Source organism: Macaca fascicularis, chromosome 17, assembly GCF_037993035.2.
Source record: "Macaca fascicularis isolate 582-1 chromosome 17, T2T-MFA8v1.1".
NCBI lineage: Eukaryota > Metazoa > Chordata > Mammalia > Primates > Cercopithecidae > Macaca > Macaca fascicularis.
In genome coordinates, this window is record NC_088391.1 from 72,352,360 (window position 1) to 72,424,448 (window position 72,089).

General features: G+C 35.5%; 1 long non-coding RNA gene across 1 annotated transcript; it reads right to left on the bottom strand.

Moving 5' to 3' along the window:
- Positions 1–14,688: 14,688 nt before the first annotated feature.
- LOC123569840 (uncharacterized) lies at positions 14,689–59,435 on the bottom strand. Its single transcript, XR_006693660.2, has 4 exons — positions 58,757–59,435; positions 32,888–33,095; positions 31,988–32,036; positions 14,689–14,758 (listed from the first exon to the last, which is right to left on the bottom strand). It is a non-coding gene; the product is annotated as an uncharacterized lncRNA (long non-coding RNA).
- Between the last annotated feature and the right edge of the window lie 12,654 nt (positions 59,436–72,089).

Genomic DNA, 72,089 nt, shown 5'->3' on the forward strand with positions numbered 1-72,089 from the left:
CACTAGGTGCACTGGAGGTAATATGTCACAGATACAAAGCTTGCTTGTGGGGATTGGCCAATCAAACCAAAATTTCAGGTCTTGTCCATTCCAGATGACTGCCAAGTACAACTGAGATGCTGAGTGTTTACAGGCATCACAGGCCATGGAAACGATGGGGTAGGTGGTCCAAGAAAATATTGGGCAAATACACCAGTAAAAGTCTTCCTGGGCAGTGATGTAGTTGGGGTTGGTAGGACAAGTGGTGCAACCATCCTGGACACAGCACAGATATTAGCAGTAAAGGTATCTTCCAACAGGTAGAAAGTCCATGCTCAATATTCATCATGCACATGACAAAGCAAGGGACTTGGCAATGCTGGATATGTGTGGAGATGCACTGGCAGTGACCTACCTGAAATGAATTTGTGAGGACAAGGCATAAGAAGTGATTGTGCATGAAGCAGCTCCTTGCAGATGGGAAACACCTGAGCTGAGGTTATGAGCTGGGTGAATGTAGAAAAAACTCTTTGCCTGTAAAGTTGCCACAGCATTAGAAGAGTCTGAAGAAAAGCTAAGAAGAAAGATGAGGAACTGCTTGTGGAAGCTGATCAGAAGGGAACCTTTGCTATGTGCTGGTGAGTTGGAAGAAAGTGGACTTTTTGTAAGCAGAGATGAAAGCACATGACACAGGGAGGCCAAATATAGTTAAGCAACCAGTGATACTAGCCCACAGCATCATTCACATGGCAGAGTCTGAGGAGAGTGAAAGAAGTAATCATGTCCCAGTTTCCACATACCACAGAATGACACAGGCATCAGCAATATGGTGCTGTGAGGTCCATATTGCAGCAGGTGCCTTCCTCCACTAGAAATTGTTAGAATTTTGCCAATCCAGTGATGGCGGCCCCATAGGGTAAACAATCAAAGTGAAAAGATCAGTTCAATCTGGGCATAACTCTCCTGAGTAACACAGTAGAATTCTATCAGTGCAGGGCCGAGAAGGGGACACTGCCAAGTCAGACCACTCCAGAAGGGGCTTAGGGAGATGAATGTACAGGAGGTCTGATTGGTCCCAGTGGAGGAGCGTGGCAATGGTGTTTGAAAATTGGTAATTGAGACAGTATACAGGAATACAACTCATGAGCTTTCTGATAGTAGGAGTGGGAGCACAGGGCAGGGTACGACTTTCAAGAGTGGAGATGTAATCATGCTGATATTTTAGTGAGATGAGTGAAACCTTGTCTTCACTGGTCAGTTTTTGAATTTTCAGTGGTAATGACCCAAAGGGTACTCACTGGCACTGGAGAGGCAGTTGCTGGTCTGGGGTTTGTGGCAGATAAGGTGAAATTAGTAGTAACCAGACCACACAGTGGAAGGTCCCTACAGAAAGGTTCCTAACGTTGAGCATTGTATGGAGTGTTATCATCACAATTGTTCCACAACACACAGAAGAGGAGGCTCAGAAGGATAAATGCTAATAAGCAAAAGCAGTGGTGTCAATAACAAGAGCAACGATATGTCTATCTATAGGTCCAAATATTATTTGCCCATGTTAACTTACTGTGATAAACAAAGGTCAGGCAATGAGCTTCCAAGAATTTTAGGCTCAATGGGTTCCCGTGGCTGCCAGTAATTGACTTGTTGTTAATAAGAGTTGATTCCAGAGTTGGTTTTCAGAGGATTTTGCAGGGCAGCCACGTGGTGGGCACCGTATCTGGAGGTAGAAACGTGTAGGGTGGCTGGTAGCACGTTCATCCTTGTAAGTAACATTAACTGGAGGAAAAGAGTTAAGGATCCTTTGAAGGGATGCCGTGTTCATGGGAGGGTGGCCCAAAGTTGTGAGGAGCACCCGCAAGGGGACAGGCAAGGGGAAACATTAGTTGAGGGCCCCGGTCATAGGGCCAGCAAAAACAACTGTGACAACATCAAAATCCAGTTGTTCCATATTGGGATAGGCTGGGCAGAGTAAAGGACAAGGCAGAAAGGTTGAAAATATAACAGGTCCCTGGAGATGAGGAGTAGCAGGTCTCAATGTGAGGCTGTTAATACGGGCCAGCACCAGGATCAGATGTTGGTCAAGAATGAATCCAGCGGTCAGCTTATTCTCGAAGAAGGACCTTCTTCACTAGCCCATTTATGCTCTCAATTAGTCCAGCTGTCTGTTGTCTTCTGGTATGGGAGTGAGAGGTCCAGGTGATGCTACTCCAAGTTGATAGTTGAGCTTGTCTGAGATGCCCCAAAATCAGGTGTGTACAGGGTAAGACAGCTGGTTCAGTTACCTTATTCTCCACCGTAAGGACAGAAATGTGGGTAAGCTCATCTACCTTTTTCATATATTTAGAGACAAGATCTTGGCAATTAGTATGAGCCTAGACATAGCACATGAAGATAGGCCACATGGTGCAGATACCAGCAATGTATCACCAAAGGGAAGCACCCCACAATGCCTGTCATGGATTGTCTACTCTGAGGCCACCCAGATACTAGACCATACAGCTATGCTATTGGCCACAGTTCGATCATTGGTAAAGATGTGAATTTCAGGATGGCCTCGGATGGTAGACTGTTCATGAGCCAGAGCATTTCAATCTGTTCATTTTTTTATAACTTGATTTTTTTTTACTTTTGTATCAATGTTTCATTTTGAGGAGTACTGTAAAATCTGGCACATCAAACTCATGATCTCATGACTATTATAGTTTAACATAATGCTGAATTAAACATAAGCTGATTAAATAATACTTAAGAAATATTTTATAGATGGTAGCCTATAAATGTAGGTTGTGTATAAGGATGACTGAAGATAAGGAAATACCTAATATATTAGAATAATTTTTACTATTATACCTGGCATGCAAGAAAAGCTCACCAGTATGTCAAGGAAACTAATAAAGAGTGACAGAACACTTTATTATAGATTATTTTATTAACTTCTGAAGAAAACACACATTTTTATGTATTCTTAAGCCCAATTTTCTGAATTCATCTTCTGTAAAGACACAAGTTTAATATATTGTATCTTTGTTTACTGGTTAAATGCCTAGATATCCACGAAACTAATAATTCAGCCACGTTACCCTGACATCAAGTTTGATGCTCATTCTATTGAACTAAATACACAAGATTTTGAGACAACAGTTTTGAAAGCAGAAGGAAACAGAAATGTTTCTACTACAAATTATTTACATAAACTTACATCTGAAAAGGGGATGTTCAAAGCCTCATGACCAGCGATGGTAGGCACCGTTACATCAACAAGCAAAGAATCCTGATTGCACTAGATGCTTTTTAAAATATTTATTACTCCCATTTCCGCATTTAAATTTTTACTGAACATTTTATGAGTAAATGTCAGCGTCTACATGTAAGTGACTAGTTGTGATTAAACTCTCAAAGATTAAGTACCTATTTCCTTATACGTACTTCTACGAAAAAATAAAGATACACTGCCTCGAATGTAAGTTAAAGGCACCCCTGCTGGGAGGAAAGGACAGGAGAACATTAGTATCCCACAGTTTGAAATGACAGAATATGTCTGTAAATTTTTACTATAATTCAATGTATGGGGCCACATATTAACTTTTATAACCACGCTACCACCAGAAAGGCATGTTCCGTATAGTATAAAATATGCTTCCTCCTTGCTCCCAAAATAGTATGAAAAGGAAGATTTTCCACAGAGGCACGTGTGCTATACCAGGAGTGGAGATTCTGCAGCATGTCATTTTAGGCAGCTACAATAGTCTCTCTGCCTGGATTGCCCTTAGCTATGCCTCTCATTTTACTTCTCATAGACTATAAAATGTCTAATCTAATAGCTCAGAATTAAAATAACCAGCCATTTAACCCTTCTTTCTTTATATAGGCCTAAAAGCGTGAAAAGAGTCCCACACAATCTACGTCAGAGTTCATTTCATCTCCTTAATTTGGGAGACTCATGTGTCACACAACTTTTGTTTAAAAGAAGGGGTTGAAACTCAGTCATTTAGTTACTGAGCAATAAAGGTATAAAGAGAGGAATCTTATATAATCACCAATTCAATATTCTCAAAGATAGACATAAGAAAACTGTATTTATAAAATAAATTCAGAAATCAGTACTAAGATAAAGTATGAGATCAGAATTGTTTGAGTTTTAAACATAATCATGAAATTCGGAAATACCATCAAATCATAGAACAAATAATTTAAATACCAAAAATCTAAAACAGTCAATTAGGGAAAACAAAGATCAAAAATACCACAGAATTCAGAAAAAACATCCAATACTCTCTAACCTCTGATACAAAGACTAAAGATATGGAAGATAATCTAGGATGCAAATAATATTTATTGTAGCAATTAGAGAAGTAGTGAAGTAAAATTATCTATGAAAGATATGACAGTTCCTGAAAAGAAGTACCAAAACAAACACTATGTAGAGAATAATAAAACTAAATTAAGGGAAAAGAAGTAGGTATAATGGATGTTAAGAATTATTAATGTGTCCGGGCATGGTGGCTCATGCCTGTAATCTCAGCACTTTGAGAGACTGAGGTGAGTGGATCACTTGAGCCCAAGAGTTCAAGATCAGCCTGGGAAGCATGGCGAAACTCCATCTCTGTAAAAAAGAAAAAAACAAAATGATTAGAAATGTATCAGATAATTAAGGAAAACAATAAAAAATGAGAAGTAGGCATCATTCTCTATGTAAGGAATATCTGAATGATGATGAGCATAGTGGCTAGAGACTATTCCAGTTTTACCATGTGCCAGGAGCTATATTCTAAGCAAAGTTTGTAGGTGTATTATTTAATACTGACAAAAATTCAGTGAGGTAGGTGATGTTTTGTTTGAGATCAAGGAAGGAGTCTGAGTCAGATTATTTCGACTTGAATTCCAACTGTGCCACTTACTGGTTGTGCAACCTGTTTAAGGTACCAAAACTTTCCATTTCTCAGTTTCTTCCTCTTCATCTCTCATAAGGTTGTTATGAAGAATAAATAAGTTATCAGGTGGAAATTGCCTTGAATGAGAAGCAACATATAGTAAGCAATGTCAAAATATCAACTTGTCATTATAATCACTATTATTATCTCATGCATATGAGGAGGTTAAATCACCAACCACAGAGAAGTAAAATAGCTTGTCTAGCTTTACAAAACTAGCAAATAATGAATACAATAAATTTACATCTTTAAATTTTAGAGGAAAAAATGCAGATAAGAACAAGTCATATACCTTTTCTAAAAATAAATATGAAGGTGGAGTTACAGTGGTTCAGTCTGTAATCTCAGCACTTTGGAAGGCCAAGGCAGGAGGATTGCTTGAGGCCAGGAGTTCAAGCCCAGCCTGGGCAACATAGTGAAATTCTCATCTCTACAATGTTTTTTAATTAGCCATGTGTAGTAGCATGTGCCTATAGACCTAGCTAGTGGGGAGGCCAAGGCAGCAGCCCAGGAATTCAAGCCTGCAGTGAACCATGATCACGTCACTGCACTCCAGCCTGAATGACAGAGCAAGACACCATTCTAAAAATAAAAAATAAAAAATAAAAATAAGTATGTATAACAGAGAAGGGCAGAAGATGGAGATGGGTATATGACAGAAAAATACAAAGCAAACATAAAGGAATAGCATCTTTCCTTACATAATAGCAACAACATTTTGAGGTTCCAGCAGACAAGCAGGAGAAATGATTGGAATGATTTTAAACAGTAACTCCCAGGCAGTGTTTGGTTTGTTTTTCCTCTAATCTATGTTCATCATATAGTTATTTGACCCTGCATCATACTTGCACAGGAGACAGCACAATATTCCTTCCACATGACTTTTACAAATTTCTGTAGCTTGAGCAACCTTCAGTTGTGCCACGTTATACAGGTTATATCAATTGGTGACATTGCCCAAGTGTTTTAACTAAACCAATACAATGATTACCCAAATGAAGTTTAACAATGAAACCTGACTGAATGACAATTGTCCCTTCAGCTTACATATGTTTGGGGATGAGGGTTAAGTTTGGTTCACACATTGGCCTCTTAATTAAAGGCAATAATATCTTGAATGCCTTTGCCAGAAGATAATTAGTAATCATGAAAACTTTGTCTTTGTCTTAGGATATTAGGATAAACATTTATATTATACACTTTTAAATATTAAAATATGATTGTTCTTGATTGAGTCATAAGTCATTTTAAACTGTTTTATAAAGGAAGCAAAATTATTTGCAATATTGTTATAATATCACTCAAAACAGTAGAATTAGATACTTTTTAAAAATGTCTTTATGCCAATTTTTGATAATCAAATGAACAATGGCCATCCTTCACATTTACTGACATTTACTCTCATTTACCGAAACATAAACAAATAGTGTTCTCATCCATATTTCTGTTAATTACTATTTGATTATTGCGCAAAATTTAAAAATTAGTCTAATTTAGACTTTTTGTTACTCTATGCTGTACTTTTTTTTGTTTACATATCAAAGTAGATTTGGAAAAAGATAAAAGGAAGCAAGAGTAAGTGGTAGTTATCCTTGATGACAGTTATTTCTTTACTAAACTGTAGGACTACCTAAATTAAGGAAGCTTTTTATCCATTTTCTTAAGACAAATCACATTTATTACAAATTTATATGGTACTGCCATTTCTTTAGCTATATTGTGTTTACGATACTAGGACTGTACTTTACATGCAGAGCAGCCTATACCCCACCTTCTGCGTAGAATCAATGAGGCAGAATCAATGAATGTGATTCTTCCCTGAATCAGTTCTGGCCACATCACTGTTCTAAATAAAATTGTCCACTGAGCCAATAGATGGTTAAAAAAAAAAAAAAAAATCAGAAAACATGAAAAATAACAGGCCCACAGTCCCACAATTTTCTGTTGTGCTGGGTCATTATGATGTTGAGGGTCTCTGTCCCTTGCAGGGGAGTCAATATTTTGTTAAGTCTTCAGGGTTGCATGCAGAGAGAAAGTATAAGGATAATTTGATCAATTGGTAACCTCCAAAGTCTCTACAAGGTCAGTGTCCTTTGTATTTGTTTAACAGGTGTTTATCTTATACTCATTTATCTTAAAACTTAGCTCCTTATTCATTATCATGTTTTTTTTTCTAGCCAAAATAATTGGGGCCCTTTCTCCTGCTTTAGTTATTCTAGCTTTTGAATATGTGATGTTTGCTTTATGCCTTGCTTATTCCTACATTTTTCTAAAATTCTAGTTAAGAGTAGACAATGGAGCACACAGAAATGATGTAAATCATTTTTGTGGTGAGGGACAGTTGGATGATAAATGCTTCAAAGATCACTTTTATACTCTTATAGTGAATCTGAATGTGGAAGAGTCAGTGCATTCCTGGTAGAGGGAACAACATTTGTAGACATATTTATTTCAGAAAAAACATTATCTGAGTCTGAATATGTGTTTGTGGAAATAGTAAATACATTTGTATAATTTAAGTCAGTATGAGAGACAATAAGAGGTAATCCAGGTCAGGTAGACAGAGGCCACATTAGACTAAAAAGAAACAAAAACAGAAAACCAAAAACTTGTTTCTTAGCATATGAGAATGTGGATTTCATCCTGTATGAGAGATTCTAAATATGGATCACCATAGCAAAATTGCTCTGAAAACAGGGCTGAAGGTAAATTAAAAACATTAATGTAATGATTTATTTTAAAGTACAGTTTACGCAGGGTATTCAAACATATATTAACAACCTTTTGATATAGAAAGAGAATCCACAAATCTTCATTTGGTGGCATCAGCAACACTAGTACTTATCTACTGTTGTGAATGTACACACTTCAAACTTACATCTTTTGACCCATGTATTAGAATTAATTTCATGCCCAATCCTGCCTTTTTAATAACACTAATAGCTAATACCTGCAAATATTCAAGATGTAGTAAACACTGTCTCAAGTAGTTGACATTTATTTAAAAATTTAATTTTGCTTCTAAGACTATATAACAAGTAATACTATTATTTCCAATTTACAGATGAGGAAATATGATACAGAAACATTAAGTTAAGCTGTCTTCGGTGTTAAAACAAACTAAATATGGACTCCATACTTCTATATTTGAGTTCTTGTGGATGAACTGTAACCTAGCTTAATAGTCAGACAAAATTGAAAACCTAACTTAATAGTATGCACCCATAACAATAGCTGAGTGTTGGCCAATCCCAGTGGCCATACCTCAACCACTCACAGACTACTGTGTTCAAATTTTATTGAACTGAGTTCAAATAAGGCAGACACCAAGCTGTAACCAATCTCATAGTTTCTGTACCTCATGTCTGATTCTTGTACATCACTTCACCTTTTTTTGTGTATAAATTTGTTCTGACTACTAGGTACCCCTGGAGTCTCTGTAGATCTTCTCTGATTCTGGGGGCTGCTCAATTTGCAAATCGTTCATTGTTCAATTAAACTCCTTTAAATTCAATTGAAGTTTTTCTTTTATCAAAGGTCATCCTTCTAATAAATGGTGGAGCTAAGACACTAACCGAAAAATTATGCCTCAATAGTCCAAACTTTTAAGGGAAATTTCAAATCACCTCCCCCTTGATCATAGTAACATTCTCTCTTCTGTATGTATTACTGATAGAAAATTACTTAAACTTAAGAAAAAAATCTTGTTGCATCTCTGTATATAGTAGTATTTTTGCAAATATACAGTGCAGTTAAATTTAGTATGAGAGTTTTTCTTCACTAGACTTACAGAACCCAGACTATCCAAAAGATATTGAGACATACTGTATTATGTCCTGCTATGGTTTGGATATGGTTTTTCTCTGCTAAAACTCAAGTTGAGATTTGATGCCCCTTGTAGTGGTGTTGGGAGGTGGGGCCTGGTGGGAAGTGTTTGGATCATGGGGTAGATCCCTCATGAATAGATTAATGTCCTCTCAGAGGGGTGAGTGAGTTCTCACTCTTGTAGGAATGCATTAGTTAAAAACAGTCTAGCTTCTTTGGTTTCTTTCACTTGTTTTCTTGCTAGCCATGTGATCTCTTTGCACACTGCCACTCCCCTTCCACTTTCTGTTACGAGTGGAAGCAGCATGAGACCCTCACCAGATGCAGCTGCCCAATCTTGGACTTTTCAGCCATCAGAATTGTGAGCCAAATAAACGTCTTTTCTTTATAATACTTAGACTCAAATATTCTGTTACAGCAACATAAAATGAACAATTATATTTCCATAATTATAAAGAACAACAACTGAGCTCCTAAGGAAGAAATACACTGGGGGTTAAGTATTTTTGCTAGCCTCAACTCATTGTTAGCTTATACGTAAACTTACAGGAATGTGCCCCTGGATTTTCTCTATTGGCTACTTCATTACCAATACAAAATCTTAAGAGTTACAGTCCTTCATGAACGACATTTCCATAAAATGTAACACACAACTTACTCTTCATCAATTCACTATGTAAGCTTTATGTTTCATTATAAATAGTATATCTATCTATATAAAATATTGTGTCCATATTATTCTAAGGTCATATAACTGCCTGGTAGCCTGGTAAGTCATCCCAACACTTGGAGACATTTTTAAATGATATAGTAATTTATCCTTAATACAAATATTAACATAAATAGTAACTCCTATAAATCTCAGAATTTTTATTGATCATAAAGTAAATTCCATGTCTTTATTTACTTGGTGAATTTAACCATTCCTAATGATTTATCCTGTGGGAACATTGTTCTTTTTTTTTTTTTTTTTTTTTTTTTTTTTTTTTTTTTTTTTTTTGAGGCGGAGTCTCTCACTGACACCGGGACTGGAGTACAGTGGCATGATCTCAGCTCACTGCAACCTCCACCTCCTGGGTTCAAGAGATTCTCCTGCCCCAGCCTCTCAAGTATTTGGGAGTACAGGCGCCTGCCACCATGCTCAGCTAATTTTTTGTATTTTTAGTAGAGATGGGATTTCACTATATTGGGCAGACTGGTCTCAAACTCCCGACCTTGTGATCTGCCCACTTTGGCCTCCCTAAGTGCTGGGATTACAGGCGTGAGCCACCACACCCTGCCGGGAACACCATTCTTTAAAGATTTAATGAAGAAGATTGAGGAGTAGCAAGGAAGTCGAAAACTTCACTGCACACTTCACTGAAAGTAGAAAAGCAGGGCATTTCTAGGGGAAGGTTGACCTACAGCATCTGCCACTGATAAGTCTATTAGGGCAATAAACCACAAGTTACTAAAACATTTTGAGAACCATTCAACCTCTAACACTTCAGTATGCTTATCTCTAAAAGTGTTACATTCTAACCATGCAGAATTGAGTTAAAGTATCCACTGCTGAACAAGACCTAAACAGCCACAACTCATTCTTTCTTTGCTCATTGAAAGCAAAATACCTAAAGACAAAACAAAAACAAAAACAAAAAACAGTGCTTTTTGTTTCCCATTTAGTGTTCTTCTCACAACATAGCTCACTAGCTTTGTGAAAATATTAATTGGTACCTTAATCTAAGTCTTACTTACTTTACCAACAGATGTGGAAAATAATATTTAAAATTATTTTTGAAGTCTTAAAATGTTATTGTAAGGATTAAATCAGTGCAGTTTGACTGCTTAAGAGACTTTGAAACAGTGAGTACCATCGAATTGGATGTTGCTGCTGCTATTGATGATAATGATGATGATAAAATAATAATAATTATAATAATGTTATTTCAATGTAGTTATGAGGATGCAGTATATGTGTTGCTTAAGATTATTTTATTTTTCTTTTCTGTATCCAACAAGCCTCCTCATCAATTTAATAGATCATTTTAAGTAAATGCTGAAAAATGGAATAAGAAATCCTGAGAATATCACAGTTCTTTAAACAATGAAATATTAATATTTACATTGCCGAAAAGCCTTGCTTTAATTTTTCCATTGACCTTTTGTTGGAGCTTTCAGTAAACATATATAATTTTGTACTCTAAATTTAATCAATTGTGACCTTAAGAGCTCACTAGAAAAAGAAATTAAACTATTTTGGAAATTGGATTTACAATACTTTTAGAGCATGTCATCATTGGAAAGGAGGGAGGTAAGAAAATGGAGAGGGATTCTATTTTCATATGAGTAAAGAACAATAATTTATATTTGACCTATTATTCTGTGATTGGCAATATATTGAATGACTGTTAATTATGTATAATGTAACACATAAGCAGCAGTTTGGATTTAGAATTTTGAAAATCTAATTTTAGTAATGTAGACTAACAAGAAGAAATACTTTAATGAAATTTGAAACTCAACATTTTAATGTTTTTATTTGAAATTAATGTTTGGACTATTTTAATCCATACGTCTATTTGTAATTAACTATTTTCATCTCATTTTTTCCCTTACTAATATCCATTTCTTAAATAATGTCACACTCTGTCTATTCCACAGTACCAACATTTTCATAAACTGGATGTAAATGATTTCCCTTCAGTGATATAAAATAAATAGGCTTCTGTTTCCAGTAGAGGAATTCACTGCCCCTGAAGTGTTACTTTCCCTCCTTAAATTTTTCACTTCTACAGCTTTAGCAATCTAAGTGACTAAAAGGACAATATTTTAGATCATTACACCTTCCTTTCAAATTGAAATGCCACTCTACCTTCCTTCTGATCGAATCACTAGTAGTTTGTGTGTCCAATTAAAAGCCGAACACCAGGTGCAGAAAATATACTGTATACTCCTCTGTCTTCACCCTTACAAGAAAGCTATAACTTGCACAACAAGTTACACTATAAATCCTAACATCTAATCCCATTGAATAGCTCAATGTATCAAATGAAAATTGATTGCAACTATTTTCCAAGGGAATTCAATCTCAATATAGAGGAGCATTTCTGGTAAGCCAGACAATTGCAATATATTTAGTCTCTCAAGTTCATGCAACATAAAAAAGTTGTTGATGTAAGGCTTTTATCTTTTAAATTTTTTTCCTACCAATTTATCATGCATTAGCTTATAAAACATATACCAATTATCACAAATGCAAAGCACTGGATTTAAAGTATCAGCACTCATTGAAATTCACTAAGATATTTGATATTTAACGTTGGTATACTTTTTCCTCAGTGTTCTTAAGAAACCAAGTGATTCCTTTTGAAACCTAATATCAAGATTTCTCACTTGCTAAATGAAATGGTTGCAGTTTATTTTCAGCTTTCTAATGTTAGAAATATGACATTTTAAAAAGTAAATATGACTTTACACAATAAATATGAAATGAAGAATATCATCATGATAAGATAATACATAATAAATCAAAAGATTTGAAAATATTCCAAATTTATCTGAAACAAACATTAAAAACTTCAAAGTCTTAATGTCAGAAAAAGGTCAGAACACTATAAAACACATGCCTTGACAATGTTCTCAAATAGAGATCAGGGACATTTTTTAAAGTAGACTTTCTGCATTTCTTAAGAGGGCTTCTTTCTTTTATTTTGTTCTTTTCTTCTTCCCTCCTTCTCCCACTCCCTCCTTCCCTCCCTCCCTCCCTCCCTCCCTCCCTCCCTCCCTACCTTCCTTCCTTCCTTCCTTCCTTCCTTCCTTCCTTCCTTCCTTCCTTCTTTCCTTCCTTTCTGTCTTCCTTTTTTTTTTCTTTCCTGAGAGCCATGAATTCTATCTTGTCAGGACAAATTTTATCTAATTTTTACTAAGACCCTGTTCACAAAAAATTAAACTAACATTTATAAAGTGCTTAAGATGTGACATCATTGTTTCAAGAATGTCAAACAGTAAATTTTTAAAACGTAAACATAGAAGATTATCTCCACAACATAAAATTTAAAGCTAAAAGACAGATATTACAAGTGCTAATGAGAATATGCTGCAAATAGAATGCTCATTTACTGCTGGTGAGAGTTAAAATTGGAGAAAACAATTGTGAACACCTTTATACTGTATCTAATAGAGATAAATGCTAGTTGTTAGCCTAGAAATTTCACTGCTAAGTACATTCCATCAGGAATGTAAACATATGTTCCCTAAAAGAAATGCACAACTGTATGTATACAAATATTTCTTATAATTGCCCAAGAACACTAGGAAAAGTAAGTAAATTATCATATATTAACACAGTGGAATATTTGTCAGCAATGAGAAAGAACAAATTACCACTTTGCAGGGATAATATTTTGCTTGTGTAAAAATATGATAGACTCTCACAAATATAATGTTAAGCAAAAGAAACCAGGTATTAAAAACTGCATACTGTATGATAGTGATTTTTACAAAGTTTAAATATAGGCAAACAAATACATGATATTAGAAGTCAGTTGGGGCCGGGCATGGTGACTCATGCCTGTACTCCTAGGACTTTGGAAGCCGAGGTGGGCGGATCACTTGAGGTCAGGAGTTCCAGGCCAGCTGGGCCAACATGGTGAAACCCCATCTCTCCTAAAAATACAAAAATTAGCGGGGTGTGGTGGTGGTGCCTGTAATACCAGTTACTCAGGAGGCTGAGGCAGAAGAATCACTTGAACCCAGGAGGTGGAGATTGTAGTGAGCCAAGATCATGCCATGGCATTCCTTCTAGTAACAGAGTGAAACTCCATCTCAAAAAATAAAAATTTAAAAAAAAAAATTAAATTGGCAGAAGTGGTAACTGGAAATTGACATGGGCATATAGGAAAATTCTGGGATTCTGGGGTTCCAAAATAATATTTGAGAGCATTTTATGTATTGGTTTATTTTTTATTATTAATAGTTGTACATATTTTGGGGGTAAATAGAGTATTTTGATACATTCATACAATGTATAATGATCAAACCAAGGGAACTGAAACATCCATCACCCCAAACATTCACCCTTTCTTTGTGTTGGGAACATTCCAAATCTTCTTATCCAGCAATTTTGCACCATACAATGAATTATTGTTAACTACAGTCATCTTTACTATGCTCTTGAGTGCTAGGTCTTATTCCTTCTATATAATTTTATGTTTCTATTTATTCATCAACCTCTCCTCATTTCCCCCTCTTCCCTACCCTTGCCAGCTTCTAGTAAGCATCAATCAACTCTTTATCTTTATAAGATCCACTTTATTCGGTTCCCAGATATAAGTGAGAATATGTGGTACATGCATTTTCCCGGCAGGCTTATTTCACTTAACATAATGACTTCCAGTTCAATCCATGTTGTTGTAAATGTCAGATTTTTTCTTTTTCATGGCTGAATGATATTCTGTTGTGCATATGTACTGTATTTTCTTTATTCATCCAACCATTGAAGGACTCAGGTTGATTTCATATCTTGGCTATTGTGAGTAATGTTGCGATAAACAGGGGAGTTCAGATATTTCTTCAATACTAGGATTTTCTTTCTTTCAGATGTGTACCCAGGAGTGGGATTGCTGGATAGTAGGGTAGTTCTACTTTCAGTTTTTGAGAAACCTCCTTTCAGTTTGAGAAAGTTTAGGGTTGTAAATAGCAGAGATTACAAGGTCCAAGGATACATTGGGAGCTGTTACTGTACCATAGGGTGACGTGAACATAGTCTATAGGAGCCAATTTGACATTTGCATGTCCAGATTGTCACACTTAGTCCATCTGCTGGATTTCAATCGATGGAAGGGGACTCTAGTCCTGGGATGTCATTAAAGTTCCTCTTCCACTCTGCTGGCATGGATTATTTGCGTTGAATATCAGCCATTGTGTGTGCCTGCTGCTTTGTTATTGGGCCTTTGACTTTAAGGGTACAGAGCCTACTCATAGTGTTAGGGAATTCATGAAGAAACTTGATTTCCTAAAATTTTAATTGAGTCATCTTCTGCCTGTAGAGAAGCAAAATGCCAGACACTGCTTTAATCTTAGTGTCACTTTACTACATGCCTTATGCTATTCTCTGTGGCACTTAGACCGAGCCCAGTTGTTCTTTGGAAACTTGTCAAAGAAAATGACTTTTTAAGAATGAGTTCAAGAATCTCATCATAAAATGAGATTTTAAAAGTAATCCTATTAGATTATACTTAGGTATATTTTACTATCAATAATTAATTTACCTATTGATATTTTAAAATTGTGTTATAAATTTATGTTTTTAAACACCACTTTTCTACTTATTCTGTTTGATAACAAAAATGTCAGGTGTTTATAATAAGATTTCCTAAAGTTTTCAAGGCATGATTTTAGTTAAGAAATATAAAGCAAATTGGAATAATATATGTAAGCTATTTTGAAAGAGTCTTTACATTTTCTGTTATGTTTAATCTGACAGTAAACGTCAGCTGAGTTTCTGATGTTTCAAAATATTAATTGCAAATTTATTTCAAACTTTTGCTATAAAAGTTTGACTATGGCATTATTTTTAATCTTCAGATTTTATTATCATTGAGGAAGTTATGAATATGACCTATAACATTGAATAAAGGTATCCTAGCACACATGAAACATTCCATAATTTCAAAACAACATGAAATGTATACAAAATGAAATAGTAAGCAAACAAGGTGATTAAAAATGCATCAATACAAAATTTAAAGCCTGCGTATTATTTTTGTTACTTGGAAGGTACAAATTGACTTTTTATTCTTGGAAAATAAGTATTCTCTAATATATTTGTTGAATAATAATCAATATTAAATTCCTAAGTGGACTTTAGTCTCGTATGGTTGGATTTAGTATATATGAAATAGAACTTGGAGAGGCATTTAGTTGACAAGAAGATGCTTAACAACACAGACTCTGGAGTTAAAATGTCAAAGATGAATCCTAGTTCCAGAATCACATTGGGTGCCTGAGTCTACAGATGAACAATTATTTCATAAAGCTTTTTTGAGGATTAAATAAATTAAAATACAGAGTGATAACAGTGTGTCTAGGGTGTAAGAAGTGGTTATTGGCAGAACTGTTTTAAGAAACACTCTCCTACCCTTCTTAAACACTCTCCCCTATTATGACCCTTGGAAGATAATGGCTTAGTTCAAATTGATATTATACGTAAACAACTAATGAGTCTCCTGAAGCAAATTAAATGCGAAGTCAATATTCCATTTAAATAAATCTTAATGATGTATTTCAGAGAAGAAAAGATTCTACTCTCATATCTCTAAGAAATCTGACCATTGACTCAATAGCTATTTTGTAATTTAGGCTATGCAGCAATGTTAATTTTAATTTTTATAACTCTAGAAATGTATGAGACCATTAAAGCTTAATAAATTCTTCATTATAAGACTTCCATTTTAGCTGTTTAAGATTTCCTAAGTTTTTATAGGAGTATTTTCTATTAAACTATAGAAATGCCTGTGTAAGTCTTCAACACATATGAGTGTGAAGGATGGAAACATATCATGAATGTCAAATATTAACATATTATGATAATTTTAACCTTTTTAAAGGATTTTAAATTTATTCTCCATTTACTAAACATGTTTAATCATGTTTTGCTTTTTTGTTATGGTCATTGTCACTATTGTCCATATTAATCTTCTTATAAATGTTCCCAGCAGCAGTATTCAAACATGGTTTGCCACTCACTCACAGAACCTGATATTCATTAGGAATAATCAGTACTCATCCTGCATCTAACCCAGAGAGTCTCTATTTATGAACATACATTAAATTCAAGTACCATTTAATAAAGAAAATTGTCTCAATCCTGATCAAGATGGCCGAATAGGAGACGCTCTGGCCTGCAGCTCCTAGTGAGATCCATGCAGAAGGTGGGTGATTTCTGCATTTCCAACTGAGGTACCTGGTTCATTTCTTTGGGACTGGTTGGACAGTGGGTACAGCCCACGGAGGGTGAGCCGAAGCAGGGTCGGGAGTTGCCTCACCCAGGAAGTGTAAAAGGTCAGGGAATTTTCTCCCCTAACCAAGGGAAGCCGTGAGGACTGAGCCTGAGGAACTGGGGACTCTGGCTCAGATAATGAGTTTGTCCCACAGTCTTCGCAACCCACAGACCAGGAGATTCCCTGTGGTGCCTACCCAACCAGGGCTCTGGGTTGCAAGCACAAAACTGCCCTTTGGGCGGACACCCAACTAGCTGCAGGAGTTTCCCGTGCCCCCCCCATCCCCCAGTGGCGCCTGGAATGCCAGTGTGACAGGACCTGGAATGCCAGTATGACAGGACCTGGAATGCCAGTGAGACAGAACCCTTTACTCCCCTGGAAAGGGGTACTGAACCCAGGGAGCCAAGTGGTCTGGCTCCACCGGTACCACCCCCACAGAGCCCAGCAAACTAAGATTCACTGGCTTGAAATTCTTGCTGACGGCACAGCAGCAGTCTGAGATCGACCTGGGGAGGTCGAGCTTGGTGGGGGGAGGGGTGTCCACCATTGCTGAGGCTTGAGTAGGTGGTTTTATGCTTACAGTGTAAACAAAGCCACCAGGAGTTTGAACTGGGCGGAGCCCACTGCAGCTCAGCAAGGCTGCTGTGGCCAGACTGCCAGATTTCTCCTCTCTGCATAGGGCATCTCGGAAAAAAAGTCAGCAGCCCCAGTTAGGGACTTATAGATAAAATCCCCATCTACCTGGGACAGAGCACCTGGGGGTAGGGGCAGCTGTGGGTGCAGCTTCAGCAGACTTAAAGGTCCCTGCCTGATGGCTCTGAAGAGAGCAGTGGACCTCCCAGCACAGTGTTCAAGCTCTGCTAAGGGTCAGACTGCCTCTTCAAGTGGGTCCTTGACCCCTGTGTATCCTGACTGGGTGACACTTGCCAGTAGGGGCTGTCAGACACATCGTGCAGGAGAGCTCTGGCTGGCATCTGGCAGGTGCTCCTCTGGGACAAAGCTTCCAGAGGAAAGAACAGGCAGCAATCTTTGCTGTTTTGCAGCTTCCACTGGTGATACCCAGGCAAACAGGGTTGGGAGTGGACCTCCAGCAAACTCCAGCAGATCTGCAGCAGAGGGGCCTGACTGTCAGAAGGAAAACCAACAAACAGAAAGAAATAGCACATCCACTCAAAGACCCCATCCGAAGGTCACCAACATCAAAGTCCAAAGGTAGATAAATCCACAAAGAAACCAGCACAAACAAGATGAAAATCGCTTCTCCTCCAAAGGATCACAAGTCCCTGCCAGCAAGAGAACAAAACTGAACAGAGAATGAGTTTGATGAATTGACAGAAGTAGGCTTCAGAAGGTGGGTAATAACGAACTCCTCCTAGCTAAAAGAGCATGTTCTAACCCAATACAAAGAAGCTAAGAACCTTGAAAAAAGGTTGGACAAATTGCTAACTAGAATAAACAGTTTAGAGAAGAACATAAATGACCTGATGGAACTGAAAAACACAGCACGAGAACTTTGCAAAGCATACACGATTATCAATAGCCAAATCGATCAAGTGGAAGAAAGTACATCAGTGATTGAAGATCAACTTAATGAAATAAAGTGAAAACACAAGATTAAGGAGAAAAAGAGTACAAAGGAACAAACAAAGCCTCCAAGTAATATGGGACTATGTGAAAAGAGCAAATCTACGTTTGATTGGTGTACCTGAAAATGACAGGGAGAATGGAACCAAGTAGGAAAACACTCTTCAGGACATTATCCAGGAGAACTTCCCCAACCTAGCAAGGCAGGCCAACATTCAAATTCAGGAAATACAGACACCACCACAAAGATACTCCTCGAGAAGAGCAACCCCAAGACACATAATCATCAGATTCAGCAAAGTTGAACTGAAGGATCAAATTCAGACATAACAATATTAATCTTAAATGTAAATGGGCTAAATGCCCCAGTTAAAAGATACAGACTGGCAAACTGGATAAAGAGTCAAGACCCATCTGTGTGCTGTATTGAGGAGACCCATCTAACATGCAAAGACACACATAAGCTCAAAATAAATGGGTGGAGGAATATTTATCAAGCAAATGGAAAGCAAAACAAAGCAGGGCTTGCAATCCCAGTCTCTGATAAAACAGACTTTAAACCAACAAAGACCAAAAAAGACAAAGAAGGGAATTACATAATGGTAAAGGGATCAATGCAACAAAAAGAGCTAATTATCCGAAATACATATGTACCCAATGCAGGAGCACCCAGATTCATAAAGCAAGTTCTTAGAGACCTAAAAAGAGAATTATACTCCCACACAATGATAGTGGGAGACTTTAACACCTTAGTGTCAATATTAGACAGATCAAAAAGACAGAAAATTAACAAGCATATTCAGGACTTGAAGTCAGCTCTGGACCAAGTGGAGCTAATAGACATCTACAGAACTCTCCACCACAAATCAACAGAACATACCTTCTTCTCAGCACCACATCGCACTTATTCTAAAATTGACCTCATAATTGGAAGTAAAATGCTCCTCACCAAATGCAAAAGAATAGAAATCATTACAAACAGTCTCTCAGACCACAGTGCAAAAAAATTAGAACTTAGGATTAAGAAACTCACCCAAAACCACACAACTATATGGAAACTGAACAACCTGCTCCTGAATCACTACTGGGTAAATAATGAAATTAAGGCAGAAATAAAGAAGTTTTTTGAAACCATGAGAACAAAGACACAATGTGCCAGAATATCTGGGACACAGCTAAAGCAGTGTTTAGAGGGAAATTTATAGCACTAGATGCCCACAAGAGAAAGCAGGAAAGATCTAAAACCAACATCCTAAAATCAAAATTAAAAGAACTAGAGGGCCGGGCGCGGTGGCTCACGCCTGTAATCCCAGCGCTTTGGGAGGCCGAGGTGGGCGGATCACAAGGTCAGGAGATCGAGACCACGGTGAAACCCCGTCTCTACTAAAAATACAAAAAATTAGCCGGGTGCGGTTGTGGGCGCTTGTAGTCCCAGCTACTCGGGAGGCTGAGGCAGGAGAATGGCGTGAACCCGGGAGGCGGAGCTTGCAGTGAGCCGAGATCGCGCCACTGCACTCCAGCCTGGGCGACAGAGCGAGACTCCGTCTCAAAAAAAAAAAAAAAAAAAAAAAAAAAAGAACTAGAGAAGCAACAGCAAGCAAATTCAAAAGCTAACAAGAGAGAAGAAATAACTAAGATCAGAGAAGAACTGAAGGAGATAGAGACATGAAAAACCCTTCAAAAACAGCATTGAATCTAGGAGCTGTTTTTTTTTCAAAAGATCAACAAAATGGATACATCACTAGTCAGACCAATAAAGAAGAAAAGAGCAAAGAATCAGATAGATGCAATAAAAAATTATATAAGGATATCACCACTGATCCCACAGTAATACAAACTACCATCAGAGAACACTATAAACACCTCTATGCAAATAAACTAGAAAATCTAGAAGAAATGGATAAATTCCTGGACACATACACACTCCTAAGACTAAACCAGGAAGAAATCAAATCCCTAAATAGATCGATAACAAGTTCTGAAATTGAGGCAGTATTTAATAGCCTACCAACCAAAAAAAGTCCAGGACCAGACAGATTCACAGCTGAATTCTACCAGAGGTACCAAGAGAAGCTGGTACCATTCCTTCTGAAACCATTCCAAACAATAGAAAAAGAGGGAATCCTCCCTAACTCATTTTATGAGGCCAGCATCATCCTGATAACAAAGCTTGGCAGAGACACACACAAAAAAGAAAATTTCAGATAAATATCCCCAGCGAACATCGATGCAAAAATCCTCAATAAAATACTGGTAAACTGAATCCAGCAGCACATCAAAAAGTGTATCCACCATAATCAAGTCAGCTTCATCCCTGGGATGCAAGGCTGGTTCAACATATGCAAATCAATAAACGTAATCCATCACATAAACAGAACCAACAACATAAACCACACGATTATGTCAATAGATGCAGAAAAGGCCTTTGACAAAATGCAACACCCCTTCATGCTAAAAACTCTCAATAAACTCAGTATCGATGGAATGTATCTCAAAATAACAAGAGCTATTTATGACAAACCCACAACCAATATCATACTGAATGGGTAAAAACTGGAAGCATTCCCTTTGAAAACTGGCACAAGACAGGGATGCCCTCTCTCACCACTCCTATTCAACATAGTGCTGGAAGTTCTGGCCAGGGCAATCAGGCAAGAGAAAGAAGTAAAGGGTATTCAAATAGGAAGAGAGGAAGTCAAGTTGTCTCTGTTTGCAGATGACATGATTGTATATTTAGAAAATCCAGTCATCTCAGCCCAAATCTCCTTAAGCTGATAAGCAACTTCAGCAAAGTCTCAGGATACAAAATCAATATGCACAAATCACAAGCATTCCTCTATTCCAGGAACAGACATAAAGCCAAATCATGAATGAATTCACACCCACAATTGCTACTAAAACAATAAAATACCTAGGAATCCAATTTACAAGGGATGTGAAGGACCTCTTCAAGGAGAACTACAAACCACTGCTCAAGGAAATAAGAGAGGACACAAACAAATGGAAAAACATTCCATGCTCATGGCTAGAAAGAATCAATATTGTGAATATGCCCATACTGCCCAAAGTAATTTATAGATTTAATGCTATTCCCATAAAGCTACCACTGACTTTCTTCACAGAATTGGAAAAAACTACTTTTAAACTTCATATGGAGCCTTAAAAGAGCCCACACAGCCAAGACAATCTTAAGCAAAAAGAAAAAAGCTGGAGGCATCATGCTACCTGACTTCAAACTATACCACAAGGCTACAGTAATCAAAACAACATGGTACTGGAACCAAAACAGATATATAAACCGATGAAATAAAACAGAGGTCTCAGGAATAACACCACACATCTACAACCATCTGATCTTTGACAAACCTGACAAAAACAAGCAAAGGGAACAAGATTCACTACTTAATAAATGGTGTTGGGAAAACTGGCTAGCCATGTGCAGAAAACTGAAACTGGAACCCATCCTTACACCTTATACAAAAATAAACTCAACATGGATTACAGACTTAAACATAAGACCTAAAACCATAAAAATCCTAGAAGAAAACCTGGTCAATACCATTCAGGACATAAGCATGGGCAAAGACTTCATGTCTAAAACACAAACAGCAAAGGCAACAAAAGCCAAAATAGACAAATGGGATCTAATTAAACTAAATAACTTCTGCACAGCAAAAGAAACTATCATCAGGGTGAAATTTCCTCCCTACAGAATGGGAGGAAATTTTTGCAATCTATCCATCTGACAAAGGGCTAATACCCAGAATCTACAAAGAAGTTAAACAAATTTTCAAGAAAAACACAACCCCATCAAAAAGTGGATGAAGGATATGAACAGCCACTTCTCAAAAGAAGACATTTATGCAGCCAACAAACATATAAAAAATGCTCATTATCATTGGTCATTAGAGAAATGCAAATCAAAACCACAATGAGATAACATCTCCTGCCAGTTAGAATGCCAATCATTAAAAAGTCAGGAAACAACAGATGCTGGAGAGGATATGGAGAAATAGAAATGCTTTTACATTGTTGGTGGGAGTGTAAATTAGTTCAACCATTGTGGAAGACAGTATGGTGATTCTTCAAGGATTGGACGTAGAAATACCATTTGACCTAGGAATCCCATTACTAGGTATAAGGATTATAAATCATTCTACTATAAAGACACATTCACATATATGTTTATTGAGGCACTATTCCCAATAGCAAAGACTTGGAACCAACCCAAATGTCCATCAATGATAGACTGGATAAAGAAAATGTGGCAGATATACACCATGGAATACTATGCAGCCATAAAAAAGGATGAGTTCATGTCCTTTCAGGGACATGGATGAAGCTGGAAACTATCATTCTCAGCAAACTCACAAGAACAGAAAACCAAACACCACATGTTCTCACTTATAAGTGGGAGTTGAACAATGAGAACACATGGACACAGGGAGGGGAACATCACACTTGAGGGCTTGTCAGGGGTGGGGGCTAGGGAAGGGATAGCATTAGGAGAAGTACCTAATGTAGGTAATGGGTTGATGGGTGCAGCAAACGACCATGGCACATGTATGCCTGTGTAACAAAACTGCACTTTCCACACATGTACCCCAGAACTTAAAGTTAAATAAATAAATAAGATTGTAGATCCTTGAGGAATCGCCATACTGTTTTCCATAATGGTTGAACTAGTTTACAATCCCACCAACAGTGTAAAAGTGTTCCTATTTCTCCACATCCTCTCCAGCACTTGTTGCTTCCTGACTTTTTAACGATTGGCGATTCCTCAAGGATCTAGAACTAGATGTACCATATGACCCAGCCATCCCATTACTGGGTATATACCCAAAGGATTATAAATCATGCTGCTATAAAGACACATGCACACGTATGTTTACTGCGGCACTATTCACAATAGCAAAGACTTGGAATCAACCCAAATGTCCATCAGTCACAGACTGGATTAAGAAAATGTGGCACATATACACCATGGAATACTATGCAGCCATAAAAAAGGATGCGTTTGTGTCCTTTGTAGGGACATGGATGCAGCTGGAAACCATCATTCTCATAAACTATCACAAGAACAGAAAACCAAACACCACATGTTCTCACTCATAGGTGGGAACTGAACAATGAGATCACTTGGACTCGGGAAGGGGAACATCACACACCGGGGCCTATCATGGGGAAGGGGGAGGGGGGAGGGATTGCATTGGGAGTTATACCTGATGTAAATGACGAGTTGATGGGTGCTGACGAGTTGATGGGTGCAGCACACCAACATGGCACAAGTATACATATGTAACAAACCTGCACGTTATGCACATGTACCCTAGAACTTAAAGTATAATAAAAATAAATAAATAAATAAATAAATAAATAAATAAATAAATAAGATTGTAAAGGGACCCAGATTAAAATATCATTAGTGCATATCCTTTTACCAAGAAGCACACCATCAAAAATGAAAGAAGAAAGAGATTTTCCCTCTGTTTAAGCCGACAGCATTGGCAGTTAGGAAGCTTTGGTTTAGACTTTGACATTTTAGCAAATGTTCATCTTTAGTAAAACTAGGCTCTGCCAAGTAGTCTAGCTTGAGATATAATCTCTAGTTTAGTGGTTGAGGATTCATTTCTTGGCTGTGGGCAGTATTTTTGAATTTGTTATTCCTTTGTGATTTAGGAAATACTCTTAGATTCCATGGCCTGGAATTTATTATAAGTTATTCTCATATATTTCCATACCAGAACTAGAGAAATAACCACAAGATAAGTTGGGGAATCTATTGTACCCCCTGTGAGAAGAACTTGAGCTAAAATTCCATTGAGCACCAGACCTTCTTAAGCCCCTATTCTCACTGATGGACCACATTAGTGTGTTGGGCCTCCTGGAATTAGTCTTATGTCAGATCCTATATATAACAATTCTCAAAAGTCTGATTATTTTTCTTTTCTCTATGCAGAGTCACCCTGGCAAATGCCCACGGCTGTCTTCAGGGAAGGCTAGGAAAAGACTAACGGTGAAAAGTTTGGCAATATACTTCCTCAAGGAGTTCTAGCTTGCCTTTCATTCAAAAGGTTCTGGGTCTCCAAAGTGGCTTAAGTCTGAAAATTAATTGAAGCACGGTGTGATACTCAGTTTTTAAGCTACACTTTTGTTCACTTGACCTGGAACTCTTTTTCTCATATGCAGATCAAGTAAGGATTTAGGAGACCGTCCATCTGTTTTAATTCTAATTACACCGTGATTAAGTAGAAAATTCCATAGGCCTTTATCTATTTGTCTATTAGAGTATTTTGGTTAATGTTTTGACTCCTCTGTCCATTATAGTAAACTTCTTCTTGTCTTTGGTGATTAATTGCCATTATTTGACACCTGCTACCTCAGTATCCAATATCCATATTGCCTTTAGAAATCTCAGCTTGGTGGCAGTCCTCCCCACTGTAATTTCTGACCTACAGAGAAGAATGACCACAAGGCTCTTGAAGAAAGCCAGGGTTCCCTTCACAAATGTATTTCCCACAGGTATGGTAAAAGGTATATCCTCTGAACTGTCCCAGGGTGGGTGAGCAAGTGTTACATGATAAATCCACTCTAACATTTTAATATCCCTAAACCTTTAAATAACTTCCTCTACAGTATACAAAGGCAGTTCTGATATTCCAACTGTATTTACTGTACACCATCTTTGGTCCATATTTTAGCTAACCAACCAAACTATTAGGACTCATTCTAACTCCTCAGGCTAAAATATTGAATCCAGAATCTTACCTTAGTTGGTCTATATCCATATATCAAGTTTGATACAACTTTATGTTTCTTCTCTCATTGTCTCACATATTTACTACCAACTGTTACACATATTCCTACTGGAATAGACAGAAAAATCATGCATTTCTTTGGTGTATAGGGATTTGCTTTTCTTGCGAGCCATACTTGTACTCCACCTTCTGAGGCATACTGGGACTTGAGTCTAGTTATAGATCCAGAAGCAAAGAAGGGTGGTAAAGGTATGTCCTGAGAATAATCAGCAGTGACTTTCAAGAAAACTCCATAATGGAGGCCATTACAGTTTCTGCAGGAAATGGCAGGGTAACCTCTTCAAACAGGAGGGGAGATGCTGCTTACACTAGCAAAGACTCAGCACAATTTTGGGTTTTCCATGTTCCCAGCTTCCTAAACATCTTCCCCCATGTCCTCATTCTAATTTCCAGGATTATATTTCTTTCTAGTCAATGCCCTCATTTAAACAGTAGTCAACTCATAGGTTGGGAAGTCAATTTGTATTCTAATCCTGCCTCTTGCAAGATGAGACTCTAGGTATGGTGTTCAAAGATTTCAATCCTGTGGCTATAGGAAAGAAGGGTTTCTTTCAGTGCAGACATAGAAACTCTTAGGTAATATATGTGGAGCTAGACACTGAGCTCATCCAATTATTCCTCTACTTTCTCCAGTGCAGTTATGAGCACCCAATCTATCTTATTATATAACTTAGTTTGACTAAAATGTTCTAAGGTACAAATATATGCCACTCATTTTTTATGAACTACAAATACGTGTCATTCAAAACTTTTCCTTTTATGGATATTTGGTTGGGAATATCCAATGATGGTGAAATTTTGCATATATCTATTGCCACATTATGCCATGCACTGTCACTGGAAATGAAGTCATTAGTGCTTTAAGTCTAGTCACACTAGAGAACAAATCCAGAAAACACAGAATCAATTCAGAAAAATCATGGTAAGATTCTATTCCTCAGGAACAATTCTTGGTATCAAAGTCTATATCAGGCAAGGTTCCAATGGGGAAATAAAAACAGTAGGATATATATGCACGTGTGTGTGGAGAGAGAGAAAGAGAGAGAGAGAAGGATTTATAGCAAGGAATTGTTTTATGGGATTTTCATCAAGGCTGGCTAGAAATCTGCAGGTCAGGCCCTCAGGATGGGCCAGCTGAAGCCTATAGGGTGAGGAGATAAACTGCAATCCACAAGCACAGACAGTGACAATCTACCATTTTTGCCTCAAGGAAACTTTATTTCTGTATTAAGTCTTTTTAACTGATCGAATAGAGTCTACCCAAATAATGTTATATAATCTATTTTACTTAAACTCAACTGATTGTAGATGTTAATGACATACACAAAATACTCTAAAGCAGTATCTAGATTAGTCTTTTTTAAATTTTTATAGGTAACATGGCAGGTGTATATATTCACAGGATAAATGAGATATTTTGACACAGGCATTCACAATGAAGTAGGATTGAGCCATGAAAGAATGGGATCTTGTTATTTGCAACAACATGGTTTGAACAAGAGCATTTGATTGCATAATACAGACTGCAGCATAGTCAAGCTGGCACATAAAAGTATCACATCCACCTTGTTACTTGCAACTTTTTTACTCTCTTCACTGGAAGACATTACAATCGGCAAGAAAAAAACATAGTCTGAAGAGACTAAGCGATCATCTAAGGCTCAGGCACGATATGGATGTTGGAATTATTCATCAGAGAACTTAAAATTACTGTGATTAACATGTTATTGGCTGTAACGGAAAAAAGTAGACAACGTACAATCAATGATGAATAATGTAAATTAGAAACTATAAAAAAAGAAAAGGTTAGAAATGTTTTAAACTAACAGAAATGAAGAATGCCTTCAACAGATGAAGTAGTGGAGCCGTGACAATCAAGGAAAGTTTCACAGAACTCTAATACATGCCAATAGAGACTGACAAAGTAGAATGTAAAAAGAATACAGAATGAGAAAAAAGATCCATGGGCTGTGAGGCAATATCACAGGGTGTAATACACATAATTGAAGTAATGCAAAGACTATTTTGAGATCAGAATGAAATTAAATTAGAAATCAATACTGGAAAGATAGTTGGAAAATATCTAAACATTTAAGTATTAGACAATGTATTTGTAAATGACCCTTGGGTCACTGAAGACAAAAAAATTTTTTAAAAAAGATTTTGGTCACTCATGTGCAAAACAGAGTGTTTGAGTTGTTACCTACCACCAAATCTATTTTCCCACACCTTCTCTATCTCAATAAATAGCAAAACCACTCACAAATTAGGGTAAAAACATCTATAAAAAATCCTCCGTTTTGATCGAGACCATCCTGGCTAACATGGTGAAACTCCATGTCTACTAAAAATACAAAAAAAAAAAAAAAAAGTAGCTGGGTGTGGTGGTGGGTGCCTATAGCCCCAGCTACTTGGGAGGTTGAGATAAGAGAATGGCATGAACCCGGGAGGCAGAGCTTGCAGTGAGCAGAAGTCATGCCACTGCACTCCAGCCTGGGTGACAGAGTGAGACTCCATCTCAAAAAAAAAAAAAAAGAAAAGAAAAAAATAAAAAAAATCCTCCATTTCTTCTTCTTCTTCTTCTTTTTAAATTATATCTGAATCCGTACTATTCGTCACAGTTTGAGTATTCAGGAACAGACCATGAGACAGGATTTAGTATCCAGGATGCTGGTTAGGAAATGCCATTGGAATCAATATCTGTAGAGGTGTGGCAATAGTAGAAATAAACAAAGACAGGAGTTGAGCTCAATAATGCAGGCCTGGCAGTCTCAGCCAAACCCATGGAGAGTTTTGCAGCTGAAATGGCACATCCCTGTTTTCAAGTGCTGGGGTGAAATGGTCAAGCTTTTATACCTCTGAGTCAATCAGTTATCAAATGTAGGCCATCCCTGGAAGAGTGTAGCCTTGCAGGAGGTAGTTCTTTGCAGCTGCAATAACCTATAAAGGATAAAGCTGAGGGCTAACTTTGACCATCAATTGCCTTAAAGTCAGGCCCACAGTGCAGGCCCACAGCAGTAGCAATAACCTGTAAAGCAGATAAAACTGAGGGCTAACTTTGCAGTGGGCATGGCTTGAAGGAAATTGCTGGTCAAAGTATTTTTTACAGTACTCTTAGTAGCTGGTACAAAGAGTTTTCCTTTAAGGTGAACAAGAGAATCTGTGTGGCACATCTCTATGTTCAAAAGCACGCATTGTTTTATTCACTAGGCCTTTGAAAGGGTCTGGTATAGTACAGATGTCAATTAAACTATTGTTAAGACTTAAAAAAAAAAAACTGATTTGTCTCGAATCCATCCACAGTTTTGCTACTATCCTCGTCCAGACCACCATCATTGTTCACGTAACAGTGCTTTTCTGACCTGTCTCCATTCATTTTCACCTAGCTTATAATCCATTTCGCACTGCAGCCAGAGAATGATTTTAAAATATAAATCCAGTCGTGTCACACCTGTATGTTAATCCCCCAGCAATTTCGCTTTGCACCTGGATAAAATAAAAAATGTAAACCACAAAGTCTATTTACTTTAAAAAATTTCTTCTTTCTGCTTAATCAGTATACCTTTGCCATCCTTTTCATGCTGTTCAAACAGGGTGGATTCTTTCCAGCCTCAACACATTTGCCATTAAGCTTTTGGCTTCTTAAAATAGTCCTTCTTTTGAGTTTACATTGCTGCCTACATCCTATCCATCAATTATCACCTAAAATATTGTTTTCTCTAGAAGCCATCTCTAACCATCATAGATAATACAATTCAATCTCTCCAGCCCCTCATAACTAGTAAATGTCATATCACCCCCATTCATTCTCTTTATAAAGTTTACCGCAATTTACATTTATGTTGTTCCTGTATTTGTTTACCTGTTTATTGCTCTGCTTTGCTGTTAGAATTTAAGATCCTAGAATGAATTACTGAGTTAATAAATATTTGAAAGAATATATTAATTTAAGGTTAGGATAAGAAATAAATACTTGAACCTTTGACATCATAGGTAAAGAAATGAGACTTCAAGTGGCTAACTGATTTTTTCAAGGTCAAATACATTTGTTGCAGGGACAAAACTGCAAAGAAAATCTCCTGGTGCTGAATTCTTCTACCTCTGCGTTCCTTTAATACCCTTTTACCTTCACATCATTGTAGCTCCGACAAATTGTACTCAAGGCCCACTCTTTAATAGAATAGCCTTAGACTAACTACCCTTTCTCAACATCATATGTCATCCTTACATTTTCTATAATTTTAGTCTTTGGACATACACTTCAGCAATATTGTAGATTCTCCTGTATGACTACATAATACCTTCATGAACTCTTTTAAAAGCATTTTTTTCTGTATTATCTTTTTTATTAAATTAAACTCTCATAGAACTTTTACATAGGTGTTGTTGTCTGCCTTATACTTTTGACACAAAGCTTGATTTTATGTTTTCGTTGTACTTTGTTTTCTTAGAAATTGTCATTAATTTGTCTCTATGTCACATAACAATTTGTATGGGAGATGCTTATCTAATATCCAAGGTAAGATGCAGCTAACTTTATGCACTATGGAAACTAAAAATATTTGTGCACACAATTCAGGAGGTGATTTCAATACACAGCCATTAGGTTATTTTACACTCCTTACAAAAGGAAATGATGACTGTGAAGCACACTGCATCAACTGAAAGAACCATGTTATTATTCCACTGAAGTTCTTTGCAGTTTCTAAAGGAAATTTTTTTAGCTGAGGAAAGAGTGAAGCTCTTACTGCTCGTTGACATCTTGCAGAAACATCAGTCAAGCATACTTTGAACTTGCTGATTACTTTCGCTGTCCTCTTAATATCACTGGCTCACCATGTTTGCACTTTCAGTTTCCTGGCTTCTCCACTGGTCTTAGTTTACTAGATTCTTAATAACCAAGGCACTATGGTCATATTTCTGCAGCAGTATGTCTTTAATTAGAACTAACAGTACAGTCAGCATTATTAATAAAACCTATAAATAACAAAACTGAATTTCAGATTAGTGGAGTAACCTGCCCAAAGTCACAGAGCCAGCAAAGAGGCTAATCAGGTTTAGAACACAGGCCAATTTCATCCAGCTTTCATTTCCATAAATATTATGCTAAACTGCAATTAGGGCAAAGAAAGAATAAAATATTTTAGTGTTCTATTGCACCAATATTGTTATGTCAAATAATACGTATAGTGGAAAGGTATTGAATATATTTTTACCATGTTTTGAATAGCTGCATTAGCCCTGAGGTATTCTCTTTTCATGTACTCTATAAGCTCAAGTATCTTGGGTAATTACCTAGTTTGCAACTTCATATATATTACCTAGAATTTAAAAACAACAACAACAACAACAAAACTATAGGTTATTTGCTTACATGTATGCTTTTTTATTTTAAGTGGATATTTTTAATTCTTTTGCCATTTGAATATTCTTTATACATTTGGAATAGTTTCCACCTGTGTCCCACACCGAAAGACAAGCTGTGTGCTTGCTTTCACAGACTGTTACAGACACAAGGCACAGGCACATGACCTGCACTATATCCATCAGATGAGAACCCCACATTGGAGATTTCAGTTTGAAAAAGATTTCAGTTTGAAAAAGAAGAAGGGGATGTCAGAAAGGCCTCAACTTGCAGAGGCAGAGGAGTCACAGATATCCCTCCCATATGGCATTATTTGCACATAGTTCTTTGTTATGCATTCAACAAACATGATCCCCTGGATTTCCAGCGATACCCCACTTTACCCAATATTCTTTTTTTTTAATTATTATTATACTTTAAGTTCTAGGGTACATGTGCATAATGTGCAGGTTTGTTACATATGTATACTTGTGCCATGTTGGTGTGCTGCACCCATCAACTCGTCAGCACCCATCAACTCGTCATTTACATCAGGTATAACTCCCAGTGCAATCCCTCCCCCCTTCCCCCTCCCCATGATAGGCCCCGGTGTGTGATGTTCCCCTTCCCAAGTCCAAGTGATCTCATTGTTCAGCTCCCACCTATGAGTGAGAACATGCGGTGTTTGGTTTTCTGTTCTTGGGGTAGTTTGCTGAGAATGATGGTTTCCAGCTGCATCCATGTCCCTACAAAGGACACAAACTCATCCTTTTTTGGCTGCATAGTATTCCATGGTGTATATGTGCCACATTTTCTTAATCCAGTCTGTGACTGATGGACATTTGGGTTGATTCCAAGTCTTTGCTATTGTGAATAGTGCCACAATAAACATACGTGTGCATGTGTCTTTATAGCAGCATGATTTATAATCCTTTGTTACCCAATATTCTTAATACATTTCTTGTCTGCTTAAGTAGGCTAGAATAGTTTCTGAGGCTTTTAAAAATGAGCTCTGACTGTTACGCTTGGGAAAAGGTTTATACAGCCATATATATCCATAAGGAATACGGCTATAAATGATAAGTTATTATTAGAAGGGAAAATAGCATTTTCTTCAATAGATCTTCACTATTATCTAAATTGTTCATATTGTTATTCTGTTACTAAAATATCTTCAAACTTACATCAATTTAACTTGTCAAATGTTAATTCTGATAGTAATTTAATTATAGTACTAATTATTAATTCCTGCATCGTAAATTCAGGAATCATATATACATGTGAAAAGTGAGCACCGATAATTTTCTGAATTTTAAAGTGGAAAAAGCCTCAAACCCATGAGACATAGTCAGTAAAGTGTTTTATTATGTAAATGTGAAATAGATATCTTAGAAAATTGAAAAACAAATTTCATAAAAGTCCTCAACTTTTCGTAATCAACAGAAAAGACACTGGCCTTGGTTTTGTGTTTAGAATATCTGTTCTCACTTTGCATTCTAATAATTGAGAATGAATTAAATTTACCTAATTAACTTCTCCAGCTGCCATGCACATTTCATTCTTCTGTTTTTCTCTATAAAAATAAGTGGTAATATTTTAATTATTCTGTGAACATTTTCAGTGTACATGAACTTAATGAAATTACTAGAATCTGAGCTCTGATTTGAACTCTTTGGAATCATTTAATACAGTTCTTCAGATTTCATTATATTAGAACTAATTTGCAGAACTTTTCCATTTTTGATTTCAGTGGCAGGTCATCAAAATACTTTGTTGCTTCTTTCATGGTAACAGATATGGAACTAACATAGTAAATTAAAGCATTATTTTCATCAGTAACTTTTCCTATGTTAGCCTAAATTCTAAGTTAATGTTACATCTTACTAGCGAACAGGTTAACTACTGTTGGAGAAAGTAACAGTATAAACTTAATTTCTTAATATAAATATTTTATTGGTATGTGTATATATCTGTGTGACAGTGCATGCATGTGTGGATAGATAGATGTCTCTAAAATTAATAAAACTAAGTCACATCTAGAAAGAATAGGTTTTGGTGTTCTATTACACTTTATGGTGACTAGAGCAAATAATATATTTCAAGATATTAAAAGAGAAAATTTTTAATGTTGTCACCACATGGACAAATAATAGATGTTTAAAGTGATAGATATGGTAATTACCTCAATTTGATCATTATGTTACATGTATATACATTGAAACATCACATTGTACTCAATAAATGTGTAAAATAATCTGTCAATAAAAATTAAATAAAAATAAAAAAACATATCTGTGATGGTTAATACTGAATGTCAACTTGACTGGATGGAAGGATACAAAGTATTGATCCTGGGTGTGTCTGTGAGGGCATTGCCAAAGGAGATTAACATTTGAGTCAGTGGGCTGGGAAGGATAGACTCACCTTAATCTGGGTGGGCAAAATCGAATCAGTCGCAAGTGTGGCTAGAATATAAGCAGGCAGAAACGTGAAAAAAGAGACTGGCCTAGCCTCCCAGCCTGCATCTTTCTCCCGTTCTGGATGCTTCTTGTCCTTCAACATCAGGCTCCAAATTCTTCAGTTTTGGGACTTGGACTGGCTCTCCTTGCTCTGTCCCTCTAGAGAACCCCGGCTAATACAATATGTATTTGAAATAATGATTAAATAAGTATGTCTTGCAAAATATATGTAAAATTACATCCTTAAATGCCAGTACAATTCAGTATCATTTACCCAGTCAAATTTACAATAATATGTATTAGTAGCAAACATTAAGATGATGAGAAGATAGCATATTTGTGAACAAATATAGCGCTATCCAGTTTGATTATATATGTGTAATACACTTTGAAATGTAATTATTTGTCTAAGTAATATATTAGTCGATTTATATACAGAAGTGTGTGTAAAAGCAAGTATTTTCCAAAGCATCTGAAATTAAGATTATTAGTGATTATCAATTGTATAACCGGAAAACCTTACAGTTTTAGCATGAAATACTATTTTCAGGGAGAAGAAGAAAGTAAGAGAAATTTTTTTTTAACATAGCTATGTAATAGATATTCTTTTAGGAAATCTTAAAAGTTGAGTTTTTTGTTTAGTTTTTGGAAATCCCCATTTACAGTTTTCTGTCTTCTAAATCCACACTATACTCTTCTTATTCCTCTGGCATCTTTTGTATGTATAATTTACTTCCATTTTTATGTAAAATATCAGACATAAATCTTTCCCTAATCTGCCCAGTCAAAAAATGAATACATTCCTCTTCTCTACACTGCTTTAATCCATGAAATTTGCCATAATCTCACCTGACTAGCATATTTTCAGGTATTTTTATTCAAAATAACTGCATGTTCTTCTGTAGATTAGCAATGCTTACATTCTGTAATAAGAACAGTAGCATACCATCTAATTCAGCATCTAATTCAGCTGAGACCTGTGGAGGTCTATGAAATCACTCCAGGAGGAGTATTTAACACATCTAACCTTTAGACCATGTATTATTTCAATATTATTACAGTGTTAATTTCATATTTACACTTTTCAAAAGACATATTTAGCAGGCACAAACAGTAATAAAATTAAACTCCAGGAAACTTAAATGGTATCTAACCCTAAGATGATTAATATCTTCTTAACCATGACAATCGGAAGTAAAGAGGAAAAAATTTTTTAACATAAATATGTGTTTGCATACATATATATTATGCATATGTACATATATAGTATGTGATATATACAATTTTATTTACATATATATAGTTCTCTAAAGAAGCAGCTAATATAAAAATCAATAGCCAAATCTTTTAGTTAAAATATAATGTGACAGATATATGACTAATATCTAAATTATATGAAACATTTTTAAAATACTGACTAAAAAGAAAAACTCCAAAAGAAAACTATATAGAAAATTCATTGAAGATCAAATTCAAATTTCTAATGTAAAAGGTATTCAAGGTCACAAAAGATATTCAAGGTCACAAAATAGTCATAGAAATAAAATAAGAATGAGGCATCGGTCACATCCAAAAGGGTAGGAAAAGTTAAGATAGAAAAATATGGCTATTAGTGAATTTGGGAATGCAGGATCATGGACTCTCTTACTATTGATGGAGGACTCTTAAACTGTTATACTTTTGCAAAAGTAATTTGGCAACATCTCTTAAAACGAATTTTAAAAGTACACATATATTTATATAGCACAAATCCATTAATAGTCATATATTTATACAAACCCAAAGACTAGGATGTAAGTATATATGTTCAATGATATTTCATATGCATTTTTGATAACGGTAAAAAATAAGTCAATGGAAAAAAATGAATGAGTGACTCTACAGAGGTACAACCACTTTCTGAACTGTAGCTCTTACATTAAAGGTCTAATTTGATTCTTTGGGGTTTCATAAGGTAGGGATGAGTGAGAAAAACAAGATGAGAAGTATCTAACCCCATATTGATAATACTGCTATAAAGCTAACACTGATGAAATCTGTGTGTGTGTGTGTGTTGTATGTGTGATGAAAACATGAGACCATCTATGAATTATATGTATAAAGTGTTTATGATATAGGTAGTAAGGGGCTTCACAATCAGAGAAGCTGCCACCTGATGACTTTTTGAGCCTGAATCATGAAGGTAGTGGTCCACAAAAGCTCAGGAAAAAGCAGCTGTGCAGTTTATGTCTTTCCACAGTCCCTTCTATACCTGCAGCAAAATAATAAATGGCCCCGAAGAGCTTTGCTTCAATCTTTCAAATATCATGCCAGGGCCTCGCATTGGCAGTTTCTCATCTAGAAATTATATGATAAATGTAGATCTCAGCTTCTCATCTGGAATCAGCTGTAATGTGTACAGAGCATGGGAGGATAAACATCATACCTATAGGGGATGGAGTTGGTGGCAATGGTGAATAAATGGTGAGTCAAAAAAGAGGAAAAGGAGACAGATTAATATAAGCAGAGAAATGTTTGCTTTAAAATATACAGTGCATAGTTTCATAGTATAATCCCATTTACCTAAACTTTTATGTATGTGTGTATGTATACAAACACAAGCACATATACAGACTATATGGGTGCTTAGGCATGCATGTTGTTATCTAGTGTATTTCTAGTGTATTTTTTTATTAATAAAGAGGCATTCAAGTATTAATATGTAGTGTATATTGTCCTGTGAAGCAAATGAATTTCAGACGACTGTCTAGATTAATTCTATTTTGCAAAAACAAAGATGTGTATGCTGTATAAACACATATATGTAACAGAAGAGAGAAATGGACATGTACTAAGGTATAAATCTTGTAAGAATACCTGCAATACAAATTATTATTTTAGGGTACTATTTTAATGTCAATACTTCTCATCCCCAATAAAAGAGAATATTATACATCTACCTTTAGACTGTTAGATATGTGTTCTAATCATCTGAAATATAATAAGCATTATTATCAAATATCAAAAGAAACTATAAATCTTATAATTTATAAACACAAATATCATAATACGAAGGTTCTGGCCATATCAATTGCTTTCCTTAATTAAGTTCCTATTAAGTGCTAGGCACCATGGCTTTGAGAATATAAACTCATTTGTACTGAGAAGTATTCTGTTATAGATCAATCTAAAATTTTATCCAAGATGACTATCTGATACCAGAGAAAGAAAAGAAAGATGAATTTCATAAACAGCTATGGCTGGTTTATTTTGATTTGATAATTGATGATGGAATATCCAGTTAAAATATCTAGTTAAACAGATGGAGACTAAGCAGCTAAGCCAAATTTCTTTAAGTGCTATTACTACATCCGTAAAAGAAACATGAAAGAGCCCACCTATGGTAGTCATTACTGTTCACTCCAGTTTCAGAGACACAGTGATTTAACAGATGCTTCCTCAACTAAGCCAGTTCTGGTATCATATTCATGAAGATGTTTTATTCATCTGAGAGTATTATAAATAAAATAATCTCAAGTGAACAAAATAAAGTAATATTGATATTGCATTGAATACTGCTGTGGTTCTGTAATGATAACCTAGTTTTATCTATTATATGCATGTTTTGATACATATTCATGTGCATTATTTAAAATTCATGCTTACAAATAGGTTATAAATAAGTTTTCTTTATTGTCATAACAATAATCAATGTCACTTTAGGTCAGACATTCATATATTGGGGGTAGGTATGTATGTCTGTGTGCACACCTCTGTGCATGTGTGGTATAAATACATTTATTTTTATGTATTATACATTAATTTCTACAATAACAAAGAAATAAAAGTTTTACATTATTGACATTTTATGAAAATTTGTGCTGTATAAAGTTGGAATACAGTCCCTAAGTTGTCTGTATCTTAATTATAATGTATCAGAAATTGAACTATGTTATTTTTATTATTTTTTATGTACACGTTGAAATCTGTAGCAAAGTTTGCCTAAAATAAAAAAGTAATAATTAGTTATTTTATCTAAAATGAATAAAATTGATAAATTTAAGGAATATAATACGGAGAACAAAATTTGAAAACATGTAAAAGAAAATTCGAGCTGTTTACAAGTGTATGGGGGAAAAAAAGAAAGGAAATCAACAGACAAACTGTGACCACAACCCTAAAACCAGGTGAAAGAACTCTGGCATTTTGGTTGTTGATTAAAATTACTATAAATGTTTTTAAGGTGCAAATATTTTATGTATTAAATGAAGGTTCAGTTAAGATAAGGTGCTTCATGCATGGCAGTTAGAATAGTACTTATCTCAATATTTTTATGGTAATCTGAGTTCAGATAGAGTTCAAAAGAAAATGATTTATGCTTATGAAAGGATATTTGCCTTGGAAAGATTTTGAATAAGTTTTCTAGCTCGGGGAAATGCTGTTTATTAGATTAATGGTGAGTTTTCTGACACTGAATAAGCAAGCAAGGTGGACGTTTACTTTTCTGGTTGACATTTTAAAAAATGATAGTCCCTTGTGAAAATACTGAAACCAAGATAGAAACTATTCATATTCTTTTGTGTAGTTTTAAAATTACTATCACCTGCTCTCCCTCCTTTTATCTGTTTCCCTAGATCTCAAAATACTACCAGTGTGCATGGTTTATTAATAATTCTTACGTTATTGTAAAAGTTTTTAAACGAATTCAGTCATTCATGTGCACATTCCTTTATTGTACATTGATTAACATTTCAAAGTTGGCTTGATTTTCTGACATGACCTGAGAGCTGGAGTATAGATACTGAATACAGCGACAAAGAAAACTTTCTTAGAAATAGAAGCCTCATGCTGGCATTGTTGATCTACTTCAAAATAAAAAGGTGGATTTTTTTTAAAAGTCAAGAAAAGTACTTCTCTTTTCATATTAACACTGTGGGAGAAATCAAGACATCAGTCCAGGAAATAGACTTAGAAAACTGGCTACTCATGAACAATTGACTATTATTATTATTTTCAGTGAAACTAAATTAGAATATTTTCTAGGGAGCATCTCTAACACACATAAAGTCATTGCTCCACACTGGAATAATGTCTGAGTAAATACATCTTCATAAAAAACAACTATACACTGATTTTGGTAAAATGCACACATAAATATACACATACACACACAAAAACACACACACACACACATATATATATATACATATACACACACACATACGCACACAATTGATCATTGAACAGCTTAGGAGTAAGGGAAGCCAACGCTCTGTGTATTTGAAAATTTACACATAATTTTCAACTTCCTTAAAACTTAACTACTAATGGCTTACTGTTGACTTGAAGCCTTATGGATAACATAAAGGGTCAACACATATTTTTATGTTACATGTATTATATATTGTATCTTACAATTAAGTAAGCTACAGAAAAGAAAATGTTATTAAGAAAAACTGAGAAAGAGATAATACATTTACAGTACTGTACTGTATTTGTTGATAACATAAGTTTACACTGTCTCTTTATGAGACTGTTTGAAATGGCAGGCAACCACAGCTGCAAACATCAATCTATGGTACAAATCAAGCAATTCAACTTTTCTTGTAATGTCACGACTTTTCTCTGCTTTTTGGGAGCATGTTCAGCATCACTAATAGCACTTTGTATGGGTTTCATGGTGTTATTCAAGGTACATGGTATCGTAACGAACAGGATGAAAAATATACCAGAAATAGGAGAGACCGTTTTTTATTACTACAATACACAATTTACTGAAGAGACGAGCTGCTCACATGAAGAAGATTAGTGGCATAAGGCGTTTTAAGTGAATAGTCAAAAAACGAACTCACTACAATAGCAATGGGAGGTAGCTTTAAAATTATTACAGAAGAGTGTTTACTCAGTTAATTTTATGCAGTTATGTTCTGATAATGCATCTTTATATTCATTTACATTTCTCTGGACTGTGAATGACACCATGTAGGATCTATAAGTGCTTAGTAAGTTTTAATTAATATTTTTAGTGTTAACTAAGTATAAGTTTTAATTAACTTTAATGTTTTATAATAGATTTGTGATATTTTATGTTAGTAAATGATGAAATAGACTAGTATCTGCATATGTTTTATAAATTCATGATATATCTAACTTTTTCTTAATTTTTCATTAATTCTTGACTACATGGCTCATCTGTGAGTTTTTTCAAATTGTCACAGATCTCTAAAAATGTTTCCAATATATTTATTTTTTAAAATTGACATATTAGTAGACTCACGCAGTTCCAACCTGTGTTGTTAAAGGGTAAACTATATGTGTGTGTATATATATATATTTACATTTGCATAATTATATTTTATGAAGAAGAGGTGACAAAATCTGTATCCCTATGAAAAAGAGATGGAGACATTTCAGCATGAAATTTATAAAACTATAAATATTTTCAGATACACATTCCAGCATCTTCTTCTGTATTGCTGTCAGAACACCACAGTCTTTTTTGATAAAAAGTAACTTCTTTCACTAGACATTTAATCTCTTGGTTCTATCCCAATATCTCCTTTGCTTCTGGCTTCCCTTTCTCTCTAATACATTCTAAGATAAAACAAGGCAAATCAAGTGGAATAAGGTCAATGGGGTATGCAATTTCAGTGACTGTATTTGCAATCCAAGCTGCAGAGTTGGATGATTCTCTCACATCTTCCAGTAGCATGGGTCACACTTTTATAACTGACATGAAATTTGAATCTACTAAACAGGCCACAGTGAATGCTTATGGAGGGAAAAGACAAATGGAGAAATTTGAGAAATAAGGGAGTCAATTACTTGATATTTTGGTCAAAGATTTGGAATCCATACACCCAATAGAGAGTCAAAAGTAATTTTTATAGTAATATTAAATATTCTCACTCTATATTTGGACAGTTCCAAAATAGTAGACAACACAATGCAATAAATTCTGCTCATAAAGGTATAACAATATGTCTTTGCCTGATTTTAGCTATAAATACTAAATGCTTGGCTAATTTTATAAGATTAAAGCATGTTAGTATAATATTTTATAATTGTTTCCTTTTTTGCATTCCAAATGCAACAAAATACTGCAACACATCTCAAATGCTATCCTTTCTTACCTCAATTTGATTTAATGTTACCATTCTCATTTCTAGTACAATAGAGAAGTATTAATGAAAGTGGCTTCAAGGTTCAAAATTCAAACACAAAATATAAAGGTAAAAATAAAGAATTACTAGAAAACTGTATGGGGGAAAGTATATTGATAACTGGAAAAATGTAGATCCCCACTTTACTACTTACATTTAGAATAGACCCATGTCCCCATAAATATATACACCTCCTATGTACACATAAAAATTAAAAAGTAAAATGTAAAATAAAATAAAATAGATCCAAATGGGCATAAACTTTAACATAACTAATCAAAGACTTTCTGGAAGAAAAATTATGAATATTAAACAATAATAATTTTGAGGAGGGGAAAGCCTTTCCAAATGAGTCATAAAACCCATAAGCCATTAAAGAAAAAAAGTGATACATTCAACTCAATTATATTTTTACAAATAGAAAAAAATAAACAAATATATAAAAAAGTAAAAGACTAAAAATACATTAACAATACATGTGACTAATGAAAACCTATTTCCTTCATATATTAAGAAGTTTTGCAAAACAGCAAGCAAAATAGATATGCAAGAAAACAATCAATAATTGGCTATATAACTCAATAAATGCAAACTACAGAAGTTTCTGTTTATTCATACAGAATGCATAAAAATTTCTTCTTTATTATGATACATGTTTATCTATATCCAATTACATTAGATACTATTCACTTTTATACATTTGTAAGTTAATTTTTTTTTCATATTATGCCAATGTCTCTCTACTATTCATTCATTCCTTCATTCAGTACACATTTATGGAGCATCCAAGTGCATAAGACACTCTACTGGCTATTGAGTATATTGCAGTAAATACAACACAATTTCTTTCTTGAAAGTTGACATTTTAAATAGGAGAGAGAGAAGCAAAACTAACAAACAAATGCACAATAAAACACCAGAGAGAGATAAGTGCTTCAGAATATTGTAGCACTAGTAACATTAATAGTAATACTTAGTGGTAAATGAATTAAATATAGTGAAAATCATGACGGGAAGGTTATCTTGTGTAGGATAGGCAGAGAAGACATCTCTGAGGAGTTGACTTGAATCAGAGATATGGAAATAATGTGAAAAGTTTTATTATAAAATATCTGAGAAAACTACTTTCCAGATATTTCCAACTACTTGCTTGGAAAAGAGCAAGCAGAAAGTCTCTAAACTGATTGTTCATTTGGTAAATTGTAAGAACAATAAAGATGTAGGCTACGCTGAAAGAGAATAAGTGAAGAAAATAGGATAGAAAATGACAATAGATAGGGCCCTAGAGGCAAATCCTCTAGGAACACGAGGGATTATTTTTTAGTTTGTCAATATATGATGAAATACACTGGCCATCAGAGAAATGCAAATCAAAACCACAATGAGATACCATCTCACACCAGTTAGAATGGCAATCATTAAAAAGTCAGGAAACAACAGGTGCTGGAGAGGATGTGGAGAAGTAGGAACACTTTTACACTGTTGGTGGGACTGTAAACTAGTTCAACCATTGTGGAAGACAGTATGGTGATTCCTCAAGGATCTAGAACTAGAAATACCATTTGACCCAGCCACCCCATTACTGGGTATATACCCAAAGGATTATAGATCATGCTGCTATAAACACACATGCACACATATGTTTACTGCAGTACTATTCACAATAGCAAAGACTTGGAACCAACCTAAATGTCCCTCAATGATAGACTGGATTAAGAAAACGTGGCACATATACACCATGGGATACTATGCAGCCATAAAAATGGATGAGTTCATGTCCTTTGTAGGGACATGGATGAAGCTGTAAACCATCATTCTGAGCAAACTATCACAAGAACAGAAAACCAAACGCCACATGTTCTCACTTGTAGATGGGAATTGAACAATGAGAACACTTGGACACAGGATGGGGAACATCACACACCAGGGCCTGTCGTGGGGTGGGGGGAGGCGGGAGGGATAGCATTAGGAGATACATCTAATGCAAACAATGAGTTAATGGGTGCAGCATACCAACATGGCACATGTATACATATGTAACAAATCTGCACATTGCGCACATGTACCCTAGAACTTAAAGTATAATAAAATTAATTAAAATAAATAAATAAATAAATAAATGAAATATATGTATATGTGTTTGTGTGTGTGTGTGACAGCGTAGGGTTTGGGGGGAAAGAGACAGAGACAGACAGAGAGAGAGAGAGAGAGAGAGAGAGAGAGAGAGAGAGAAAGAGAGAATTAGTTAAGGATTACTCCAAGCACCTTGGAACAATGATGTGAATTGCAGGTTAAAGTTCTTAGTAAGACACACAATGAAAGGGATGGAAAGGGCTTATGAAGAATAATCAAAAGTTTGACTGTAAACTAATTGATGTTTAATTGTTGGCGTGTGAGCAGTGAATAAATACAAGATTTGGTGAGAACGAGTGTAATTGTGGTAGTCATTAGCACATTAAGAGTGCTTAGAGCGTGGAACAGCAAGAGATCATATAGAGAGTAGTGAAGTCCTAAAAATGCAGTCCTGAGTCTCAAATATTCAAACGCAGTGAATTTTTAAAAAATAAAATTAACTGAGGAGTGCCTAGTGAGGGGGCAGGTGAACCCACAGTGAAGAGTGTCACAGCAGCCATGCAGAAAGGGGTAATCACCTCTCTCAATACTGCTGTGTTTTAGTCCATAATATTTACAATTAATACTGATCAAAGTAATTACAACAGAAAGTTTACTATGGTTTTTTTTCCTAACATCCTTCAGATAACTATGTATATATTTTAATTTAGTCTTCAGAGAAAACATGATTTTTCTAGAGTATACAGCAACTAGTAAAGTTGGAAATGTTTCTGTCAGTTGGGTTTATAATTCTTATTTAACTGAATGGATGTTTAAAATATGTTACCTAGTTTAAAAAACTCTTTTGATAATAATTCAAAACATAATATATTTAATTAATATTGCTGGTTATCTTCAGGTCTGATTCATGTACAACCAAGAAAACTTTTGCATACTTAGTAAATTTTATATTTCATTGTTTTCAGTTTGATAATTTTGCTTTTGAAAATTATATTTTCATTGCTAAGTTTTTCTTATATTCATTTTTAACAAGTAAAATATTATTTTAATATAATAAAATAACTTACTACTCTAAAGAGAAACTGATGAAAAACTGTATTTAGTAATAGAAAATAAAACTAAAAAGAATAAACTCACACCATTGTACACTGACCTTTAAGTCTGACAAGTTTATACTATTGTTAGCTATGATGACTCTTATGCTTTGAAAGTGCTGTGAAATATTTCATCCTAGAATGAACCTTGACATAATGTAGCAATTAATATTTTGGAAATTTCACTATTGATTGCTCAATCTATATAGAGTGACATTTTTCTCATGATTTCATATCAGCCTCACTTTCTTAACCTATGGAGCTAATTATAAATTATCAATGAAAATAGTGTTTATTTTTCTTTAAAACTTGACAATAAACGTAATATATAATATGAGACAACTATTTACCTTTTAATACTAAGATACATCAAATTGAGGCAGCCTACAGTGCCTTCAAACACAGAGTTTAAGCACTGAAAATCTGTTATGAAATAATTTGGCAAAATGAATATAAAAACACACAGCAAAACCATGAACGCTGAAATTAAGTGCGAACATCATCAAATCTCATTTAATTTTCCTCATAAACAACAAAAAAATTGATCGATCTTTGACTGATGAGGAGCCAAGTATTTCTCTCTTGGAACTCTGTATTGTCTCATTCAATAATTCAAAATCACTGCATGCTTAATGTGTTGTTAAGTAGTGGATAAGTACACATAATACAACCTGGCTGTTCCTTGCTGCTGCTCCCTACCAGTGCTACAAAAGAGTGGCCACACAAAGTTACTGGCACATGCTGGGGTGTGCTGTTATTGAATACAGCATAGACTTACCAGGGAATTGCAAAAGAAATTGAGGAACCACACTGAACTGTCAGCATGACAATAGGAAGCATGCTTGGATTTCAAAGACAACTTACTATCCTTCACCACTTCCAGTTGGGTGCATACCATTTAATAAGGCATTGACAAGCTTGGAACTAATTTTTCTTACTAAAGCATCCCAAAACAACCCGCTAAAAATAGTCTATATGCTACAAAGGCATATTTGGCCACTAACTTGGCTACATTAGAGGTTTCCAGTTGTTTATTTATTTACTTTTTAAAACTACATTACTGAATCTGGGGTGGAGCTCATTAACAGAAAGAGCAGATATAACATTTAAGTCCCTGAACTCAGCATAGATACAACAGGATGTTTTACAAATAGTACTTCTAATCTTGCCTTAAAGTCGTAAACTGGTTCGTTCTTTTTCTGTTTAAAAGATTGAATAGCAGACTAGTCAGGTTATTTTTTGAAGGAAATATTTTGGCAAGGGATAGATTTCTAAGGGATAGCTTGCTACTTTCCTAGTTTTCATTTATTTGTTGTTTGTTTCTTTTCAGTCCATTACTGAAAGATTCAGTGTTTGAATTTTTGATAGCTTTCTCAGGTACCTTCCACGTGGTTTCAGCCATCCATTCATGGCCTTCACCAAGTTCCAGTATCATGAATAAATTCAGAAAGATCAAGGTGTCCTGGGTTATGTGCTTCCATGAAAGTCTAAACTTATTGGCAAGTTTCTGGGGGTTTTCTCTTGGGACAGACAAAGCTTTCACTATTTGCTTTGAGCTCTAAGTTTTGTTCATGCAATAAAGGTGGTTAAAGGAGCAGACCCAGTTGATCTCAGGGACTAACTTCATAAGGTGTTTATCTAGTTTTCTAGACTTGGAAGATAACTGGAGTTATCTTGGAGTGGGAAGATAACTGAAAAACTAAAACGAAATCCTAAGCTCTTCAAACTGACTGAATGCTCCCCTCTTGGCCAAGAAGGCCCCTAAGAAAGCTTGTAAACTGAGTTCCTGTCCATGACAGGATAGAAGATGGGACACATCTCATTATACCTACACCCTTGCTAACTGCCATTATTAGGCTTTCTTCTCTAACAGCTAAACAGAAACTAGCCCTTTAGAAAGGCTCTCTCAACCAATTACTGGAAGCTGACCCTCCCTTCTGCAATTTGGAATAAGCAACCGACCAGTATTCCCTCCAGGCTACACAGGATGTGCAGTGAGTTTTCACTGCCTGTGCTTCACCTTTTGATGTCAGAAGGAGGAAAACTTCACCGTTGAAGCAGGCTAATGCTGCCATTTTTTGAACCTGGGTCCCATGGAGAGTCATGAAGCTTAATTGTATGTGCATGCTTCTCCTTTCACAATTATTTATGACTCCTTCATAGCTTTCTGAATATGTATATTTGCCACTCCTTTCTGCATAAATCCTGGTATTTTTCTGACAGTCCTCCAAGTGTCCGTTTCTGGCTTCTGGCTGGAGACTACGCCTCCCAGCCTGTCAGAATGGCCACCCTGCAGGCTGCCACCCTTTATGAGAAGTAAAGCTCTTCTTTCCAAGTTGATGAACCTTGTCATTCTTCAGTTGACATAACTTAGTGAAAAGGCTAGCAGATTCAGAGTAATTAGTCGGAGGAGAATAGAGGGAAAGAAAGATACAGTTGGAATTAAGTTAGTCAACATATAATATTTTCTCACTAGTTAAGATTTTCATTTGCCTTTTCTGAGGAGTCTTTTGGAGATGAAATTTTGACTCATTTAGTCTTTTAGCAGCCTTTGCGTGCCAATCAAAAATACATCTCATTGTTTCTGAGATTCTCAAGATTCCTCTTTCTTTTCAATATTTCCCGTAGATGAGCAATTTTGTTTAGGTTAAAATCTCCCCATGGCAGCCACCAAAATTGTAAATTATTTGTGGTATGGTTTATGCATTTCTTTAGAAAAGGATAGGTTCTGAGATGTAGAAGTCCCAGATACCTTGGATTCAGATGAACTCATTACTCCCTTTCTTTTTGTAACTTTACCTATAGCAGACTTTCCTACTGAACCCAGTCCAGTTTTTGTCTGACCCAGGCTAATACCTGAGACCTCTCTGTTGGAACCAATCTAGTTTCTGCCATGATTTCTGAACCCAGTTGAGATAAAAATGCTCAAATAAACTCAGAGAATTCAACACACATTTTGGAGCTCTTATCCAAGAGGGACGTATTAATGGTGACCTCCCAATGTTCAGTGTAAGAGGCTCAGAGGGGTGTCTACACCTATTTTCTCATTGCTCCTGGTCATCACTAAAGGTGTCCTTCAGATGATCACCTCTCACATCATAACTGTCAAAAGAAAAGCTTTAGATACAATAAATTGTCAGAGTTTGAGAAAAAAAAAAAAAAGACTGTTATGAATCGGGCAGGGCTCAGAAACAGAAGAGGTTCTGAGAATTCTGCTGTAGCACATGGGTAGCTAGCTTTTATAGGCTGATGTGGAAGGAAGACAAAAAAAACATACCTGATTTGTTACAGCAAAAGTCCGAGTGAGAGGTTAGTTGATGTGAGAGGTGGGTAGATGGTTTCCGATTGGTAAAATGTCTAATTCTGTTTTATGATTTACATTGAGCTTTAGTTTGCTTATGGAGAAACTACAAGGCTACAGATGCCCCAGTCCAATGGCCCCCCAGTTAAAATTTGATTTAATAAAACATAAGTTGAATTTTTCCACTGTTTGGGAATTTCTATTCTGGTCTTTTAATTGAAGCTAGTTAAACATGCTTGCAAACATTAACACTTTACATTTTTTAAAATTGATTTTCTCATATCAAAAGGAAATGTCCTTTTTATATGGCTGTCCTCTTGAATTAAAATCTCTACTGTATCTGTTATAAAATAGCCACATTAACTTTCTTTTATGTAGTGTGGGCATGGTCTATATTTTTTAATGAAGTTACTTCCTGGAGATTTATATTTAAGGTGACGTTCTTCTGAACTGAATATAGTGCATTTGCTTCATTTTATTTTAGAATAAAGACAGCTATTTGATTGGATTTTTGTGTGTTTATATACAACATGATTTCTGATATATTTTTATTTCAACCTATGATCTTAGTATGTGTTTTCTTTGTCCCGTAAATTGTTTTGCTTCATTTATAATTTATTGTGAATGAATTTATTCTTTGTACATTCTATATGATTCATTTTATTTTCTATAGCACTTTCTGGTATGTTAAGTAGCTATGTCTTTTCTTTTTTGAATTATTAAAAAGGAGGTAAAAACATGGCAGTGTAATTTTCCTTTAAAAAGTTATATACAGTCTGAAGTTACCTCAGGTGCTAAGTAGAAGGCATTTTTCTTTCTTTTTTTCCTGTTTTTCCTTTTTTTTTCCTCCCCCTTCTCCTTCTTCTTCTTTTTTTTTTTATAGAAGGAACTCTCCCTGTGTTAACCAACAAGTTGTAGTGTTAGATACCACTGTTACACTGACCTATGAAATAATTAAAGCATATTTTACTGAAGATTTTAAAGTACCCAAATATAGAAAATTATTCAATGTCTGATCATTTTAAAAGATATTGTAAACAAAACATGTACCCGTCTTGGGAGAAAAATTAAACAGAAATATCTAAAGAATTTGCTTTTCCATCTGCAGTTATTTACCTTATTTATACCCTCATTATCTCATTACAGCTGGCTTTTTTTCCCTCTAGCAGTCTGTTCTCTACTGTGTCTATCCACTAGTTTTGGGGGAAACAATCAAATATATTAATGCTAATGCTCTTCTTAGGACTCTATTGTGGAACTTCACTCTCTGTAGCAAAAATCCAAAATCCTTAGCAGGCCTGCCAATACCCTTCACGATTTGGTTCCAAGCTAACTTAGCAAGTACTTGGCAGCTCAAAATCTCTAGCTTTCTGTGCAACAATGGCCTGATCGTATCTTACTGCAGCCTTGAACTCCTGGGCTCATATGATCCACCTGCCTCAGCCACCTGAAGAACTAAGATTACAGGTGCACTGCACCACATCCAGCTAATTTTATTGTTATTGTTGTTGTAGCGACGGGGTCTCACCAGGTTGCCCAGTCTGATCTGAAACTCCTGACCTGAAGCAATCCTCTCATCTTGCCTCCCAAAGCACTGGATTATAGGTATGAGCCTCCATAACTGGCCTTGGCTTCCAATTTTTGTATGAGGTATAGTTTTGTTTGTTTGGAAATGCTTTCCAAGTTATTTACTACTAGAAAAGGAAGACAACACAAAAGACTTTACCCAGTATTGTTAATATCTGTGTCACATATTACCATTTCATTTTAGTGTTCTTGACCTCAGTCTAAATTACAGCTTACTTTGCCTAAAAATGGATGTTAAGGTGACGATCAATTGAGAAAGGGACAAATGAGGCCCCCATCAGGAGAATTCTAGCTCAGCGATTATAATATTTGCATGTATTAATACCTAACTCAACCCTGCACTTACTCATAGAGAAAAAAAAATTCTATTACTTTTGCTCTGTTATATTGGACATAAATCCCTTCTTTAGGAAATTTGTTATTAATGTGTCATAATACTGGCCATTTATTTCACCCTACATTGTTAAAAATGACATTTTGATTAATGTTATTAAGACCACATAATCATCTCACCTTCATTTGGAAACTATTATAGGTATAGAATTTTAGAGTTTTATAATCTGTTTACAGATGATAAATAAACCAAGTATATAGCTAACAATAAGTTGAAGAATAGTAAGACATTTAATATTAGCAGCATTTGGGAATGCCATATAAGCGTGGAGCCCAAAAGAGTTGAGAAAGATTCTCAAACTAAACTGACATTTTAAAATATTTCTTTAAAGAGTTAATTCAAAAAACATTATAGTCAATAACAATCTTGCAAAATAATAATAATTTAAGTGCACAATATTTAAATTTTGCTTAGACACCTAAAAATCATTCATATTTAATAAACATATATTTAATCCTTGTCATACTTTATAATGTTTCATATAGATTAGCTTCTTTTGTTAAAGTTACATTATCTAAATATCAGAATATATACATTTAAAATAAAGTTTCATGAATAGTAGAATCAGGAAATCACATTTAGTGTAATTTCAGTGTTTAAGTAAAACAACATATATAAACTTTCCAGTCTGGGATTACCTTCGTGATTTAGTCATTTTTTGTGCAAGTTAGGACTGTACTTCATGTGCAATCATTTTGATTTTTTCTTGTGAAAATAATCATTAACAAAGATAAGACGATAAATTTCAACTAGACTCCTATTCATGAAAATTCATGTAGCAATTACCTTAAATAATTTTGTTTCTCAAGGTTTCCTAAAATTAATTAAATGGAATATATTTCACATGAATAGCTTGCTCCACATTTTTAGGGTAAACATGATATATCTTGACATGATAGTTATCTTTCATCTTCTTTCCCATGGAACTGAACAGACACTAATGGTCTTGTCCCAAGTTCCCTCTTATCACATCCCTGTATTTTTAATGATTCTCTTTTTATTTTAAATTCTGTTTGAAAAATTGTGAAAGGATTTTGGCATGACCCAGAATAGAGTTACCTTTTAAAATCAGGATCTAGTAATTCATTTAAAATTGAAATATGGCATACCTGTGCAACAAAATAGATTTCAAAATATCTCTATGTAAGAATTTCTATTAAATAATAGTCATTTGATCCACAGTCAATTATTGTGTATATTGTCTTTACAAAATAAGGAAGCAGGTTTTTAGGTCAATATGTCCAAAATTATTTATTATTATAATTGCATACCACTAAATTCAAAATTACTAATATCCTTTAAGTATAACATAAAAAGATTCCAAAGGGGTATAGTGCCTCATTTTCTTTACCTAGGACTTGAGTAGAAGACTAAGATATTAAAACCTAGTTAACTTGATATGGAGTCAGAATAAGAGAGAATGGTGGGTACCTGTACCTTTTTTTATTTGAGACTATCCATGCATGGCTTGATGTGATTTTACATGGGAGGTAAAGAGCAGAGAAGCAAGAGGCAATGTTGAGTGAAATACCTGGACTGATGGTCCGGTGTAACGTGACAGACTCGTGAATCTCTAATTTAAGATAAATGAAACCAGTGCTCAGATAGCCATTAACGATTAGAAGTGAGTAATTGACATTTCTCTAGGCAGTTATTAACTATAACTTTTAGCTGTTTGTTTAATCATTGATAGCTGTTGTGCTTATTTGTAAATGTCACATAGCCTAATGATAGTCTCTGCAATGTTCGTATAGATAACATCTCAATATGACACATGGATCAAAAGATGTTATCTAAGTTGTTTGTCAGGAAATGCTCAACCTTGAACCTAGCTCAAACCAGTTGAGACCATCAACCCTTCAAACAAGTTTGTATTAGTGTCTAATGGTTGACCTTTTGATGTTAAAGAAAAGTCAAAACTCCACCCCTGGAACTAAATAAAAGCAAAAACAAAAACAAAAGCAAAAGACCCTCAATGACCAGGACTATGTTCTTGTGGATCCGTTTCTGAAGTGAAAGGTGACCCAGATAGTTGCACTTGTACCTAATCCATGGTTCCTGGAGTTTCCTCCATCCCAGCCAATCAACAGATGGCACCTCATAACCCAATCCCCAAACCCTCAGTCCAATCCCTAAAATAGCCCTGCTTATGACCCATAAACGAGGTGGATTTGAGACTTGTTTTCCCATCTCCTCACTTGGGTGCCTCATAAATAAATCCTTGCTTTGATGCAAATCTTGATGTCTCAGTGATTGTCTTGCTGCACATTGGATAAATGAGCCTGGCTTGGTAATACAAACAAAAACACCAAAAATCCTTGGGAACTGAAAATTATTGAGCTCCTAAATCTGAGAGCACTGGAATTTTGAGCTAGGGAAGTTTTAGAGGAGGAAGTGTAAAGAACCAAAGGCAACTACAATGTTATTGTTTATCCTAGTGTGAGCATATATTCTAAAAGGAATCTTCCAATCAGTCTTGTAGCAATGAGTAAAGTGAAGATGGCTTTCAATGCTAGGGAATAAAATGGATGATGCACTTCAGCCAGAAGATAAATAATGCCAAAGAATGAAATAGGATAAGAACATTAAGGAAAATTCTGAAAAAAGTAGGTATTTACCCATAAGTGACAAAGTACTTGACTATTGTTCTAATTTTTGAATTTGGCTGAAAAAATCTTAATTGGAATAAATTACAATTTAGTGATGCTATAAGTTTCTGTTCCATATGAGCCACATATTTAAAATGATGTTTGAATTAAAAAATATTTTAGAATTTAAAATTTGAGCGCAGTGACTCACGTCTGTAATTCCGGCTCCTTGGGAGGCCGAGGCGGGCGGATCACGAGGTCAAGAGATTCGAGACCATCCTGGCCAACATGGTGAAATCCTGTCTCTACTAAAAGTACAAAAATTAGCTGGGCATAGTGGCACGTGCCTGTAGTCCCAGCTACTCAGGAGGCTGAGGCAGGAGAATCCCTTGAACTAGGGAGGCTGAGGTTGCAGTGAGATGAGATCATACCACTGCACTCCAGCCTGAAGAGACAGAGCAAGACTTGGTCTCAAAAAAGAATTTATAATTTTGAACAGACCATTAAATCACTAATTACATGTCTAAAATTTACAAATAATCTCTTGCCTTCTTGAATTTCAGGTTTAAGGTAAACCTTCTTCTTCCTCACTCTTTGCCCCCCAATTGATGACAGGAATGCTCACATTGGCTTGTTCCATTCCACTATTGTAGTGAACGCTGTCTGGCCTCTGAACACTCTACACCAAAATACGGCATCTTGACAGTTGAGAAAACCACAGAAGCAAAGTCACTCTCACCTTCTCCCATATTTCTCCCCTGAAGCATGCTCATAAGGAATTTCTCTGACCTACCTTGCCTGAAACTAGGACGTAAGATCCTCATTCCAGAGAGATCCTGTCCTATACCTGGAGGCCGAGAAGAATCTGAACAGTTTCCCCAGTGTATTACCTTCAGGTAACAATCACTCCCTTTTTTGGCTCAAGTATATTTCTACATGAATGTCTGTTTTTCATTGAGTCAAAGAATAAAAATATACTTTCTGCAGGTCTTTGGGTCTTGCTTTTTACTTGTTAATCTCTTTTGTTATAGGGGTCTCAGTCATGCACCTTGCAATAAATTAGGAAAACAAGGTACTTTTTATTCCTTACGTATTATAAGAAATATCCTCCATTTCTTTCTTAAAAATTATTTCAACTCAATCTACAAACTTCAAAATTATTTACTTTTGATATGAGGATCAAATATGTGAAACTTCTTAATGTACAATTTAGAAAGAAAAATTTGAAAGACAAAATTGCTATAATTTATTAATTTATTTAGTCAGGTTCCATTTCTTTTTCCTTTTCTTTTTTTTAATTTTTATTTATTTTTATTTTTTTGAGACGGAGTCTTTCTTTGCTGCCAAAGCTGGAGGGCAGTGGCGCGAGATCAGCTCACTGCAAGCTCCACCTCCTGGGTTCACGCCATTCTCCTGCCTCAGCCTTCCAAGTAGCTGGAATTGCAGGCGCCCACCACAGCGCCCCGCCATTTTTTTTTAAACGTATTTTTAGTAGAGACGGGGTTTCACCATATTAGCCAGGATGGTCTCCATCTCCTGACCTCGTGATCAGCCCGCCTCCGCCTCCAAAGTGCTGGGATTACAAGCGTGAGCCACTGCGCCCGGCCAGTCAGGTACCATTTCTAGGTTTCAGTATAGGTCAGTATAAAAATTGGATTCTCTCAGATATTCACACAACCAAGAATAATGTTCACATGACTAATTTTCTCTCATATTATTAGAAAATTATGCCAAGGCTTTATTTGAATAATTCATAGTTTATATATTTTATATCTTTCTTTCTTCATTCATTCATTCATTCATTCATTCATTCATTCATTCATTCATTTTTTGAGACAGAGTCTTGCTTTGTTGCCCAGGCTGGAGTGCAATGGCAGGATCTTGGCTCACTGCAACCTCCACCTTGCAGGTTCCAGCGATTCTCCTGCCTTAGCCTCCGGAGTGGCTGGGATTACAGGTGCCCGCCACCACACCCAGCTAATTTTTCTCTTTTTAGTAGAGATGGGGTTTCACCATGTTGGCCAGGCTAGTTTTGAACTCCTGACCTCAACTGATTCACCCACGTAGGCCTCCCAAAGTGCTGGGATTACAGGTGTGAGCCACCATGCCTAGCCTGTATATCTTTTAGTTTTATTTATTTTATATATTTCACATGCATAAATTTTAATAAAGTTTTCATTTTGCTTTTTATACATATATAATATTTGTGCATACTTAGGTATATGTGATGTTTTGTGACATGCATAAAATGTGTAATGATCAGGTCTGGGTGGTTAGGGTACCTATCACCTCAGGTATTTATTGTTTCTATGAGTTAGGGATACTTCAAGTCGTCTCTTCTAGCTATTTTCAAATAGGCAACACATTTTTTGTTAACTATAGTCATCCTACACTGCTATCAAACATTAGAACTTATTCCTTCTGTCAAATTGTATATTTTTACCCATTAGCCATCCTTTCTTCACCCCTGCCCCCCACACCCTACCCACCCTCCAGTACTTATCATTCTACTCTCTACCTCCACCAGATCAAACTTTTTAGCTCCCACATATGAGTGAGAACATGCGATATTTTTCTTCCATACTTGGCTTATTTCATTTAACATAATGACCATCCATGTTGGTCAAATTCCATCCATATTGTTGCAAATGACATGATTTCATTCTTTTTTTATGGCTAAATAGTATTCCATTGTGTAGATATATCATGTTTTCTGTATCCATTCATCTGTTGATGGACTTTTAGGTGGATTTCACATCTTTGCTATTGTAAACCGTGCTGCAATAAACATAGGTGCAGGGGGAAGGTATCCATTTGATATACTGATTTCTTCTCCTTTAGATAAATATCCAGTAGTGGGATTGATGAATTGCCTGGTAGTTCTATTTGCAATTTTTGGAGAAATCTCTATACTGTTTTCCATAGTGGCCGTATTAGTTTACATTCCCACTAGCAGTTTAAAATTTCCCTTTTATCTGTCATCCTTGCCAGCATCTGTTATTTTTTGCCTTTTTAGTAATAGCCATTCTAATTGGCTATATTGTCTACTCCTTAAGCTTAGTCTATACTGTAATCTTCTTAAGGTTGTCATTCCAGAGTGTAGGTTTGCTCATTATCAACAAATAATATTAGAATTTTTATAGTCATATTCCTTAAGTGGCGTTATATATAAATGAAAATTGTGGGATCATGTAATTAGGTTGCACTAAAATATGAAGAGTTACTGAGCTGAAGACAATTAAAAAGTAACAGAGGCAGAAAAGTTCTCTGCCCTCCCTCTATTTGCCTAAAAGCAGGACATAGATTTACAAAGACAAAAAGTATTCTGCTCCCACTCATCTACTACCACAGAGAACAAAGGCTGATTACTGAAGGCAACTTTAAAGCCTTATTAGCCTGCAGAGGGTCGGAGGAATCTATAGTAACAGACTTTGCTAACATTTATCTGCCATTTATTTGCCTTTCCACAAGTTGCACCCTCTAGAGACTCAAAGCCCTTTTTCTGGGTCTTGCCACTTCTCTAAAAATGTACTGTTTCTGTTGAAGACGCTATATAAAATCAATTTCAAACGCACCTCTTTGAGAATTTTTCATTTCCTGGGTGTGTTCCATGTATATATGAAATCTGCACGTTAATGACCTTCTGTTTGTTCTTCTCTTGTTAACCTGCTAATCTGTTTTTTGTAACAGGGATTTGTTTCAACTAAGAATATGTGGGAGTTACTCTTTCTTGCCCTGTAGAATCTTGTGGACATAGAGTAATATTGAGATGATGATTCCTAAGTAGGGAAACCACTAATTTCAGAATTCTGTCCTAAACAGTTAACTTGTTTGAGTTTGTTAAACGTTAAATATATATTCCTTTGCTTTTGAAATTATTTTCTCATATAAATAAATATTTGTTCTTCAATAAGGTGGGCAGAGAGATGCCATAGATAGAAAAAAGAGAAAAAAATCATAAGTATTAAAGTTACAAAAATAAGGATCATAAATCCTATAAATAAGTAGGGAAGGAAGGAAGGAAGGAAGGAAGGAAGGGAGGGAGGTAGGGAAGAAGGAAGGAGGGAGGGAAGAAGGAAGGAGGGAGGGAAGAAGGAAGGAGGGAGGGAAGGAGGGAGGGAGGGAGGGAGGGAGGGAAGGGAAAGGAGTTTAATTCCAGGTATGTTTTAAGAGTGGTTTTAACAGCAGAATGCTAAATTTCCTAGGTATTTTGGGAAATTTAAGAAAATCAGATTATAAAGTGTAGGAGGCTGATAAAGTGTAGGCCCTGCAGATCTGTTCTCTCAGGATAAGCCATCACAAAACCGAACAAACTTTTACAAAAACAAATTCAGATATATATAGAAGGCAGTAAATAAAACAGAGGCAGCTGCTTGTTTATATCCTGGTGTACTTTCACACTCTGGTGCCACTGACACACAGAGGTGCTGACAAAGATCAGAAGGACAGTGAACAAACACAACACCAAAACAAACTCTGCTGTGCCCTTTCTTGACAGCAGGGCCCAGAGCAGAGTCCCTCCAGTTTCCTCAAGTGCCTCTGGTTCCTGAGAAATGTAGCTATGAGAACTCTCTTCTCATAACTCAGACATAAACATCTAAGGTGAAAAAAATATCAAAGCTGTGTTCTTCTTTAGAAAGTAGGCCTGTTCAAATCACATCATGTCATTATTTCTCAACTTACAGACCGATATTTTTTAAAGTCCAGACCAAACAGTTAATAATGGGGTTAAATAGAACAGAGAAATTTATACCTTCTGAAGGTGTTATATTAAGTAATAAAACTCAAGGATGTCATGCAAACAATTGGGCTTTCAAATATTATTCTTGATTACCAAGAAAAATAAGGACAGGTCTCCAAATAACAACAAAACATCACTGTCAACCATATTCCAAATAAACAAATCACAGAATTACAGGAAAAAACAAAACTCTAGCAATAAACGTGAGAGTGCATAGGCATTCTTCAGATGTGAGGACTACACATAATAGACTTGGTTAAATGCTGAGCTGGATCTCTTATTTATAAACTTCCTGAAATGTTACATTATGATGTTACATTTAGTAAGCCTTATACAATATCATTTTGATAAATGATTTTAAAGAGGTTTAGGATATAACACTCTGATATATACCATCCTGGCATTTTGATTTTTTTGAATAAAAACAAATTGCAAATCAACCAACATAGAAATAGTTCTTCATCTTCCACTCAACTGCCTAAAATAAACAATAAAGTTCCCTTTTGTAAAGAAGATTTATATCCATACAGGATTTTTTTATTTTTTATTTTTTTTTAGTAAAGGTATCCATAACAGGAAGCGAGCTGCTTCCAGACAACTTTTATTACCTAAGAGAGTTTCGTCTGCATAACGAGGCAACCTTTGTTCACCATACATTTCTTCTCCTCACCCTCCTGTAATTTGACTCTATCACCTCTCAGGAGCCTCAAGCTCCTGTTTCTTTCTATAGCTCAGGATGTGATACAGACTTTCATCATCTAGCCCTTCTTTCACTCTACTATTTTTGTGGGACTCCTGTGCACAGAACCAAACACACTTCCAAAAAGGAATTCAGAGCTATATAGCAGGCAGTAAAGAAAACAGAGGTAGCTGCTTCTTTTTATCTTGGAGTACTTTCACAGTTTGGAGCCACTGACACACAAAGGTGCTGGCAAAACTCAGGATGGTGAATAAAACAACAAACACTGAAGCAAACCCTGTCATTTTCCTTAATCTTGTCTGGTTATTTGATGAGATATCTGGGTTGGTGGGGCGGCGGGGGGCGGGGGGTGCATCTTAAGGCAATTGCATTTCTTCTGAACATAAGTTTCCTTAGTCCAATAAGGAAATTCCAGATGTTGCAGAATTTTGCTCCTTAGTTCTACTAAAACTGGGTTCTTGTCACATGACCAGGAAACATTAGGCACGCATACACTTTGAATGCAATTTATTGGGTGGAAAAAAAAAAAGAAAAAAAAGAACTCTCAGCAAAGCAAGGGGGTTCCCGCTAACAGGTCCCCATCTCTCAGATCGATTTCTGGCCACATACATGAGCTGAACAGAGCAGGCTCCTCCCCTGCATAAGACGCGAGTTCTCCGTGGCTCCACCCACTTCCGCCAGTGGCTGTGTCTGGCTCCAAGCCGCTGCGGGAATGCCCAGACCAGCCCTGGGCAGCTTCTCTAATCTGCACAAAAGCGTCTGTTGTAAACACTTGTGGGGCAGGTTGGAGATTCTCTGGGGACCCCTTTTTATCTGCCTAGGCATGTGGGACAGCCCCTCCATGTACTAGGAGGGCAGGAGAAAGAAGAGTAGAAAGTTAGGCTGCTCTTTAGACCTTGCAATTTCTTTTAATTCAAAGTACTAAGCAGGCCAAACTCCATACTTCGGAGTATCATTCTCTGCACCCAACAGTTGCATGGCAATCTGGAAGGAAAACCTCAAGATTCGGCTTCATTCTCTGCGCTAGTAGTGAGAGACAAATAAATTTCTCTCTTTTGAGTCATTGTAATTTTGAGTATCTTTGTTACAGGAACATAGACTATACCGTAACTAATACTAGCGATATCATTCTCATGTATTCTTCCATTGCTTGCCTTTTACCTCTGTATTACATTGTGAGATTCATCCATTTCTAAGCATCTACCTATAATTTATTCATGTTTCCTGCTTCATACCAGTATTATGTTGTACATTAAAAAACACAAGTGTATAAAAAAGAAAATCTTGACTTCCAAGTAACTCATGAGTTAAAGATGGAGTCATGGTGAAATGTATGAAATATTTGTGTTAGAGCAGGCAGACAGCTAGGCATGAGGAGGAGGGGGAGCCCTGAGAAAAGGGAGGTCTGGAAAATCCCGCATTCCAGGGACCACCTGAAACCTGCATGTTAGATATGAGCCAGGAGCAGGGGAAATTTCTAAGCAGAAAGAACGCGCATTAAGATGCCCAGTAATCATTCACTCTGCAGTTAACTTGTCAGAATGTAGCTAGACGCATGTTGTAAGGGGAAGAGGGCAAAGAAGAAATGTCTAAGAGATACACAGGCACAAGCACAAATTTAATCGTTGTACAACCTTCCTTGGGGGCAGGGGGCGGTAATGAGCAATGCATCCATTGAGTAAAATTTATATCCAACACCAGGCCCGTGCATGTGCACCAACTAATCGGAAGCGAGGGTCCCACAGCCTGGGATGGGAACTAGAGTGGGAAAGGAGAGGACTTAAAATAGGAGCGGGAAAACCAGACAAAGAAAAATGGCGCAGACTTAAGACGTCGATTGGTAGGAACTTCAAGAAAAAATTCAGCTTTATAAAAACCCGACGCAGAGCTTTCAGACTGCGGCTGGCTCGCTCCCTTTCAGCAACCTGCTCTGCCTCATCTTTCAGAGTGTACTGTCTCTAAATAAACTCTCCGCTCTCTATTGTCCTTCAATAAATTCTCCCTCTACTAAGCTAAACTAGTTCGTTAGCAGCATTCTTTCTCCAAGTAAGACTAAACCTAGGATTACTGGACTGCCTAGTAACATTTATAACTGAAATCAACACAAATGTTAAAACTTTTGAGATGCAAAGCAAGTGCTATTTAGGAAATACCTATAACCTTAAAGTGCACATTTAAAAAATACTGAAAATGGCAGGGTGCGGTGGCTCATACCTGTAATCCCAGAATTTTGGGAGACCGAGGCAGGCAGATCACGAGGTCAGGAGCTGGAGACCATCCTGGCTAACACGGTGAAATCCTGTCTCTACTAAAAATACAAAAAAAGTAGCCAGGTGTAGTGGCGGGCACCTTGTAGTCCCAGCTACTCGGGAGGCTGAGGCCTGTAATCCCAGCACTTTGGGAGGTCAAGGCAGTGGGATCACGAGGTCAGGAGTTCGAGACCAGTCCAACCAACATGGTAAAACACGGTCTTTACTAAAAATACACCCCAGAGAGTGGCGTGAACCCGGGAGGCGGAGCTTGCAGTGAGCTGAGATCGCGTCACTGCACTCCAGCCCGGGCGACAGAGTGAGACTCCGTCTCAAAAAAAGAAAAAAGGGCCAAGCGCGGTGGCTCACGCCTATAATCCCAGCACTTTGGGAGGCCGAAGTGGGCAGATCACGAGGTCAGGAGATCGAGACAATCCTGGCTAACACGGTGAAAAGTCCTCTCTCCTAAAAATACAAAAAATTAGCCGCGTGGCCAGGCGTTGTGGCTGGTGCCTGTAGTCCCAGCTACTCGGGAGGCTGAGGCAGGAAAATGGCGTGAACCCGGGAGGCGGAGCTTGCAGTGAGCTGAGATCGCGCCACTGCACTCCAGCCTGGGAGAGAGACACTCCGCCTCAAAAAAAAAAAAAAAAGAAAAGAAAAGAAAACAAGAAAAAAAAACAAACACCGAAATGAATGAAGCCTTTGTTTCAAGAAGCAAAGAAAAGATAAATACATTTTAAAAATAAAATATTAAAGGTAATGAAAGAAGAAAAAAATCACCAATTACCCACAAAACCCTTTGGTCAGATAACAAGGTCAGGAGTTGGAGACCAGCCCAACCAACATGGTAAAACCCCATCTTTACTAAAAATACAAAATTAGCTGGGCATGGTAGTGCATGCCTGTAATCCCAGTTACTGGAAAGACTGAAGCAGGAGAATCGCTTGAACCCGGGAGACAGAGGTTGCAGTGACCGAGATCATGCCATTGCACTCCAGCCTGGTCAACTAGAGCGAAACTCTGTCTCAATAATAATAATAATAATAATAATAATAATAATATTGTGAGATGTCTAGTTGGGGAAACAAAGTATGCTTATGTGTATGTAAGGGAGAGAATGAAAATTTGATGTTTTATATAAAAACCCTTGAGAATACTAAAAGTATTGAAAAATAATTATACTGTTCTTCAAATGAATGCATACAACTAGACTAAGATAAAGTTTATTCAATGCCTATATTTTAAATTCATTAATTAACAATGTATAAGTAGCAATATTAGGATAAAAATATTTCCGTATGTTTTAATTAGTGTGGTTTTTATAGAATGGCAGCCTAACATAAAGCAAGCACTCAGTAAATTCACCTAGAATAAATAATTGAATGCAAGATTGAATAATAAACCTTCAAAGATTTTGAGTTAAATCTTGCACAAAAGTAACTGGGATTTTTTATCATTGTTATTGGTATATTTTAATTCAGATAATATTATATTAAATGCATCCATATATTTTTAATGTTGTTCATCTCATTTTTTCTGTTCTATTTGTCACTCAGTGCCTCACTGTTCTATTTTAGCTGCTCTGATAATGAATAAAAGACAGTGAAAATTAGCCCTTGGGGGGTTGGCAACCTTAAAATATTAAATAAGCAATAAATATTAGGAAGCTGCAATTTTGAAATTTGCCCAGTAACATTTTTGTTTACAGATGTAACAGACAAACCCATAGGCAGCTGAATTATTTTTTTCATCACTTTTCACTCATATGTATGTGAAGGAGCATTTTATTCTAAAAGTTGCCATTTTTTCAAAACGCTCTTAGCTCATGCATGTTTTTATTCCTAAACCTTGTTTTTCTTGTTTTGTTTTGTTTTGTAATGGTATATATATTTGACTACTTCATATTTATATCTTCTTCTTAAAAAAAGGTAAGGCTTATAAAACGAGCTATGGTAGGGGGAATGAGACCAGCTAATGCAAAAGTGAGGGAAGAAAAAAAGCCAAAGGAGATAACACTTAGGTGATATAATAGAGCATACAGAATTTATTCAATTACAAGGCAATTCCTCTTAAATATGTGGAGGAGAACATAGTTCAATTGTCTTCAAATCACCACAAAGTACATTTTAATATTAAAGGTTGATTCTCTTTGCTTTGCACCTTAATGTGTGCAAATCAGTCTAATTTCTATATTAATTTGCTCTAAAGGTAAAACTAAATTGCATGTCGGTAGGAGGATGTTTGTATTTCCTAATGGAGACAATGAAGAGTCACAATAAATGGGAATTAAAATGTAAGTTCAAAGTAAGTTACAGAATCTGCTTTCAAAGGGTCACATTTCTGGCAAGTCAGTGGAAGAATTAGTTGTTTGCTATGACTGATAAAAATATATATGTCTATTCTATAACTACTATCCAGCAGTTATTCATCATTACTGGAGTTTTTTTCTACGTAAGTGTAGACATTCTAAAAGACAGAAGATAATACATCTACTTCAGAACTAGTTTTGGTGGTAATTTTTAAAAATATTTTTTCGATTTAAAAATGATAATTAAAAAAAAAAAAGTAGCTGGAGGTTCAGGATCCATGCATGATTCTCAAGAATTCTGTGAAATCTTTGAAATTGCGTGCACCTTTTTATGTGTATACATTTGATGCTGGAGCAATGCAGGCTTGGACTGCACTGGTTTACTTATATGGCAAATTTCTTCAGTAAATACAATCCATACTTGTGGGTCCTGTATCCACCACCAATGGATGGCTGGAAAATACGGTATTCATGGGATGCTTATACTTTATGTGGAGCAAGAGTTGGGAAGAGGCGGGCAGACAAACTTGGAACGAATTCCCCACATACTAAGGGACAACTATATATGTGCTTGTGTATTTTGGGACAGATAATCTGATGCTACCTTTATATTTTCTGTAATCCAAAGTAGTTGACCAATCGTAGAACCATTGTATTCCCTAAAAATGTAAATAGATAATAAAATATTTAGATTAAGCAAAATGAAGAGTCACAATGATTTTTCTTTAATGTAGCATGGTCACATATACCTTTTGCCACAGAAAATTATTGCTGGTGTGTTTTATGCATTCAAAAATATTCTATTGATCTATGATTTGTTTTATTATGTTGATGAAAACATAAAAGTGTAGGCATATTGTATGCATTGGCTGGTCATTTAGTAGCTAGATTTCAAATAAACAAAAGGAGTTCATTTCAAACAGATCAAATAACATGTATTCCTTCCTAGTATGCTAATAGAGAGGAGTCAATAAGAGAAACATCTTCAGTTACCACAGAATTGTCAATCTTAGTTTTTTGTTGTTTTTTTTTCCTTTCAACAAGCCAACAATTGAACAATTGGAGATTTCTTTTGACCTTTAAAATATCAATCCATTTCACAGCAGGAGGCAAGAAGGAAGATACTAAGCAGCCTAAGAAGGTACACATATACACACACATGCTTTGTGTATACACATTACACACATACACATGCTCCCCACACATGATTGTTCTAATCTAAAAGCAGTTTTTTTTTTCTATTAAAGTGCAATGTTCTTTTTCTTTCTTTTTTCTAGGACTGATTACAAGAAAAGAAATTAGCATTTAACAATGGGACAAGTGTAAAGGGAAAATAAATATGTACTCATTTAGTTTTTTGCTCTTAGGCACAAATGCCTTTTCCCCAACTTATTTTGTATTGCTGACTCTTGCTTGCTTGCTTTAAGCTACAGAGACAGGCTATTTATTTTTAAATTGACCCATGATAAAATTAGGTAACTACTGTCAAACAAACTTGGTAAGGAAACACACTTAGTGGCGATTTTCATCATTATGTCTCTCTGCTTCCATTTGCCCTGGAAAGGGAAAACAAGAAAGATGTTAGCCATGCAAAGAGCAAGAGCATATTAAGAAATCATTGATAACAAGTTATAATCAGAATATTTAATTCTCAATCTTCAGAAAAATGTTTCTGCCCTGGCCTGAATTTCAAGAAGAAAAAGAATGTGATTATTTATAGTTAATACTTTTGTATCCATAGTATTCTATTCTAATATTAAATACCTAATTTTAAACATCTACATTTTATATTATATATCTACATCTATAATACTCTTTACTTTTGACTTACCTAATGAGTCAAATTAACTTTTTGAGAAAGATACATTCTTTCTTTTTAAAAAACTTAGGATTTTTTTTCTAGAAGATAGAATGTGGATTATGAATGAGGTTCTTGTATGTCACATACGTTTTATTGAATGTTAATGAATTTAAAAACCAGCTTTTTCCAATATTACATGTACAAGAAAAAATGTATTAATCAGTTTACCAACAGTTGTAGTGATTCAAAATGACTGCTGACAATATTGGACTTTTTTTCCCTGCAATAATTATGGTACATTAAAATAAGCCAACTGGTGTAATGCTGCTATTAAGCAGAAAATATATTCATAAAATTTGAAGTAGACATATAAATACAATTATATGTCCAGAGGCACTGAATGGTAATTCAAATTATACTTTTAAGTTTCAGACATAAACATTTAACACAAAGATGATTAATCTTGCCAAGTGTAGCAAAATTACTTTATTTTTCATTTGGAAAAGCACTCATTTATAGTGTAAAACCATTTGTTCAAAATTTTTGCAGTAGGCTTTTAAGCAATTTCTTTTTTTATTTAAGCGTTCTATACAATGGTAAATATGTATCCAATACATTTTGGAAAAGCATAAAACAAAAGTTTCCAGGTTTCCCTTTACTTTAAAAGGATTAATGTAACCATTTTCAAACAAGCATATTCATAATCTTAGCAATGAACAAGACAGCAAATCCAAAAGAGCTCTTTCGCTTAGCAGTAGATGTACTGAAACTGGAATCCAATCTGTTCAATGTGTTAGAATAGAACTCCTAAGCACTTGTGGTAGATTATTGCTTGCTAGATGAAATTTAAGGACTCCATCTGTGGAGGTTTATTTGCAAATTTTATAACTCAAATTTTGGATGTAATAATGTGAAATATAATAGATGTAGCTGCAAATCTTATTATTGCAAATGAAGACAGACTATGTGACATGTTTAAAATGTAAGATATTTTTATTTCATAACAATATACTCTAAATAGTATGTTACTGCTTTTTGAAAGATACTATGCCTCATTCATTTTATACACTATAACACAGTGTAGCACACATAGACACAAATAAATACTTCTGATGATGCAAAAAATATGTATAGAAATTAAGAAAATAGTTTTCATTTGTTCAACACCATCACTATTTCCAGAAAAACTAGTAGAATAACGCAGGTAATTGATTATAATGGTGGTTTGGCAACTGTGTATCTATATTTATCTATCTACATAAGAAAAGCAGAGATATATAGAAAGATTAATGTTTTCATCTGAATCATCTAGCTCCGTGTGTCCACAGCTCTTAGACAAGTAAGGTAATACATTTTACTGGTAGTTCAGAAGATGCCAAAACTCATAACAGTGATTAAAATAAGCATACTCAAAGCTCACACATTACAGTGATATATAATGGAACATATTGCAATATTATGCCACTTCTTTAGGGAGAACTTTTTGGTCTGATACTTTTATAGTGCCCTCTCTTAGACCCTTACAAATCCTTTTTCATATCCTTCTAAATTCTTTAAACTACTTCATCAATATCAGCCTTTCCCATCTTTCCTTGGTTCTCATGATAATTAGGACAATATACTGCTCATCAGTTAATACTCTGATAATTACAATTATATCCTATAATTACACTAGAGCATCATGTAAATATAGACCAAGTGTAGTGGAGGCATATAATTAACACAGGAAACATGCTAAGATTTGAAGGATTAAAGTCAGTTGTGTACAGACTATTATGGACTAGTTTAAAAAAATATTCAAAAAGAGTAAAGACTGCCATTTGCAGTTTTATTTTCTTGTCTTATGATATGCTTTTTAATTTTTGCTGACTGATTGATAGACATGTTGCATCTTGTAATACAATTTGAGGTATATAGGCTTAGAGTGTGAGAATTTATGGTAAGTTGAATAGGAGTTGGACTGTTTTGATGTTTGTTGTAGGTAGAGGTGCCAGAGCTTCCAATTCCTCTGCTTACTTTTGTCCCTCCTCCTGTCTTTGGATTTCCTATAAGCTGCTCCTCGGAAAGATTCTATGTCTTGTCTTTAATCTATAATCCAATGTTATTATACTGGTGGTAAGGTGTGGAAGAAGAACATTCTTTAACTTTCCAAGTAAATTTCAGTCAGTTACTGTGGTTTTCCCAATCTATTTATTTGAACCTCAGTCCTCTGTTGAATGTGTTTTTAGCCCTTTATGTGTGATAGGTAGGCTGGAGAGAGTTCAGTGGGAAGGAATCCCCTTTCCTTTGTTGGTACAAGTTTTCTGAAAAGGTTCTTTAGCCTGGAAGGTAGGAATTTTCTATGGAGAAATTACTCTGCACCAGCCAGACCCATGAGGAGATTTTTCTTGAATTCTGACAGTGCAAATTTCTAGAGAGAAAGCCCTTAAACATGTTGAGGGAGAAGACACTAAGTCTGTGCCGCCTCACGAGTTTCTCATTCTCACACTTGTCCACACTCAGCTTCCAGCATTTCTAATGTTCCTAATAGTTCATAATTTCTAACGTTGTTGCTCCAGGTAATCAGATCTCAGCTGTGAATCTAGGTTTATCTGCTGTTCAGATATGGGGCTGAAGGTTTGCCCTACAACCTCAGCTCTCTAATGGGCCAAGAAAAGGTCACAGAATTTTAGTTTGTCCACCTATTTCTTGTCGTAAGGACAGGAGTGATAATAAATTTCTGTGTCAGAGCTGCAACTAGTACTCTCTGTCAGTATATTTTAAATTACTTCTTCGTTTTTTCCTTAGAGAAAAACATATTTTTATAAAGTTAGTGGATGTTCACTATAAGGTACAATCTTAGTTGTCAAGGGAGGGATGAAATTCTACATTCTATTTTACCTCTACACCTGATACATACTTAAGTTAGAGAACAGGAACGCCTTTGTGGACAGCTATTCTGATTGCTCAGAAAGGATCCTGTCATGTATTGTGACTTCGACATATTAGAACAAATGTAATACCAAGATTGTAAAGAAAGGAAAAAGTGATAAAAATATATCTCTCTGCATACCCCAATTATCTGTTATCCTGCTGAGGGTAATTGCATTTTTCATTTCACGTGACTATTATTTGGCCCAGAAGAGCTGGTTTTATGCTGTGAAACTTGTCTGGGTTATAGTGTTCTTAAGAAAAAATGGAAAGAGGAGTTTTTTAATTCCATTCCCTCCAAGCTATTAAAATCAACATATATCTTTTTGGATAACTTGCCCCACTGCCTGTGTACTAGTACTGGGAGTGATAGGAAGGAGAAAGTTCTGTTTGAAAGGTTATTTAAATTAAGGTGCAGTCATACATTATATAATGTTTTCAATGATTTAAATGTTGTTATTGCTCCTAGGAATAAAATATATTTTTTTCTGTAGAAAAGTAAAACTTCTGATGAAAGTATAAAGCAAGCTTTCTTTAAATATTAAAGACCTTGAATTAAATTAAAAAGAGGTTGTGTGGAAAAATCAGTCTGTATTCTATATCCAACACACATTGTGAATTTGTTAGTACATTTGGAATACATGGTAAATATGGTTTTGAAATGGAATCTAAAGAGGCCCCCCCCAAAATACTTACAGTATTTGTATACATATCCTCATATATATTGTGTGTGTATACATGTGTGACTGTATGTGTGTTGTGTCAGTAAAGCGAGTTCCCAATATTTAAGTATGGAAATCACAGGTCATCACAAATAGAGGTAGCCTTTGTGATTATTGAAAGCTGCTGCTTGAAGTGATGTAGCATTGAATGATCAGTAAATGTGGACATAGGGTGATGGTGCCAATGAGCAGCCCAGGGGCAAAATGAGCCTTATGAACAATTAGTTTTTCAAAGCTGTTAATTAGTTCCAAACATAAATATAAAAACATTTTAGATAAATAATTCAATGTCCATAATCTCCTGTGAAGTAAAGTTCTGACAAAAGTACATGCAAATGATTAACTGGATCTGCTTTGTAACTAGCTTTAAAATGGGGAATGTATTCTCCAGGGCATTACCATAATTCCTGTTTTATACCTCCATTGGCTTTTGCAGTCCCCTCTAAATAACCAAGTTGGTGTACTTTCATATGGAGTGTACTCACACACATTGAAACATCAAGAAGTTTGAACAGATTAAAAGAGCTACCATGTTTTTGCTTCATAGGCACATAATTTATGTCACTATGTAATGACATAAATAGTTGAACATAGAAAATGATATACAATAGACTTTTGAAGTATTCATTTACTACCTAGCATTTATTGTTGTAATGTCATTACATTATAGTATATTATATAATAGTATATTTTTGCTATTATGAGCCACATTATTCTTCCTTATTTTACTGTACTACAGCATTCATGACTTATATGCCACACCATATCAAAGTTGCCCTATATTTCTGACAAAATGAATGACTTGCTGCTCCTTCTCTGAATATACTATTCTTACCAACTGGTAAGATTCTTACCAACTGGTAAGACAGAGAAGGATTCGTCTTCTCCATAGCTCTAAAATGCTACCCATCAATCAAGAGTCAACCCAAATGTTATATTTTTTGGAAGCTTCCACAGAAACACCTATTACACTAATTATATCATCTTAAACCTATATTAATCGTATTTTATTTTGATTACTTGGATAATTAACAAAATAAATGATTGTACTACATATTTAAAATGTATAAGTGATACAAAAGAAAGATCAGAGGAATTAAGACAGTGGGCCTGGTAGGGAAGGCTGTAATATCGAACGGTATTGTCAAGATTGAGAGTGAAATTTGAACAAGGACTTAAAAGTGTGCAGCAATTAGCTATGCAGATCTCTGGGAAAAGAGTATGTAGGGCAAAAAGAAGAGATAGAGCAAACGCACTAAAGTGGGCTTGTGCCTAGTGTATTCCAAATACACTAAATAATTGAGCTAAGTAATTGAGAAGAAAAGAATATTAGGAAGAGGACTTTTCCTTGTGATTTGTCATGATATGCAGAACTTAACATTCTAAGCTCTCACTAAAATAGTTACTTGATTAATGCTTTATGCAACAGTGGACAAGACTGGTGATATTGTGAACTATAAAGATTTAATTTCAGACTTCCTGGATGAAAGCACAACAGTGTGGTTAGAGGTTCTACCATATCAGCACTCCTTAACATGCTTTTGCAAATAAACTTTCAATTTTAATATTGCAAAGCAAATCCTAACATCAAAAAGTCATTATCAAATATTTCTATTAGTCTTAGCAAAGGAAATAGTCTCAAATAGAAAACATATGATAAAAAATTGAATTGTGGTTTGTGATACAGATACATTTATTGGTTGAAAAAAGTTAAATAGCAACATTGTTTAATTTAAGGGAAATAAACATTTAACTTTACCCAAGCATGCTTATTTCAAGCATCTATAGATTCACTTTTAAGAATATATCATATGCCAGTTATTAAACATCTCTTTTTATATTAAATCAGTATATTTAACTCTTAAAAGTACAGATATTTCATTTATAGACATATTGGCTTATAAAAACCTAAATTTCAAAAAAATTTTCACTGTTTGTGTTAGTTATCTATTTCTGTGAAAAAGTTATTCCCAAACTCAGTAGCTTAAAATAACAAGCATTTATTAACCACACTTCCTGTCGGTTTGCTATCTGGGCATGGCTTTGCTGGGCTTTCTGGCTCGTGTGCTCCCACAAGGTGTCAGCTGGGTAGCAGTCTCATTCTAAGGTTCAACTGGGATAGGATCCACTTCCAAGGTCACGCAACAGGTTGTTGGCATGATTCAGTTCCTCATGGGTTGTTGGCCTGGAGCCTCATTTCCTCACCTGCTCTTGGTTGAAAGTCTCCCTCAATCTTCTGACACAAGCTTCACCAGAATGCAGCTCACAACACTGCATCTGCCTTCCCACAGAGTGAAAGTGAGACAGAGAGAAGATGTGTGTTCAAGACAAAAGTCACAGTCTTTTTGTAAGCATATATTGACAGTGACATGTCATCATTTGAGTTGTAAGTAACCAGGTTCAACCCACACTGAAGGGGAGGAGACTGAACCAAGGCATGAATAAATAGCAAGAGAAGTTTACTGGGGACCTTTCAGGGGCTGATTCTCATACTATACAAAGGAATTGTATGTTCATTCGATTTGAGTTTACTTGGAAGTGTTCAAGCTTTACAATTGCAACACATTAACATGGTAAACTATATAAAAATATTGCATACAACACACATGTACATCACATTTTCTGATGATCCATAAGCCCCTTGCAGTCTGATTTTTGGTCTTATCAATTAATTGATTGAAATCACTTCATTGCATATTACCAAAGCTACAGTAATGCCAAACATAATACTGTTTCCTTAGTAATCAATGCTTATTTACTGATTTATTTTCCTTTGTCATACCTTCTTTAAAAGTACTTTTACCTTTTATTCTAGATGTTTTTTCTCTTGTTTTCTCTGGAACCTCTGTAATATCATGGTCTTTGTAATATCACACACTGAACGATAAATAGAAAACATAAATCATTATAATTTCACAGAAATCAGCACCATGTGTATAATGTTTTCAATTTTGGTTAATTTTCATTCCAATCACTCAGGCTTGAAACTCAATCATTCATAATTCTCTTTCTTACCCCTGTATATGATCTGGGTATAAATGTCATAATTTGTGTTCTATCATTTCCTACATATTTACATGATATACTACAATATTTACAAGATATATTCTTTTTTTTCCTCCTATACATTTCTCATGCCAGTGACTTTTGTAAATTAAACTTCCAAAAAAAACCCCACCTCTGACTATGAAAAAACTACTAAAAATTTTTCTCATTGGTTCATAATTTCTACAGAATGAAGCCTACAATTCCAAGACGGCATTAACTATCTATGATATCTAGCTCTGAGATATAGTTTTTTAATTTTTCCCAACTCTACTGTCTTATGTGTCCACATACCTATTTAATCAAGAGTTCTCAATGATTTTTTAACTAATAATCTTTATGTTTTAGACCGGTTTGGGTTCACAGCAAAATTTAGGGGAGATACAACGAGTTCCCATGTTTCCCTTGTCCTCACAGGCACAAAACCTCCCCTAATTCCACACCACAGTGATACCTTTGTTATAATCCATGCACCTACTTTGACACATCATTATTACTTATAGTCTGCAATTATGTTAAGGTTCATTCTTGGTGTTGTACATTCTAGGGTTTTGGCAAATGTGTTATGACATGTGTTTGGCATTGTAGAATCATACAGAATAGTTCCACTCCATTAAAAATCCTCCACTCTACCTATTCATTCTTCCCTCCCCACACCAAGCCCTTGCTACCACTCATCTTAGTACTGTCTCCATTGTTTTTCTTGTCTAGAATACAATATAGTTATTTAGGTTGGTGCAACAGTAATAGCTAGTTTGCCATTACATTTGTACCAACCTAATATAATCATCCATTATAAAGTCTTTCCACGAGGATTCTTTCACTTAAACATATTCATTTACATTTCCTCTGTGTCTTTTCATGACTCGATAGCTCATTTCTTTTTAGTGCTGAATAATTTTCCTTTGTCTGGATATACCAGAGTTTATTTATTCATTTATTTACTGAAGGACATCAAAGTTGCTTCCAGTTTTGGAAGTTATGAAAACAGCTATAAACATTCTTGTGTAGGTTTTTATGTGGCCATAAGTTTTCAGTTTATTTGGGTAAGTACTAAGGAGCGTGATTGCTGCATTGCATCATAAAAACGTTTCCTTTTCTAAGAGACTGCCAAATTGCCCTCCAGCATGGCTATACCATTTTGCATTTCCACCAGCAATAAATGACAGTACTTGTTGCTAAATATTCTTGAAATCATTCGGTGGTGTCAGTATTTTGGATTTGGGCCATTCTAATGGGTGTAGGTGATATTTCATTGTTGTTTTAATTTGCAATTCCTTACTGACATATGATGTTGAACAACTTTTCAAAGGCCTACTTGCTATCATTGTACTTTCTTTAGTGAAGTTTGTGTTTAGTTAATTTACTCATTTTTTAAATTGGATTATTCATCTTTTTAGGCTTGAGTTTCAAGAGTTCATTGTATATTTTGAATAACAATGTATATTGTTATTCAGATGTGTCTTTAGCAAATATTTTATCAGATGTGTTTTTTCTGTGGTTTGTCTTCTCATTTCTTTGATATTATCTTTATCAAAACAATTTTAAAAAATTTTAAGGAAGTTCAGCTTAATAGTTGTTTATTTTATGGATTGTGCCTTTTGATATTCTAAAAAGCCATCTCCAAACCCAAGGTCCTCTAGGATTTCTCTTATGATATCTTCTAGGAGTTTTATAGTTTTGTATCTTACATTTAGATCTATCACACACTTTGAGTCATAATTTGTGAAGAATGTAGGGTTTATGTCTATGTTCATTTTTTGAACACTAATATCTAGTTGTGCCAGCACTGCTTGTGGGAAGAACTTTTTCTCCATTGTATTGCCTTTCTCTTTTGTCAAAATTCAGCTGTCTACATTTATGCAGGTCTAATTCTATTTTGTTCCATTGATTTTTTTTTTTTTTTTACCCAAACCACACTGTCTTGATTACCTTAGCTTTATATTGTCTTCAAGTTGGTCAGTGCCAGTCTTCCAACTTTCTTCTCCTACGATATGAAATTGGTTATTCTGGGTCTTTTGCCTCTCTATGTAAACTTTAAGAACAGTTGATCAACATCCACAAATTAACTTGCTAGGATTTTGATTTGGATTGAATTGGAACTACAGATCAAGTTGAGAAGAACTGATATATTGAAAATATTGAATTGTTCTATCCATAAATATGGAATATTTCTCAGTTTACTTAGTTCTTCAATATCTTTCATTGATTTCAAGTTGTTTTCTATATATTTGTGTATATATATATTTTGTATATATTTTGTCAGATTTTTACCTAAGGCTTCATTTGTTGGGTGCTAATGTAAATAGTAATGTGTTTATAATTTTGACTTTCATGTATTCATTGCTGGTACAAAAAAAAGTGATTAGATTTTGTATATTAACTTTGTTTCCTGAAATTTTGCTATAATTCTTATTAGTTCCAGCAGATTTTTAATACATTTTTAGATTTTCTCCATAGATAATTATGTCCTCTGTGAACAAAACAGTTGCATTTCTTCCTTCCCAATATG